The sequence below is a fragment of the Phyllostomus hastatus genome, unplaced genomic scaffold (genome assembly GCF_019186645.2).
Source record: "Phyllostomus hastatus isolate PE091 unplaced genomic scaffold, TTU_PhHast_1.1 phas_contig_36, whole genome shotgun sequence".
Taxonomy (NCBI): domain Eukaryota; kingdom Metazoa; phylum Chordata; class Mammalia; order Chiroptera; family Phyllostomidae; genus Phyllostomus; species Phyllostomus hastatus.
The window spans coordinates 3,109,741-3,181,829 of NW_025333862.1; the positions used below are offsets into that span (position 1 = coordinate 3,109,741).

At 39.1% G+C, this 72,089-nt stretch overlaps 1 protein-coding gene across 1 annotated transcript; it reads right to left on the minus strand.

Moving 5' to 3' along the window:
* Positions 1 to 1,642: 1,642 nt before the first annotated feature.
* Positions 1,643 to 30,599, minus strand: CD48 (CD48 molecule). Its single transcript, XM_045841483.1, has 4 exons — positions 30,400 to 30,599; positions 15,228 to 15,518; positions 4,421 to 4,690; positions 1,643 to 2,366 (listed from the first exon to the last, which is right to left on the minus strand). The coding sequence occupies exons 1-4, from the start codon at positions 30,560 to 30,562 to the stop codon at positions 2,287 to 2,289; spliced, it is 804 nt and encodes a 267-aa protein (XP_045697439.1). The 5' UTR covers positions 30,563 to 30,599; the 3' UTR covers positions 1,643 to 2,286.
* Positions 30,600 to 72,089: the final 41,490 nt, after the last annotated feature.

Sequence of the window (72,089 nt, forward strand, 5' to 3'; positions counted from 1 at the left end):
TGAGAAGCACTGATCTAATCCAAGGCTTTAAGTTTTACCAAAACCCTCTACAGTAGAGCCAGCAGAGGGCAGTGCTGTAGGGCATCCAGAGCATGCTGACCAACTACATAGAAAAACTTGTCCTTGGACTTCATTCAGTTGATGATGAGAACTTTGGGCAAATGTTGGTATATCTTCCTTGCACAAAGACAAATGGCTTGAGTTCATGGAATCATCCCCTTAAGTTTTATGTATAAGAAAACAAATGAGGGGCTTATCATGGATGTTCAAGATTTTAGTGGGCAAGTGGGAGACCCAGGAGAACAGATGATGTAGTTCCAGTTCAAGTCTGAAGGCAGGAGAAACCAAATGTCCCAGCTTGAAGGCAGTCAGGCAGGAGGAGTTGCCCCACACTTTCAGGAGGGTGAGCCTTCTTTGTTCTGCTCAAGCCTACAACAGATTGGATGAGGGTAATCTGCTTTATTCAGTCTACTGATTTAAATGTTAACCTCACAGAGAAATGCCCTCACAGACATATCCAGAATAATGTTTGACCAACTGTTTGGCCATCTCCATGGCCTAGTAAAGTTGACACTTAAAGTTAACCTTCACAGCCCAGGAGGAAAATGAAAAGCTTGCACAGCATTTGCCTCTGCCACAGATGACTGGATATGGAGAAGGATAGTTTGGTGTCCAAGAAACCTACCCTTTAGTGATCCTCTTTAGTTAAAGGCCTATGGGGAGCCTCAGAGGACAAAAGCCTATGTCAAAAATTCCAACTATTATGTCAATGCTGGGCTGGACATAATACAGTGGGAGACTCTGGTGAGAATATTTAGTCAATTTAATCATTTTATTGGATCCCCTGACACAACTAAAACTTGAAGAGTTACTCACACAGCAACAATGATGAAAGAGGATGGGGAGCTCTGTTCCCCATGAAAAGCTTGGGAGGGACCCTTTTATGTGCTAAAGCTGTATACTCAGTTCTGGAGGAGTAAGCCTGACCCCATATTCCCAGGGAACCTGATTATGTTCCTCAGAGGAGCCAGAAGAAAGCAAGCCACAAGGAAGGAGGCCAGAACTTGGTGAAGGGGAAGTTTGGGAGTGTTGGATCACAAGGAGGTCTACCATAGGTATGGGAACAAGACTCATAGAAAGCACAAATTAACTCTTCAGCCACACAGGAGGTGAAGGCTTATGGTCCCAGGCTCTTCCCCTACTTACCTTGATGTTCCAATTTTTCCAGGCTGATGGAGCTGGAATTGTCTGACAGATTTGAGGTAACTTTAGGAATCCACTTTGACAATAATATTAAATATTTATTTAAACATTGCATACAACATTGCATAGTATGATTGCATTATTTTAGATTTTATTTATTTATTTTTAGAGAGAGGGGAATGGTGGGAGAAAGAGAGGGAGAGAAACATCAATGTGTGGTTGCCTCTCACATGCCCCCTACTGGGGACCTGGCCTGCAACCCAGGCATGTGCTGACTGGGAATCAAACTGGCATCCTTTTAGTTCTCAGACCAGCACTCAATCCACTAAGCCACACCAGCCAGGGTTGATCACATTTTTTGATGGAAGAAAATGCATGTGTATCTATATATGTATGTTGGAAAACAACTAGGGGATATAAAATAAAAAGTTAGCCATGATTTTTATTTTTATTTTCATGCTTAAGAGTTTTATTTTTGCAAGTTGATTTATAATATTTTTAATAATTATTCTAAATTGAGATTTAGAATGGCATGTCATAAAGAAAATCTTACATATTTGAGAAAAGAGATTATCCCCACCCAGCATTTGTCTAAATAGCATATTATGGCTACATTATCCATTAATTATTAAGTTACTCTTTAATATACAGATGTAAATATACTATTTCAACCTACAGTTATGGAAGGTCTGCAAACCTGAATTGTGACATTCAACTTTTTTTTTCTTTTATTTATTATTTATTTTTAATTGAATTTATTGGGTGACATTAGTTAATAAAATTATATAGGTTGCAAGTGCACAATTCTATATTACATCATCTGTATATTTTATTGTATGTTCACCACCCCCAGTCAAGTCTCTCATTTATCTCCTTTTACACTCTTCTCCCCTGCCCCCATTTTTTTCTGATGATCACCATACTGTAGCCATGATTTTTAAAAGCTAATTTGAAAATCTTTATACATGCCTCAGCACACTTTCTCTATCCCATAGAGCCAGCGCTTCTTCCAGGTTAAGAGCATGGTTGCTGATAGAAGTAAGACCTTTCAGTCTTCAAGTTTCAGGATTAGGAAAGCTTGCTTCAGGTCAGTAGGTGGCCAAGAATGGTGGGTATCATGACCACTAGCCATGCTGCAATCCAAGCTACTCCAGAAGATCGTGCTGAAAAGGCAAGAGAACCCCAAACACTTAGGTGTCTTCACTACTACATTGATAAAGGGTGGGGTATGGGCATTGTTATTGGGGCAGGAGAGTGTGTTTCCTCCCTGAATCCAGTTCTAGTGTGCCCGGGACACCCTCTTCCCAGACTGGCTCAATCTCCCCAGATGTAAAGTGTAAATAATGCAGAACTCCCTTAACTATCACTGGTTCAAGTGAGTCTTCAGCTTGCAGGTCACTCTGTATGTCTGTGGGCCTGGGAAAGAATCACTCTTCTCCACTGGACACCATTTAGGTAGGGCAAAGCTCCAGATGTAAACAAATGACCATAAATGCTATGCACAGCTGACCCTGGGGAGGCAAAGACTTCTACTCCTTCTTGTTTATCCACCCCATTAACTATCTGTACCAACTAGAAGGGGAGATAGGGATGTAAGGGAATAAAAACAGAGGAGGAGGGGAGAGTAGACAGGTGGGAAGAGAGGGGAGGAAGTACAAATGATGAGAAAATGAATGAGTGACAAAATAGGGAAGGGAGGCTAGGAATGCTTTTGTAGGATAATCTGGACAGCTAGAAAGTGACAAGATAGGTTTAGCCCTTTCAAAAAATTGATGCATTATTGTTTTCATCCTCTCTGCAAATGAACATTCTCCTTCATTTTATGAACGGCAGGGACTACATGTCTTTATTTTTCTGGATTTCCAGGTATGGTTTTGATATGAAGGCGGTGCTAGAACTGCCCAGTCAACTTGTGGTCTCAAAGTCAGACACCAAACTTCATATTGAGTCTGAGGTGACAGAAAAGCAGAAAATATCAGGCAACTAGAAGAGACATGACCAGTTAATTGGAAAGAATAAAGAAGAGAATACAAGTTCCATAGTCTACCTGTGTCTGCAGAGATACCTGCACAGAAATCAGCATGGTGAGAGAGTAGACTGGATCTGAAAGGATCATGAAAGAGCAGTGTCTTTAGGGGCCATGGTGCCTGACAGGGCTTGACAGGGATCTCAGGTAAATGTCACCATCACTGGTATGAGTTATTTGAGAAGGATATGTATATCAGGGCTCACAGATGTGACTTCAGGGGTGTGAAGAGTAAGAGACCTGAATGCTGATTATAGTGATCCATATTTACTAATGGGGTCCCCAAACCCTTAGTGTCTCCCAAAATGAAGGGAATGAGCATAATTTAGCTACCACTCACTGAAAACCTGTCAGACACTGTAATGACTTATTTGTATTGTCTCATTCAATCCTTACAATAGCATGAGATAAAAACTATTATTTTGTCTGCTATTTAATAGGACATGACTTAGAGAAGCTAAGTAACTTGCTTAGCTAATAAGTGACATTCCTAGAGTTAATCCCAGGTATCTGACTCCAAAACCTATGAACTTACTACTTGATCTAAGCTACCTCACTCTAGGATCTGTGTAGGTTTGGTAGAGAGATAGGAGTGATGCTCAAGTGAGTGAGTAGAAACTCCCAGGAGACAGAGAAATGTGAAACATAAAACCCAGAATTTCCTTGCCTAAATTCATCAAGAAGCACACAGTTGGGGAGAGCAGAGTGTCTCTACCTTAGGATAAGGCTCTCACTCCTGTTCACTACTTGTTTTTACTCAAGCTCATTTCCTTGGCTTTTCTTTTGCTGATTTAGGCTGTCTACCAGAAACCCCTTGGTACACCTGCTCAACAATATGTGGCCTGCTCTTCCACTTGTCCTTTTTCTGTCCTCTTATCATGATATCTCAAATCGTCCTACAATTACCCTGGTGCATATTCAAGGACCATGCATTGTTAGAGCAGGTGAAGAAAGGGGACATCCTATGCAACCATCCTTTGCAGATGAGGACACTGAGCTCCACAAAGCTAAAGTGAATTTACTGGGAGGTCTTAGCAGAGCCATGAGTAGAACCCAAGTCTCCCAGGTGCCTCTGCAATTCTCCACCAAATTCTGTGCCAGGAGGCTGAATAGCAACCACACACCTTTCTTCATTCAAGAGAAAACTAATGACTCTGAGCCCACAACAGGTCCCTTAGGAGTATTTCTTACCCGATGTACAGTCTGAAGGAAAGGAGAATGTGTCATTGCTACTGCTCACGGAGTTGCTGACTTGGCATGTGTAAAACTTGGAGTAGTCTTGTAGCTTAAAGGAGATGTTAAGCACATCACTCTGGGGCTCTTCTGAGAAAGGCCCTGAGGAATTATACCAGAAGTATTGGATGGATGTATTATCTGGGATCACACATCTCAGGATCAGAAAACAGGTGTCGTTCACTCTCTGTGTTTTCTCATTCCTTATGACAGGTTTAGGTACAGGATCTGAAGATGAGAAAAAGGTTATAAGATAAAATGATGGATTTATGCATTTATGAAGCATTCATGCTGTCAAGTAAGTTTAGCCAACAATATACAAAGGAAGTTAGGAGGGGACAAATGCTGTGGAAGTTGTAGTCATAGAGAAGAAGCCCTCATAGAAGAAACAGAAGAGTTTCTCCTTGGGTTGAAGCAAAGCTGGATTCAGGAGGAGAAGCCATGCACTCAGAAACAAAATGGGTCTACGACCTTCTGTGGTCCAGAAAGAACAGAAGAGTGCTGGCAGAGAGATCTTTGAACTGCTCTGGGCCCCTTCTCTAGCAATGGCCCTCAGTTGGCACCTTAGCCTGTCTGTCCTTCAAAGACTTGTGGACTCAGCTTCAGCAAGAGTCCAGGTTAAGACATACTGCTCTGCACATGCTGAAGCCCTTTTCTGGACTCTGGCAGAACTACAGAAGAGAACCTCATGTAACCCCAGCACCTGTCGGCAGTGACCAACAGCATTATGCCTGTTAACTTTTATATCTCAGTGCCTAGTGCTGTACCTGTCACAGAACAGGTATTCTATAAATATCTGATGAACAGATGGATGGGTAGATGGGTGGGTGTAGTAGTTATGAGATAGAAAGGACAAAACACTATCTTTGGATTGAGACCAGCCTGGATCTTGGACTTGGCTCTGGTGGAGTGATATTAGGCAAGATAAGTGACATCTTGAATTTCTTTCTTGTTTATAAAATGATATTGTCCATGAGAAGATGCTTTCTGTAGACTGTAAGTGTTATATGTACACTGAAGGTCACATTGTCATCACTGCTGTTGTTATGCTGCCAGACAGGAGGAAAGGTAATCCCAGTGTCTGTTTTATCCTTTGCTGGGGTCATTTTACTTGAAATCCTCTAGGGTCTTTTCATTCTGGTCAAGGGTAAACCATCTGCCATATCAGCACAGTTCAAATGTTACAGGATTAAAATGTGTCATAGAACTAACCTGATCAAATCTTGCCTCTGTGTTGTATGTGTGTAGAGAGGTAAAGGGAGCTCAACCAAGCCAGTGTCCTGAACTTGAGACTCATCTTCTCTGTGCAACCCTCTCAGATGCTCAGCTTACCCTGCATGCTTTAACTAAGCAATTTTTATACCATTTTTTTCATTCCTGTGGACTAGCTTCATGTCTTATATACCTTCCATATTTCTCATGGTGAGCAGCACAACACTGAGCACTTGTGGATGGGAATTACTGAGTCAGTTGGGGTAGTCTGATTCCAAAATGCCCCCTATGAGCTGTCCAAATTTCCTGGGTTGGACTAAAGGATGATTGGTTTTCTAAACATATCCTGAGGGTATTATATTCAGGCAGATGTGCTGAAGCCAACTAACTTGTGGGTTTTAACATATTCATAAATTTTGCAAGCTGGTTGTGAAACCGTTAGTAACTTACCAAATGATAGATAGCAAATGGAAGCACCTGATACAGCAATATAAAGTCCCCAGCAACGGTGGTCACCAAAGCCCAACAAGGCTCAGTCTGCTGCAGTTCAGGAATGAGGGGAAGGGATCAGGGAAAGAACAAACAGGTGCATGCTTTCTTACCTTCCCTCTCCACAAATTCAAGATTTCACACAAAGCTTTGGTTTCTATCAGTAAAGATGAAGTTACATTCATTTGTTTCCTATTAGACAATCTTGTGGCTACTTTGACATAAGGTTCTTGCATGAGAGTTCCTGAGTGGCTTGGGTATACATTCATCTTCCCTTTCTTGGTCTTCTGACCCTGTTTTCAAAGTGGAAGGCCTCATCATTGCTTCTAAGATTAAAGATTAAAATATGCCTGATCCATTTATGTACAGCAATCCAAGTGTTTAGAATTAATCACCTATCAAGGAATGGTGTTGATTCAGGAGATTGGAAACAAGGAATGGAGTAATCTTAGCTTCTCCAGGTATTTTGCATACATTATTTAAGAATTGAGGCCTTGGCTGGTGTAGCTCAGTGGTTTGAGCACTGGCCTGCAAACCAAAAGAATTGGGGGAGACAGCCCACAAATTAAATGTGGGGGTAAGATTTTGTAGGCAGTGTATAGAAGAGGAGATAGGGTAGGAGAGAAGTCTTTAGGACAGAAGATCTGGTCCAAAAGATTAAGTAAGAGAAGGAGAAACAAACAAGCAAACAAAAAAAGGATGATTCAAGGCTCCATGTCAAGAAGGGTCTTCAAGATTATGTTTCAGATCATTTTGCCTGGTACAAAATCTTTTGTCAAAGATGCTTTACCTACTCTTCTCAATATAAAAAGAAGGATTTCAACAGTAAAGCACCAAAAGAACATAGAGAGAGACCAACATATTTTATTCACACAAACTAGACCACCTAACAATCACTAAGTTATGCAAATACAATAACTAAAGAGTGGCATCATTTGGGGAAAACAAGAACTTAGGATCAGAAACACATCACCCAGTGTGCGCTATTGCATTTGCCCCCTTTCAGTACAGTCTGTGGTTATCTCGCAGCATACAAACAACCCTCGCTTTCTCCTTTAGCTACCACAACACTCTGCTGTAGAAAGGAAGAACACTGGCTCAGGGCACCAAAAAGAAGCTATTGCTTATGGTCTCTCTGGAAGCCAAGGAAGAAAGCTCAGAATTTTTAAAGGTTAAACCATTTACTCCTTGATTTATATATCCATCCCTGGGCAGGTCAAGATGGGTACAGAGGTATTTTTCTTAAAACCTATCTTTACCAACTCATATATTTTTTTACAAATACACACACATACACCTTGTTGTGCATGGTAGGCCTAATCCACCACAGAGGGATGGATCTGGTATGTAAAGCAAATCTTAAACCCTGGGTTTAGAGTCCTGGACCAGGAATACTTTATTACACATGTATAGACAACCTTCGCTTAATATTGGATTCCCCTCTGTGTCTTTCACCTGGCCCAGCCTCCCTAAACCTCTGCACCACCTATTCTTATTCAGAACAATTTCCAACCTTTCAGTAGGACATCAAGTAACAGGGCCATCCAATTAAAATGTAGTCTTCCATTAAACCTTGAAGGCAAACGTGTTTCAAGAGGACACTATGGCAAATAAGAAAGCTCTAATTAGGAGAAATTAGATAATTCAATAGGCTCTGCACTCCAAATAGTTGTTCTCCATGGTGATAAAACAACAACAAAAAAATATTATTGCTGTGTAGACAAGAGCTGTTGTCTACTTATCCTTGAGGTTGCTCATGTACCTGAGAACACACCACAAGAATGAGAACCTTAGATTAAAATAAACAAAAGGAAATTTTCAGTCAAGACGGAGGCATGGGTAAATATGACTTGACTCCTCACACAACCACAGCAAAAATTACAACTAAACAAAAAACAACTATCACCCAGAATTGTCAGAAAACTGAACTATATAGAAATCTGACAACCAAGTAATTAAAGAAATCACATGCTTTCAGACAAGGAGGAGGGGCAGAGACATGGAATAGGTGGTTGCACACACACATATTTTGTGGATAAAAATTGAGAAGAATATTTCAGGAGGAAGTGATCTCTGCCCCACACCAGGCTCTCCAGCATAGGGTTCCAGTGCCAGGAAGATAAGTCCTCATGAACTTATGCCTATAAAAACCAGTGGGATGGGATGGAAGAAGAAACAGAGGGATTATCTGGCATCTCTTACTTAATGGGTCTGCAATGGACTTAGGCAGACTCACTCCCTCTGGGGTCCAGCACTGACACAACAGCTCAAGGGGCACCAGTAGCATACTGGGAGAGACTGAAGTGTCTGGTGTCAGGGCTAGTGCTAGGAGACAGCTTACTTCCAGATAAAGCTCCAGAGGCTAGACAGCAGCGATTGTCCATTTTTCTGAGCCCTCCTCCACACAGATCCATGGAGCAGCAACACCATATCTGAGATTCCATCAACCTAGTTCACATGGGTGGCTCTGTCCAAGTGATTACCCAAGGATCCACCCCATCCAACTTAAGGGTGCACTTTTCCACATTAGGCCATGCTACTAAGACAGAGAGTCAAAGCAGCTTTCCCTAATATACAGAAACAAACACAGGATGCTGGCAAAATGAGAAGACAAAGAAACATGGCCCAAATAATAATAAAAAAAAAAACAGAACACAACTCTAGAAAAAGAACTAAACAAAATGGACATAAGCAACCTATCAGATGAAATTAAAAAGACTGGTTATCAGGATGGTCAAGAAACTCACTGGGTACTTCAACAGCATAACAAAACAGGCAGAAATAAAGGTTACACTAAGTTAAATAAAGAAAAGTTTGCATGAAATCAACAGTGGAGGGGATGAAAATGAGAATCAAGTCAATGATTGGAACATAAGGAAGAAAAAACAATTCAATCAGAACAGCAAGAAGAAAAAATAGTTTTTTTTAAAGTGAGGATAGGGTGAGGAGCCTCTGGGACAACTTCAAACATATCAACAATTGAATCATAAGAGTGCTGGAAGGGGAAGAGAAAGAATAAGAAATTGGAAACTTATGTGCACTTCTGGACAAGATGGAGACATAGGTAGATACACTGTGCCTCCTTGCACAGCCAAGAGAAGGACATCAAATTTAAAAACAAAACCAACCAGAACTGATAGAAAATCAAACTGTATGGAAGTCTGACAACCAAGGAGTTAAAGAATAAACATTCATCCAGACCTGTAGGAAGGGTGGAGACAGGCAACCAGCTGGAGAGGACTTATGGCAAGGCAGTGACTGGAGGACCAGATGGTCCCACATTTGTGCATAGATAAACCAGGAGGAACAACTGGGGAGCAAGAGAGACTGTGCAACCCAGGTTTCCAGTGCAGGGAGATAAAGCCTCAAAACATTTGACTAAAAAAATCTGTGGGGGTTGAGGCAGGAGGAGAAACTCCCAGCCTCACAGGAAAGTTCATTGGAGCGACCCACAGGCCTAGGATATCATTTAGAATGGAAGGTCAGATATAGTGCTTCCCAGATAAGGTCAAGTTAAAGGAGTTCATTATCACCAAGCCCTTATTATAGGAAATGTTAAAGAGACTTATCTAAGAAAAAGAAGATCAAAACTATGGACAGTAAAATGACAACAAACTCACAACTATCAACAACTGAACCTAAAACAAAAACAAACTAAGCAAACAACTAGAACAGAATAAAAATCTTCTGCACAGCTAAAGAAAACAGTATTAAAATAAAAAGAGTCCAACTGTATGGGAAAACATATTTGCCAATGATACCTCAGACAAGGGTTTAATCTCCAAAATTTATAAAGAACTCACATGACTCCACTCTAAGAAGACAAACAACCCAATTAAAAAATGGGAAAAGGACTTGAACAGACACTTCTCCAAGGAGGGCATACAGAAGGTCCAGAGACACATGAAAAGATGTTCAATGTCACTAGCTATCAGAGAGATGCAAATTAAAACTACAATGATATACCACTTCACACAGGTCAGAATAGCCATCATAAACAAAGCAACAAACAACAAGTGTTGGAGAGGATGCAGAGAAAAGGGTACCCTAGTGCACTTTTGGTGAGACTGCAGACTGGTACAACTACTATGGAAAACAGTATGGAACTTCTTCAGAAAACTAGAAATGAGTCTGCCTTTTGACCCAGCAATTCCACTGCTGGGACTATATCCTAAAAACCCTGAAACACCAATCCAAAAGAACCTATGCACCCCGATGTTCATAGCAGCACAATTTACAATAGCTAAGTGCTGGAAGCAACTTAGGTGCCCATCAGTAAATGAATGGATCAAAAAACTATGGTACATTTACACAATGGAATTCTATGCAGCAGAGAGAAAGAAGGAGCTCCTACCCTTTGCAACAGTCTGGATGCAACTGGAAAGCATTATGCTAAGTGAAATAAGCTAGGCAGTGAAAGACAAATACCAGATGATCTCACCTTTAACAGGAACCTAAACAACAAAACAAAGAAACAAGCTAAATATAATCAAAGACACTGAAAGAGAGGACAGGCTGACAGCGACCAGAGGGGAGAGGGGAGGGAATTTCAGGGGAGAATGGGAAGGGTTTACAGGAACAAATATAAAGGACACATGGACAAAAACTAGCAGGGGGGTGGAAATGGGAGGGAGATGGGGAGGGATGGGTGCGTGGGCTGGAATGGGAGTAAAGGACAGAAAAATGTACTTAAATAATGATTAAAAAACAAAATAGCATAATAAATGGGAAAACATATCCAATGATACATCCAATATGGGATTAATATCTAAAATTTATAAAAACTTATACTACTCAATACCAAATAAATAAACAGAAGATTTGAATAGATATTTCTTTAAAGAGGACATGCCAATAGACATGTGAAAAGATGCTCAACATCACTAATCAGGAGAGAGGTGGAAATTAAAACCACAGTGAGTTATCACCTCACATCTGTTTGAATGGCTCTCTTAAATAAATCAACAAACAACAAGTGTAAGAAAGGATATAGAGAAAAGCAAACCCTCATGCATTGTTTGTGGGAATGCAGATTAGTGTAGCCACTGTGGAAAACAGTATGGAGTTTCCTTAAAAAACAAAAAACAAAAAAATATATATATCTGCCTTTTGACACAGTTATTTCACTTTTAGTGATTTATCCAAAGAAACCCACTTTTAGTAATTTGAAAGAATATGTGCACCTCTTTGTTCATTGTGGTGTTACTTATACTACCCAAGGTATAGAAGCAACCCAATAGATGAGTGAATTAAAAAAAAAAAACATCATTCTTATATACAGAATGGGGCAAAAGTAGGTTTATAGTTGTTTATATAAAAAATAATATAATAATTAGTGAAAATAATACAAGAAAAAACTGTTTCTTGTACTCACTTTCCCCCCACCTGCACAATGGAATATTACTCAGCCATAAAAAGCATAAAATCATACCATTTGTGATGGTATGGCTGGACCTAAAGGGTACTATGCTCAGTGAAATAAGTCATTCACAGAAAGACAAATACCATAGAATTTCACTTACACGTGGAATCAAAAGAACAAAATAAGAAACAAAACAAAAATGAAACAGACTCATAGATACAGAGAGAAAACTGGTGGCTGCCAGAGGGAACAGGAGTATTGGGGCACTAGGTGGAAGAGGTGAAGAGACTAAGAAGCACAAATTGGTAGTTACAAAATAGTCATGGGAAAGTAAGTAAAGCATGGGAAATATAGTCAATAGTATTGTGATAATTATGTATGGTGCCATTTGGGATACCAAAACTATCAAGGGGAACACTATGTAAAGTATATGATTGTCTGGGTGTTAAGCTGTACATAAAAACCAATAAATAATAATGATAACAACAACAATAATTCCTTGATAATTGCCAGAACCCATTTCTCTGGTATGAGTGAAAAAGATACAAAGGATAAAGAAGAGGAAAAAATTGACAAGGGAAAATCTTAGAAAGTTTTATTTTTAAACACTGACCAGAAGCAACAGTAAAACACAGCAAGCTGTTTGTATATGAAAATGGAGGGTGGGGAGGGAAAGAGGGGAAGGGTTTTCAGGAACAACTATAAAGGACACATGGACAAAACCAAGGCATAGTGGAAGCAGGGGAGGGAGGTGGGGATGGCTGGGGTGAGGCAGGGGAGTGGTTGGGGGGTAAGTGCAGACAACTGTACTTGAACAACAATAAAATAATTTTTTAAAAAAGATCCTCAATAAAGAAAATCCCAAGGAATCACAAAAACAGAACAAAAAAAGAAAAAAACTTCTGGAACAGATAAGCAGCTATAGCAAGGTTGAAGAATACATGGTTAATATGCAAAAGTTGATTTCTTTTGGCTGTTTGAAATTACCTGTGTATGTGTAATTATTTCAAAATAAAACATTCTTAAATGGATAAAAAGGCTGGGATGTCCACTTTCACCACTCTTATTCAACATAGTACTGGAAGTCCTAGTCACAATAATCAGACAAAAAGAAGAATAAAAAATCTCCAAATTGAGAAGGAAGAAGTAAATTGTCTTTGTTTGCAGATGTTATGATAATTGTATATAGAGAATCCTAAAGAGTCCACAAAAACTACTAAAACTGATAAGTGAATTCAGTAAAGTAACAGGATACAAAATAAATATTCAGAAATAAGTTGCATTTTTATATGCCAATGACAAACTATCAGGAAAAGGAAACTAAGAAAGCAATCCCATTTGCAATTGCATAAAAATTAAATACCTAGGATTAAATTTAGCAAATGAGTTGAAAGACCTTCACTTGAAAAATTATGAGACATTGAAAAAAGAAATAGAACAAAACCTAATACATGGGAGCATATATCACACTCATGAACAGGAGGAATTAAAATCATTAAAATGTCTATTACCACTTAAAGCTGTCTATAGATTCAATGCAATTCCTACCAAAATATCAATGCCATTTTTTACAGAACTAAAACAAATAATGCAAAAATTTGCAGCAAAACATAAAGTAGCTTAAATAGCTACAGCAACCTTGAAAAAGAGAAACAAAGTGGGTGGTATCACACCTCCCAATATCAAATTATATTATAAGGATGTAGTAATAAAAACAGTATAACAAGTTTTCCAGTGGACAAATAAATAAAATTCTATTGGCTCAGAATGGGATGGGAGTGAAGTTAGGAGTAGTAACTGATCGCTCAATCACTACCTTTGCCTATCATCACAACCCATTGCTTTGAACGGTTCTCAGCACCATATCCCAAGAGTGGGTAATAAGAAAAGACGTGGAAAAACCTGTGTTACCTGAGATTTCCTCCCACAGAATATAGTGGTTTGTGAGTTGGGTCCATCAATCTGGTCTCATGATTAATCTTTTTTCACTCTGGCATAGGAAATATTATTACATATCCTTCTTTAAAAGAAAAACTACTTCCCTATCTAGGCCACTTTTAAACGCTAGAGATTCTGGGGGACAGAGATTGAGATACAGCATACTGAGAGGGAATTCTTCTAAAGCCCTTAAATGCATTTGGAGAGAGTGTGGTTGGATTTCTTTTCCCTCACCCTTCCCTCCTCTCCCACCAAGAGGGAATAGCGGGTAATGCTGTGGACCCCAGCCAGAGATGAAAGGCATTGCCAGCTGTCCCCTACCCACCCTGTTCCCATTTTCTCCATTCTGCTGATTGATGCCTACTCCTTGAAAATTCCTGTTGACAAAAGGATACACTCCCCCCCCTCCCCACACACACACTGTGCCACACACTGTGGCTCAATTCTGGGTCTCTGAGAGCAAATCAGAGCTATGGATCTCTTCTTCCTCCTGAAACTAGGCTGGCTTTCCCAGTGAGCTAGGGGCCTGCTGGGCCTTCAGTAAACATGAGTTCATCATAGGGCTGATGTTCTGAGAGAAGCAGCACATCTTGGGCTGGAGAAGTAGCTTGTATTCCTTGGCATGATGGTCTAGATCTCCACAGGTGTTGTCACACCTGTCCCCTTTGATCTGCCCTTCTGCATGTTCTTCCCTTTTGGCTGCCTCTCTCTCCCAATACATGACATTCCACCAGGGCTGGTGACTCAGATAGATTCCAGGCCCATATCATACTTCTTAAGGGTGACTGACTCAACCTCCTCCAGGCTCCAGAAGCCCTCCAAGTGCAGCTTGCTCTGCAAACTGCTGGTTTGAGACAGAGCCCATTATAGTCAGCTAAGCCCACAGTCCTGGGCCTCATGTCAGGCAGCTGCTGGCCCCAGAGAAATATGAAGACAAAAAGATTGTTTGGAGAAGAGACTGCTACATCTTCTCCCACACAACCAGTTTTTCTTTCTTGAGAATTTAAACTGAGAGATATGACAGTCTAGACTTTGATAGATAAGTCATGTAAAAGGTAGGAATCCATAGGATTAGTCCACAGATTCCTGAGGCTAGGGATTCTGGACTGGCCTTAGTTCTCAATATTCCTCCCCTTCACCCTTCTTGAGTTTTCTAAACTTCTTCAATTCTTTTTTAAATAGTCCCAGTTTCTTCAATAAATTATCTTTTTTTTTGCTAAAGGTACACTGACTTGGTTTTTGCTATTGCCATAAAAAGAAACTTAAATAATATGTGGGTATAGAGATGTTAAAATCTTTCTCCAAGGTCACATAGCTTGTAAGTGACCAGAGTTTTTAACCCAGAACCGTCAGATTCCAAGTATAATGTCCTAGTCCTTATTCCATATACACTGGTTAGGCTGGAGCTATGATTGAAAGTTTTTATCTCACACATTGTGAAAGATTAAAAACCCTCCTTAGTATCCTGCCCACTCCTTATGTCTTTTATCTTTTTTCTTAAGTCTGATAAAGTCTTTGTTCAGATATATTATTAAGATGACCTCAGAACAGATCTGTATTGATCACAGGAGAACATAGAGATAATAGAGAGGAAACCACCCCTACTGTTTTGAAGTGTTAAATATCCCAAGGAGAAATTAATTAAGCCTGTCCAGAGGTTTTTTTTCCTTCTCCCAGGAGATCCCCCTTGATCACCAGGAAACCTCCCATTGCTCCATCCAGGACCCCAAAGTGAGGACTTGCCCTTGGGTCCCTCAAACTCACCAAACACTTCCAGTGGGATCTTGCATTCCTTTTCCGTCCCATTGTTCATCTCCACCTTCAGGAGGTAGGTGCTTGTATCGTTTTTCTGGACCTTATAGATGTAGAGCTTGCCATTTTTACGATCAAGTCTGACTCTGTCCTTAAATGTAGTTTTGAAGAAGTTGGGACTAGGCTTGCTGGACTCCCATTCTAAAATCTTCTTGTTGGGATTGTAAAACAACGTGAGACTTGAGTTGTTAGGCAAATTGCAGATTGGAAGAGTCACATTGCTGCCAGAGACTGCTGAATAACCTGCCAATAAGATTCAGAGTGAGACATGTTTTAGAGAAGGCAGAGATGCCCTGTGGCTTTGGCTTGGGATGGTGATCAGGGAAGAAGGAAGGGATTTCTGCTTGCAGCCATGAATATGGTCTATATCGGAGGGCCTGGACCTCTGGTCAGGAATTTACTGAAAGTTGGAGATTGAGAAGTGGGCTTGGTGACAGGGGATGTTCCTTATCATACATGTAGTTCTTGCAAAGATGACCAAGAAAAAGGACACTGAGGCTGACCCTGTAGATTTTGAGATAAAGTAATGACAAGTCATCTCCTCTCTAGGGTTTTGTTTCCTATGGATCAACCTAGTTTTCCAGCAGTAAGTGTGGAATAGAGGAGAAACAAGGTTTGGAGTGAATGGGAAATAGAGCAATTTAGTGGCAAAGTATTATAAAAGCACGAAGACATTTCATTAACAAAAATATTATGCTCTTTTTCTGGCTTTAGTGATATTGGTAGTATTGGTCAGCTTTTTAAAGCTTGTGATACATAGGAATCTTTTATGCTAAGTTAATTTTTGTTCTTATTTATATATACAGTTTTGTTCTTTCTTTCATGAGAGTACCCCAAATTGTGTAAGCCCCAGCTCTAAAACCCCAAGTTTTATTAACTTGGAGAAAGAGAAGATGATAGCTACCAGAAACAAGATAAAAGGAGGTCTGTTGACTCTTTTTATTGATGGAGAGAAATTATATACATATAATGTACCACATAGCAATGCTTCATTTAATGATGGACTGCATACAACAGTGGTCCCATAAAATAATAATGAAAAAAAATCCTATCAAGTAGTACATCACAGCCATTTTAATGTTGTAGTTTAACCCTCTAGCCATGTGTTTTGGTCATGCTGGTGTAAACAAACCTGTTGAACTTCTAGTCATATAAAAGTATAGCACATAACAATTAATTTAAAGTACAGACTTCGGGCCAAGATGGAGGCATAGGTAGATACACTTTACCTCATCACACAACCAAAAGAAGGAAAAAAAAACAATTTAAAAATAAAAAACAACCAGAACTGCCAGAAAATCAAACTGTATGGAACTCAGACAACCAGGGAGTTAAAGAAGAAACATTCATCCAGACCAGTAGGAGGGGTGGAAATTGGCAGCCAAGGTAGACAGGACTCCCAGCTAGGCAGCAGCTGGAGGACTAGGGTGGGCAAAGTGGTGGCTGGCAGATTGGGTAGTCCTACATTTGCATGTGAATAAACCAGGGGGAACAACTGGAGAGCAAGAGAAACTGTGTAACCCAGGGTTCCAGCATGAGAAATGAAGGCCTCAAAACCTCTGACTGAAAAAATCTGTGGGGGTTGCACTGGTGGAAGGAAATCCCAGACTCACAGGAGAGTTCATTGGAGAGACCCATAGGGTCCTAGAATGTACACAAACCCACCCACCCAGGAATCAGCACCAGAAGAGCCCAATTTTCTTGTGGGTAGCAGAGTAAGTGACTGAAAGCAGGCAGAGAGCCAAGTAAGGGGCATTGTTCCCTCCAGGACACCTCTTCCACATACAGCACCTCAACACAGTGACATGGGTTGCCTCACTCTGGCGAATACCTAAGGCTCTGCCCCTTACTACAAAACAGGTATGCAGAGACAAAAATAGATGGCTCAAGTGAAAAAACAGATCAAAGATACAGAAAAAATATAACTAAGTGATGAAGAGATAGCCAGACTATCAGATACAGAGTTCAAAACACTGGTAAACAGGATGCTCACAGAAATAGTGGAGTATGGTCACAAAATAGAGGAAAAAGTGAAGGCTATGAAAAGTGAAATAAAGGAAAATGTACAGGGAACCAACAGTAATAGGAAAAAAAAAACAGGACTCAAATCAATGTTTGGGGCAGAAGCATTCACTCAGAACAGAATGAAGAAATGAGAATTCAAAAAAAAAATGAAGAGAGGCTTAGGAATCTCCAGGACAACTTTAAACATTCCAACACCTAAGTCAGAGGGGTGGCAGAAGGAGAAGAGGAAGAGCAAGAAATGGAAAACTTATTTGAAAACATAATAGAGAACTCCCCTAATCTAGCAAAGGAAATAGACTTCCAGGAAGTCCAGGAAGCTCAGAGAGTCCCAAAGAAGTTGGACCCAAGGAAGCACACACCAAGGCATGCCATAATTACATTAGCCAAGATTAAAGAGAAGGAGAGAATCCTAGAAGCAGCAAGAGAAAAGGAGACAGTTACCTACAAAGGAGTTCCCATAAGACTATCAGCTGATTTCTCAAAAGAAACTTTTCAGGCAAGAAGGGGCTGGAAAGAATTATTCCAAGTCATGAAAGCCAAGGACCTATATCCAAGATTATCCAGCAAAGCTATCATTTAGAATGGAAAGGCAGATAAAGTTCTTCCCTGATAAGGTAAAATTAAAAGAGTTTGTCATCACCAAGCCCTTATTATATAAAATGTTAAAGAGGCTTATCTAAGAAAATGAGGGTGATAAAAAATATGATAAGTAAAATGACAACAAACTCACAACTATCAATAATCAAACCTAAAGATGCAAACAAACAAACAAAACAAAACAAAACAAAACAAAAATGAAGTAAGCACACAACTAGAACAGGAACAAGTACACAGAATTGGAGATCACATGGAGGATTATCAGCAGGGAGGCAGAAAATAGGGGAAAAGGTACAGGGAATAAGAAACATAAATGCTAGGTATAAAATAGACAGCAGGAGGTTAAGAATAGTATGAGATATGGAAAAGCCAAAGAACTTATATGTATGACCCATGAATAAAGCTAAGGTGGGGAAATGATGAGGAAGGGGGAGCACAGGATGGAGGGGAATAAAGGGGAGAAAAAATGGGACAACTGTAACAGCATAATCAATTACATTTAAAAAATTTAAAGTATATAATTCTTGAAGAAAGTAAGATATGATAGTTAATGATTTATGTATTATTATACTATATTTTATCATTATTTTTGCATGTTCTCTCTACTTATAGAAGTTTCCTGTAAAACAGTATGTTGTGTTACACTTGCAGCAGCTTCATATCCTGTCTCTTGATGCATCACATCCTCTTATGTTTGATTCAATCTCATGGTGTTTTACAAATGTAGTGTAGCCTAAGTGTACAGTGTTTATAAGTGCACAATAGTGTACAGCAATGTCCTAGTCTTTCATATTTACTCACCGCTAACTCACTGACTCACCCAGAACAGCTTACAGTCCTGCAAGCTTCATTTATGGTAAGTACCTATATAGATGAAACATGTCTATCTTTTACATTATATTTTTACTTTACCTTTTCTACATTTAGATATGTTTCAGTAGAGTAACATGCTGCACAGGTTTGTAGCCTAGAAGCAATAGGCTATACCACCTAGGTTTGCGTAAGTGCACTCTATGATGTTCACACAATGATGATATTGCCTAATGACACATTTCTCAATGTCTATCACTGTTGTTAAGTGACACATGATTGTATAGGTTGAGAAAGAGCAGTAGAAAGAAGCTAATGGTAGAGGAAAGGAGGAATGTAACTTATGTCACACTGTCACATAAAAACTGAATCATATTGTTGAACATCATATATATACCTGTTAATTCTTCACTTATCTATAATTTCCAAATCATTCTCCTCAATGGCTAAAAGACAATAATGCCTGTATCCCAGGGCCTTAAATTCTGTTTATCCTTCCAACCATTCATCTATCCCTTCAATATTTATTAAACACACTGTGCTTGGGGCATATACAGACACACCTTGGCATTTGTTTTACAGTACTTCTGATTGGTCCATTTCATACTTTACAATCTCTGTGACATATTAAATTCAGTCCAAGGAACAGTATTTGAACAACCATTATGTTCCTGGCACTGTGCTAGGCTCTGACATCAGCAGTGCAGATAGAGTCTGTGGCTTCTTGGAGCAGGACGTTCTCTTCAAGATTTTAAAATCATTAGACATACGAGGTCTGTCCAGAAGGTATCTAGACATGTAGTATGAAAAATAGAGATCTTTATTTAAGAAGATACAAGAAACATTGTCCTGTATATAGGACAATGACACTTCAGTCCCCTTCAAAGTAGGCACCTTGAGACCTCCTGCAGTTCTCCCAGTTGTCAGTTGCTGGTCATATTCTTCTGAATCTCATAGACAGTCTGAAACCTCTTCCATTTCAAAGGTGATTTTAGCTTTGGGAAAAGCCAGAAGTTGCAGGGCACCAGATCTGGGCTGTTGGAGGTCTGAGTCACCTGGGTGGGTGGTTTGATGTTTCACAAAAATGATTCTGCATGTGACATGATGCATGAGCAGGTACATTGTCATGATGAAGCTGCCAATCACTAGTTGCACAAAGCTGCAGCTTTTTGAATCATCCAAATAGTTTCCAAGGAGGAATGTTCAAGATTAACACAAAATTTGATGCAGATTTGTTGCTCTGCTTGCGCTGTCATTTTGTATGTGACAGCCACACAGTACACATGCTCACTCAACAGCACCCCCACTGACTAGTACAGTGAAGTCATCATTGTTCACACATTCACATTCCAGTCCACTGTCCTTGGTTGCCAGGTTGTAGTGCAAATTGTTCTCATTGTATTAACGATAGCTGGACTTTTCCCAGACAGACCTCAGATATTCTAGACTCATTCTCATTCTATTTATTGTTTCCATGTGGATTAATAGAAATGGTGACAATAAACAGCCTACATCAGTGTTTTTTCAACCTTGGCAATATTGACATTTTGATCCAGACAATTCTTTGATGTAGGGGGCTGTTCATATGTATTGCACGATGTTTAGCAGCATCCCTGACCTCTTCCCATTAGATGCCACCTCTCCATTTGTAACAATGAAAAGTGTTTTCAGACACTGCCAATTGTCCTCTGGAGGTGTGTGTGTTGGGGGGGGGCAACATCGTCTATCCACCACCATTCTGGTTAAGAACTACTGTTCAACAAGTGTTAGACATATGCTCAGAAAGAGCACAACATACAATTAACTACTTTTTTACTTCTCAGTAAAAGGTCACAGCCAACTGCCAAGATGTCCTTTTTTGGAATCATTACACATAAATGATGAAGGAAAGAAGAATGGAAGATACAACATCCTGTATATGTCTATATCTTAGTATTTATTATATTGGAATAATCTGTTTAATGTATATTACCTGCCTCTGTGACCAGACTGTAAGCATCCTGAGAACAACAAAAAAAAATGAGTCCTATGAGTCTAGTTCATTTTTCATTATAATATGATGGTTAAGAGCATGGGTCCTGGAATCAGACTATCTTGGTTCAATTCCTGGCTTTACCACTCATTACTGTGTAACCTTGAACATATTACTTATTCTTTCTGCTTTTGTTTTAGTATTTATGGTTCTCAGTTCTGTGGATTTGGACTGAAACTACACCACCAGTTTTCAGAAATCATTAGACTTCTCTATATAGAGAAGTACATAGTGAGTTATGCTTGTATATCATATTATAGTATACATAATTGCATAAGCCAATCCCTTACAATAAATCTCTTTCTGTATATTTATACATATCCTATTGGTTCTGTTTTTCTGAAGAAACCTAATTAATACAGAGTTACACAAATAAAATGTTTAGATCTAATTTAATTAATACAAATAAAGTACTTAGCTACTACTTGGAAGATTAGTAAGAATTCCAATGAGCATAATTGCCTATATTATCTTTAGATCCATAACACCAAGTACTATGCCTGTTATTGAGATGTTTAACAATTGCTTGTTAAACTAATTTTATTGTACAAAAACAGCAGTAAAATAAGGACTGGACTTATGATATAATTTTTGGAAGTGAAATCCTATTTGTTAAATATGAAAGAGTAAAGAATATAGAAGGAGCCTAAAATAAAAAAAAAAGCAGTTCCAGAAGAAAATTTTACTTGTAGCCTAATGGTCTAAAAGTAGAAGATAATCAGTGTGCATGAGAGAAAACACAAAACTATATTACTGGCCTAGCTTTCAAGAAATATGATTTTAAGAAAAACAGGTGCCTATACCACTGTAAGACAAGAGAACTTCCCTGAAGATTTCTTGAGGAAGGAGAAATAAATATGAGTCCAATGAGAAATGAAGAATACAGAGATATAGACTCAAGCCATACCCATGCCCAGTTACAATTTACACCCTTTCTCCTTGTGAAAATGGGGCCTATTTTATAAACACAATGAGATATTGTTTGGCAAGAGTGTCCTCAACATGTGCTCGAAAGGAGAGGGACATCTATAACAGACACACAGTCACTAAGATGGCAAGTTTCTCAAAGGTAAATACCATGTCTTACTCAATTTTAAATCCCCACAACACATTGCTCACATTTGGCATTTAGTGTAGGATGAATGAATGAATCAGAAAAAAATGTATATGTAAATGTTCCTAGTTTTCTCCTCTTTATGACTTCCTACTAGTCAAAAATATTTTTATACTTGTACTTCCCACTTAGTTCTCCTTTTTCTTACTTCTTAAGATTAGTTTGGACTGAACTGGCAGGAAGGAAAGGAGGAGTTAAAACAACAAGGGCCATTCTGATTGGTTTAGGAAATAAGTATGATACAGCATGAAGGCTTAAAGGAGTAAGAATCTCTGAGCAGCAGATGGATGGGATGGTTTGAGAAGACTGAAAAAAGCAGGAAAGGGGATTGTAGGAAATGTTGCTATAGCTTATAAATCATATACCCTTTAACATCTTTTGAGACACTGTAAGTAGAAATTTGAGTTACTGTCTAATTACTTATGACCAATGAGCTATGTTTTTTATATATGATAATGTGTGCCAAAACTGGATCAGTAGAGCCCTGTCCTATGGCTGGATCCTGAATAAATAAACAAAAGGTCACTATTATGTCATAGAAGGTAGAGGAGCAGTGAAGGAGATGCCCAAGAATTCTCAAAAAAAAACACACAAAAAAACAAAAAACCCCCATGCAGAGGGTTGGTCCCATAGTCACTCAAGTTTTCAGATATCTATAAATCAATGTAAATCAGCTAAGGGAAACAACCCAGCATGGACCAATACACATGTTTTAAAATAGCAAAAGAGGAGTAAATTTTGTTATAAAATACCTAACAAATGAATGGCCTGGAGAGCAACATAAACCTGAAGATAGAAACACTAGAAAGAATGGTTGATTGACCATACAAGAAGAAAAGAAAGGTAGTCTAGTTTTCTGAAAGAATTCTATAATCCATTCCCAAATTAAAGAAGAAAGATGGATTAGTTTTACTCATAGGAATTACAAAATTAATGCAGAATGTAATACAATTTGTGGTATCAAGATGGTAACTTAGTCAGCTAACAGAATTGCTTAATAAGTTCAGACTGACTGATATTTTACTGTAAAGTGTACTTATGTATTTTTTATTTTAAAATAAATTGACAAAATCTTCATTTGTCTTCCTGCCAATTTTTTATTTTAAAAGGTAGGGGAAGCAGCCTTAAGGAAAGCTACTATTTTGATTTAATTCTAACAGAAAGAAGTAGCTGGGTATATGTCTGGGTGCTTAAGACAAAGTAACTGTGTTTACCTGTAGTTTACAATAGAAAATAAAACATGTATTTTCTGTGCTTACCCATTTTTCTTGTCTGTAAAAAATGCAAAATTAAAATAGGGAAAAATCAGATTAAAGGAAGTCATAATTTTATACCAAAGAGTCTATAGGTTCTAAAAATGAAGTTTGATTATTCTAAAAACAACTCACATGGTTTCTAGTAAAATTCTTAAGGATGGGAAAAGGTAAATTTTAAAAATATTGACATGGACTTACCTGAAGCTCTCTGATAAGATCAACTATATTCAAACCTCTACAGATATTTTTAGGAACTTATTTGGCAATAAATATCAATACCGAAGATTTGTGTCATGGCTAACAAGATAAACAGAGTACCATTTCCTGGGATGGAAAGTCTAGTGAATTCAATAAATCAGATTACAATGAGTCTAGGCCTAAACTGAAGGTGAGAAAGAAAAGAATTAATGTAAACTACTCTTTTAACATATGTTAGTGTGAATGGGAAAAAGAATGGTAAAGGGGCATGAAAGGTAAGGACAGTTTTTGGTGATTAGTTTTTAGTTTTATGTAAAGAGGAAAAAAGCAAGCTATGGTAGATCAAGGGAAGGAGCCCGTGGCCAGGGATACATGGGTTAGAAAGAAGGTGCCTGATGGGCCTGGACTATAGAGGGTTCAAAACAGAGTTAAATGCACACGTCTTAGCTGGGAGAGAAGATACCTCATCTTCTGAGGGAAAAAAGAAGGATAAGAGTAGATTGTAGTTTGGAGGCGGCAGACAAGAAGTTGAGGGCATTCTTGCTTGATGATTTCTAGTCCCCATCTCTCAGTGAAGCAGGAAGAAAGTGCTTTGCTGAGAGAACAGAGGACTGAGGTAAGGATCTTGAAAGATAAGAATGAAAGTTTCAAATCACCACTGTAGAAAAGGAGAGATTTTACAGGGTCAGTAAGACTACTCCAAGATCCTAACTTGACTAAAACGATATTATAATTTCTTCCCTCTTTTTATCCCCTCCTTCTATTCATCCATTTATACATACAAATACACATCAATTTATTCATTTATTCACTCATCTAATAAAGGTAAACACCATGTGCTTGGCTCTGTGGTAGGCACTATGCATATGACAAGACATAGCTCCTTCCCTCAAGATACGTCCTTTCCAGTGGATAAAAATAATTAATAAAATGATTTTACTATTGATGATAAGTGTTAAGAAAAGGGAAGTATGGAAACCTAAGGGGACACATAAAAAGGGAGAACATACTTGAATTTGGGGGTCAGGAATGGATTCCATGGAAAGTATGAGTGGGAATTATTATAAAAGAAATTAGCCAGGGAAAGATGGAAACTGGGAATAATAGAGGAAAAATAGCACCAGGTCCACAAAAAACACAATATTCATTTGAGAAAGTGGAATTAGTTCAGTTGATTAGAACAAGACTAGGGGAGGGTAGCATTAAAGAGAAAACAATAGGTGCCAAATTGTGTAAGTGTGCTAAAGCCCATAATACCAAGCCTAGATTTAATATGTGGCCTAATTGCTGTTTCAACCTCTCCCAGATACATAACCTTTTTTTAATTCCCTCTTGAGGACATGCTTATTGATTTTAGAGAGAGGGAAAAGGAGAGAGAAGGAGAGAAACATTGACGCGAGAGAGAAACATTGATCAGTTGCCTCCCACACGTACCCAGACCAGGGATTGAACCAGCAATTTAGGCAAGTGCCCTGACAGGGAATCAAGCCCAGGACCTTTTGGTTTGTGAGATGACGCTCCAATAAAGTGAGCCACACCAGCTAGGGATCCCAGAAACATAACTTTAATCACCAGTCTGGAATTTTCTGGTCAATACCAATGAGGTAATCTGAATGGAAACCTGAAAGGGAACTTTCTCCATAAAGACAGCCCTTCTTTTTCTTGGTGGACTACAGTTTGGGTTGCTACCTGAATCTGTGGCTCTCAAGTTGTAATCTTTTGTTCAAATAAATGCTGTTTATTTTTTATCACAGCCTGAAATTATTTTTGGTTGACAGAGACTTATGCTCAGAGTTTCTGCTGTACTCTCTCATTTGCCATGGTGGCTACTGAAGACTTTTTAAAAGAAGAATAATATAAGCAGATAACTATTTTAGAAAATTTATACCAATAGCAGTGTGGAGAATAGATAGAAGAATAGAATAAAAAGAGCAGTTAGGATATGATGCCATTGTAATAATTGGATAAGAAAAATGGTGTGTCCTGGCTGGTGTGGGTCACTTGGCTGGAGCACTGTTCAGTAACCAAAAAGTTGCAGGTTAGATTCTGGGTTAGGGCACATGCCTTGGTTGCAGGTCTGGGCATGGCAGTCCTGAGTCTGGGTGCATATGATCCCTGGTCCAGGAACATATAGGAGGCAACCAATTGATGCTTCTCTCCTGTACCAATGTTTGTCTTTCTCCCTTACTCTCTCCCTTCCTCTTTCTCTAAAAAGCAATGAAAAAAAATGTCCTTGGGTGAGGATAAAAAAGAGAGAGAAAATGGTGTATTGATCTACCATAGGAAGTTTACTTTGTCGGTGGAGATGGATAAAATGAGATATATTTGAGAGATATTTTTGAACACAGAATTAATAGGACTTATTTATTGGATGTGTCAAGAGAGAGAAAGAAAGAAGTTGAGGGTGACTCCTAGAATTCTTGCTTGAGTAACTGAACATAGAGCTGCCATTTTCTGAAATAGGAAATAATGGCGGAACAGCAGATTATAATATTTTTTAGAAGTCTGTAAATTTTTGACACTACTCCAATCAAGAGGTAGAATATCATCAAGAAAAAAAGAGAGAAGACCCAAATAAACACAATCAGAAATGAAAGAGGAGAGATTACAAGTGACACCACAGAAATACAAAGGATTGTAAGAAATTACTATGAAGAACTGTATGCCAAGAAATTTGAAAACCTAGGTGAAATGGACAAATTTCTAAAAAAATAAAATCTTCCAAAACTCAATGAAGAAGCAGAAAGCTAGAACAGACCAATAACAGCAGATGAAATTGAAGCAGTAACAAAAAAACTCCTGACACACAAAAGCCCTGCACCTGATAGTTTCACAGGAGAATTCTACAAAGCATTTAAGGAACAGCTAATCCCTATCCTTCACAGACTATTCCAAAAAATCCAAAAAGATGGAAGACTCCCAAACTCTTTTTATGAGGCCAACATCATCCTAATTCAAAATCAGATAATGACACAACAAAGAAAGAAAACTTCAGGCCAATGTCATTGATGAACATTGATGCTAAAGTCCTCAACAAAATACTGGCAAACTGCATCCAACAATACATTAAAAAGATCATACACCATGACCAAGTGGGATTCATTCCAGGGATGCAAGGATGGTACAATATTCTCAAATCAGTAAATGTAATACATCACATAAACAAAATCAAAGACAAAAACCACATGATCATATCAATAGATGCAGAAAAAGCTTTTGATAAGATACACTACCCATTCATGATAAAAACACTCTGCAAAGTGGGAATAGAGGAAGCATTCCTCAACATAATAAAAGCCACATATGAGAGACCTATAGCCAACATCATACTCAATGGGCAAAAATTAAAATCTTTCCCACTAAGATCAGGAACAAGACAAGGCTGTCCACTTTCACCACTTTTATTCAATATAGTACTGGAAGTTTAAGCCACAGTGATCATACAAGAAAAAGAAATAAAAGGCATGCAAATCGGAAGGAGGAAACAAAACTGTCACTGTTTGCAGATGACATGATAATGTACATAGAAAATCCTATAGACTTGGGCAAAAAGCTGATTGACCTAATAAATGAATTTGGCAAAACAGTGGGATACAAAGTCAATATCCAGAAATCAAAGGCATTTTTGTACACCAACAATGAAACAGCAGAAGCAGAAATCAAGAAAAAAATCCCATTCGATATAGCAAAAAGAAAAATAAAATACCTAGGAATAAACCCAACCAAAGAGGTAAAAGACCTGTATTCAGAAAACTACATAACACTGAGGAAAGAAATCAAGGAAGACAAAAACAAATGGAAACATATACCGTGTTCATGGACTGGAAGAATTAATATCATCAAAATGTCCATACTACCCAAAGCAATTTACACATTTAATGCAATACCTATTAAAGTACCAATGGCTTATTTCACAGACATAGAACAAACACTTCAAAAATTTATATGGAACCATAAATTACCCATAATAGCTGCTGCAATTTTGAAAAAGAAGAGGAAAGTAGGAGGGATCACAATACCTGACACTAAACTATACTACAAGGCCACTATAATCAAAACAGCCTGGTACTGGCATAAAAACAGGCACATGGACCAATGGAACAGAACAGAGAGCCCAGAAATAAACCCAAGTCTCTATGGTCAATTAATATTTGGCAAAGGAGGCAGCAACATAAAATGCAGTAAAAATAGCCTCTTCAACAAATGGTGTTGGGAGAACTGAACAGTTATGTGCAAAAAAATGAAACTCGGGCACCAACTTACACGTTATACAAAAATAAATTCAAGGTGGTTAAAGACTTAACTATAAACCATGATACCATTAAAGTCCTAGAGGAGAACATAGGTAGGAAAATCTCAGATATTTCATGCAGAAACATTTTTACTGACATGTCCCCTAGAGCAAGGGACATAAAGGAAAGAATAAACAAATGGGACCTCATCAAAATAAAAAGCTTCTGCACAGCTAAAGAACACAGTATCAAAATAAAAAGAGAACCAACTGTATGGGAAAACATATTTGCCAATAATACCTCAGACAAGGGTTTGATCTCCAAAATATATAAAGAACTTACATGACTCCACTCTAAGAAGAAAAGCAACCCAATTAAAAAATGGGCAAAGGACTTGAACAGACACTTCTCCAAGGAGGACATACAGAAAATCCAATGACACATGAAATGATGTTCAATATCGCTAGCCATCAGAGAGATGCAAAGTAAAACCACAATAAGATACCACTTCACACAGGTCAGAATAGCTATATAAACAAAGCAACAAACAACAAGTGTTGGAGAGGTTGTGGAGAAAAGGGAACCCTAGTGCACTTTTGGTGGGACTGCAGACTGGTACAACCACTATGGAAAACAGTAGGGAACTTCCTCAGAAAACTAAAAGTGGATCTGCCTTTTGACCCAGCAATTCCACTTCTGGGACTATATCCTAAGAACCCTAAAACACCAATCTAAAAGAACCTTTGCACCCCAATGTTCATAGCAGTACAATTTACATTAGCTAGGTGCTGGAAGCAACCTAGATGCCCATCAGTAAATGAATTGATCAAAAAACTATGGTACATTTACACAGTGGAATTCTATGCAGCAGAAAGAAAGAAGGAGTTCCTACCCTTTGCAACAGCTTGGATGGAGCTGGAAAGCATTATGCTAAGCGAAATAAGCCAGGCAGTGAAAGACAAATACCAGACAATCTCACCTTTAACAGGAACCTAAACGACAAAAGAAAGAAACAAGCAAAATATAACCAAAGACACTGAAATAGAGGACAGACTGACAGTGACCCAAAGGGAGAGAAGAGGGAATTTCAGGGGACAATGGGAAGGGTCTACAGGAACAAACTTAAAGGACACATGGACAAAAACCAGGGGAAGGGTGGTAATGGGAGGGAAGTGGGGAGGGATGGGTGGGTGGGCTGGAATGAGAGTAAAAGGGAGAAAACTGTACTTGAAAAATGATTAAAATAAGAAAAAGAGATAGAGTCTAAGTCCCCTCCCTTTGATGACTGCCTCAATAAAACAGAATGCCTCAGAACAGTTACTTTCAAAGCTAGATTAAAAAATATCAGGCAGTATTTGCCTATTTTTCCTGGGTTTAGTCTTACTCAGCCTAGGCACCAGCCATGTGAATGATGAAGACTTAGAGATGATCTCAGTCCCCACCATGATCTGGAGACTAGCACATGAGATACCTCGAGGTGCTGAGCTCATCCTACCTCCACATTTGTGGTCAGAATAAATGATTGTTACTAACTTAAGTCAAAGTATTGTGGTAGATCATAACACAGAAATAGATTTCTGGAACAAGATGATGAGTTAGATTTTAGATATGTATTTAGGGAGTCTGGGGGAGTTGTCTAAGAAGCAGCTAAACATTCAGGTCTGGGGCTCAGGAAAGAACTTTGGGCTTTGAAGTTTAAAATATTCTTCTCAGGCTTGACTCAGATTGTGTTGTGTCACAATTACAAAGCAATTTCACATTCTTTATTTTGATTTAACGTTAATAATAACCCCTTGAAAAAATGCAAGGCATATTATTATACCATTATAGAGTTGAGAAAGCTGAAACTCAGGAAACTTTTGTGATTTATAGAAAGTCCCATGTCATCGAACTTAGAGATAACATAGGTCTTCAAATTTCTATTACATGCTGTTGGCACTGAATTCTGCTAAGTGTTGTAGGGAGATGGGGAAGATGCCTAATAGTAGAGGGTACCCTGAAATCAGAGAACTGGAAACTCAATTCTGAGGAGGGATAAAACAGGAAATTTAAAAGTGCTTCTTAAATTTTCCACAAAAGCATTTCTTACCAAGGAGAAGAGAGCTACTGTACTCCCAGGAAATCTGGATGTATTTCCAAAAGGAAGTTCCTTGAAGTCATTGATTCATATAATTAACAATTATTTATTGATGCCAGTTATGTTCCAGGCACTGTGCTAAGGTCAGCATTAGACATGGTCCCTGTCCTCATTGAGCTCAAAGAAATAATGAAACAAAAAAATCACCAATAAGGAAGCCAGAACCAGCCCATGGCTGAAGAATGCACCTTAACTCTTAGCAACCAGATGGTAGGGAGTTCAGAGTGACTTTTATACTGAAGCACCTGAGGCCTCTACTGAGACCCTCATTTAGAGACCCTTCACACAGCAATCCTTTCCAACTTATCTTTCCTACAATTTGATCTCTCTTTGGGACAATGCCATTATTTACCTAGGCTTAGGAAAGAACACCTTGCACAGACAGAAGCCTCACAGAGCAGCAAAGTGTACCTGAGCTTAAAGATGTGGCATCTATCAGTGTGGAGCTTCCTGTTATTTAAAATGCAAAAAAAAATACTTCACAGACCACAGGCCATGGGACTAAATATGAGGGGCCTACTTCCTCATCTCCCCGTGGTTCAGTTTTTGCCACGTCCCATTGAGAAAAGACATAGAACCCGATAATCCAAGGCTAAGAAAAGCTTCCCAACTCATCACTGCTCTGCTTCCAAGATGGAAGTGCCTATGGCCTGGAGGCCATACTTTACTTCCACAATTGTGTCTTTGGTGCACAATCACAGACAAACAGTTTATGGAACATACCTTGAACATTAGTCTCCAAGAAACAAAGAGGCAGCAGTAGAAGTTCCAGAGCCAGACACAACTTCAGCCCTTTGGAGCACATTCCAGAGCTTCTCAGGAATTCTGAAGCCAGGCAAGAACCAGACTGAAAATAGACTGAGGGCTTCAGTGCTCTTGATTTCATGGCCGCGGGTGAGCCATAGATCTTTCTGTTTCCCCGGCAGCTGTGGGTGGGGCCTGGAGACCAAAAAACAGGAAGCCCTATAGATTTTTAAAATTAGACTTTATTTTTTTAGAGCAGCTTTTAGGTTCATAGAAAAACTGAGAGGAAAGTACAGAGATTTCCCTTATATCTCCTAACCCCAACATGCATAGCCTCCCCCATTATCTACATCTCTAACCAGAGTGGTACATTTGTTACTATTGATGAACCTACATTGACACATCATTATTATCAAAAGTCCATACTTTACTTTAGGTTTCACATTTGGCTTTGTACATTCTACAGATCTGAACAAATGTATAATGACTTGTGTCCACTATTTATAGTACCATAACAGAATAGTTCCACTGCACTAAAAATCCTCTATGCTCCTCTTATTCATCTCTCTTTCCCTAAATCTCTAGCAACCACTGATCTTTCTACTGTCTCCATAGTTCTGATTTTTTCAGAATATCATATAATTGGAATCATATACTATGTAGCCTTTCAGATATTTTTCTTTCATCCTTCTCCCTTCCCCCTAACCTGTCCTCCTCCTCTCAAAAAAAATTTTATTAAATTTTTTTGGGTGACATTTGTTAATGGGATCATATAGGATTCAAGAGTACATTTCTATGATACTGGATCTATATATTGCACTGCATGCACACCACCTACAGTCACACCATCTTCTGTCAACCATAAGTTAGGCTGTTCCCCACCCATTTCCCTCTGGTGACCACCACATTGCTGTCTGTGTCCATGATTTTCAGTTTTATATTCCACATGTTAGTGAAATCATGTGGTTCTTAGCTTTTTTCTAACTGACTTATTTCAGTTAGCATGTATTATCAAGGTCCATCCATGTTGTCACAAATGGCAGTATTTTTTCTTTTCTTGTGGTTGAATAGTATGCCATTGTGTGTGTGTACCACATCTTTATTCAATCCTCTATTGTAGAACACTTTGGTTGCCTCCATGTCTTGACCACCATGAATAATTCTTCAATGAACATAGGAGTGCATGTATCTTTGCAAATACACGTTTTTGAGTTTTTTTGGGTAGAGAGCCAGGAGAGGGCTTCCTGGTTCATATGGTAACTCTATTTTTAACTTTTTGAGGAACTACCAAACTGTTTTCCATAGTGACTGTACCAGTCTAATTCCTACCAGCAGTGAACGAGAGCTCCCTTTTCTCCACAACCTCTCCAACACTTGTTATCATTTGTCTTGTTGATAATAGCCATTCTAACAGGTGTGACATGGTATTTCATGGTAGTTTTGAGTTACATTTCCCAAATAGCTAGTGAGGTTGAACATCTTTTCATATATCTGTTGGCCATTCTTATGTCTTCTTGGGGAAGGTATCTGTTTAGGCCCTCTGCCTATTTTTTCATTTGGAGTATTTGCTTGGTGTTGAGTTTTATGAATTCTTTCTATATTCTGGATATTAAACCTTTGTCAGAGATGTTGTTTGCAAATATGGTTTCCCACTCAGTCAGTTGTCTCTTTGTTTGGTTGTCAGTTTCTTTTGCTATGTAGAAGATTTTCAGTTTTATATAGTCTCATATATTAATTTTTACCTTTACTTCCCTTGCCTTTGGAGTCAAATTTATAAACTGAATCATGTAATTTATTGTTTAATATCTTATATTTAAGTCTTTGATCCACTTGAATTAATTTTTGTACATGGAGACAAACTACTCTAGTTTCATTCTTTTGCATGTAGCTTTCCAATTTTCCAAGCACCGTTTATTGAAGAGGTTTTCTTCTCTCCATTGTGTGTTTCTGGCTCCCTGGTCAAAAATTTCTGTGCAAATACATGTGGTTTTGTATCTGGGCTCTCAATCCTGTTCCATTGATTTTTGTGTCTGTTTTTCTGCCAGTACCATGCTGTTTCAATTATCATTTCTCTGTAATACAATGTGAAGTCAGGTAATGTGATACCTCCAGCTTTGTTCTTTTTTTCTCAAAATTGCTTTGTCTACTTGGGGACTTTTGTGGTTCCATATAAATCTGTAAATCTGGTGGATATTTTTTGTTCTATTTCTTTTAAAAATAACATTAGAATTTGAGTAGGGATTCCTTTGGGTAGTATGGCCATTTTAACTATGTTGCTTCTTTCAATCAATGGACATAGAATATCTTTCCATTTCATTGTATTTTATACAATCTCTTTTAATAATACTTTATAGTTTTCAGTATATAGGTCTTTCACATGCTTTGTTAAGTTTATCCTGAGGTTCATTCTTTTGGTTGCAATTGTAAAATGAATTGCTTTTTCATATCTTTTTCTGAAGTTTCATTGTTACTATACAGGAAAGCAGTGGATTTTTGTACATTGATTTTGTGTCCTGCTGTTTTACTGTATTTGTTTATTGTTCCTAATAGTTTTTTGGTGAAGGCTTTAGGGTTTTCTATGTACAAAATAATGTCATCTGCAAAGTGACATTTTTACTTCTTCTTTCCTAATTTGAATGCCTTTTATTTCTTCTCTTGCCTTATTGCTGTGGTAAGGACTTCAAGAACTATGTTGAATGAGTGGTGAGAGTGGACATCCTTGCCTTCCTCCTGACTTCAGAGGAAAAACTTTCAGTTTTTCCCATTGAGTATGACATTGGCTGAGGGTTTGTCATATATGGCCTTTATTATTTTGAGGTACTTTCCTTCTATTTCTATTCTACTGAGTGTTTTAATTATAAACTGATGTTGTATCTTATCGGATGCTTTTTTTTCTGTATCTGTTGTTAAGATCATGTGATTTTTATCCTTTCTTTTGTGAATGTGGTATAATACATTGATTGATTGGCATATATTGAACCATCCTTGTGTTCCTGGAATGAGATCCACTTGATTGTGATGTATTTTTAAAACTATATTGTTGTATTTGATTTGCTAGTACTTTGTTTAGGATTAATGCATCTGTATTCATCAGAGATATTAGTCTATAGTTTCTTTTGTGTGTGTTATCCTCTCCAGGTTTTGGTATTAGGGTGATGTTTGCCTCTTAAAATGTGTTACAAAGTATTTCCTCTTCTTCAATATTTTGGAAGAGTTTGAGAAGAATAGGTTTTCAATCTTTGAATATTTGGTAAAATTTACTGATGAAGCCACCTGGTCTTGGATTTTTATTTTTGGGGAAGATTTTGATGGTTGCTTCAATTTCCTCACTGCTGATTGGTCTATTTAGATTTTCCAATTCTTCATGATTTAGTCTAGGAAAGTTATATATTTCTAGGAACTTACCCATTTCTTCTAGGTTATTGAATTCAGTCATATATAGTCTTTCATAGTATTCTAGTATGATCCTTTGTATCTCTGTGATGTCTGTGGTAACTTCTCTCTCTCTTTTTTCCTTAGCGACTCTAGCCAGGGTTTTGTAAATTTTATTAATCTTTTCAACAAACCAGCTCTTGGTTATATTCATTTACTTTTTTCTTTTTATTTAAATTATTTTATTGCTGTCCAATTACAGTTGTCTGTGTTTTCTCCCTACCATTTCCCCTACTCCCTCCAAACCCACCTACCTCCCTTGCTTCCACCCTCCCCCTTGGTTTTGTCCATGTGTCCTTTATAATAGTTCCTGAAAACACTTTTCCCCACTGTCCCCTCCTTGCTCACCTTTGACTATTGTTAGATTGTTCTTAATTTCAATGACTCTGGTTATATTTTATTTGCTTTTTTCTTTTGTTGATTATGTTCCAGTTATAGGTGAGATCATATGGTATTTGTCTTTTACTGCCTGGCTTATTTCACTTAGCGCAGTGCTCCCCAGTTCCATCCATGCTGTCCCAAAGGGTAGAAGCTCCTTCTTCCTCTCTGCTGCATAGAATTCCATTGTGTAAATGTTCCATAGTTTTTTGATCCACTCATCTGCTGATGGGCACCAAGGTTGCTTCCAGCACTTGACTATTGTAAATTGTGCTGCTATGAACATTGGGTGCATAGGTTCTTTTGGATTGGTGTTTCAGGGCTCTTAGGGTATAATCCCAGCAGTGGAATTGCTGGGTCAAAAGGCAGATCCATTTTTAGTTTTCTGAGAAAATTCCATACTATTTTCCACACTGGCTGTACCAGTCTGCATTCCCACCAACATTGCACTAGGGTTCCCTTTTCTCCACAACCTCTCCAACACTTGTTTTTTGATTTGTTTATGTTGGCCATTCTGACCTGTGTGAGGTGATATTTCATTGTGGTTTTAATTTGCATCTCTCTGATGGCTAGTGATGCTGAGCATCTCTTCATGTGTCTCTGGGCCCTCTATATGTCCTCCTTGGAGAAGTGTCTGTTCAAGTCTTTTGCCCATTTTTTAATTTTTTTGTTTTTGTTTTCCTGGAGTGGAGTCATGTGAGTTCTCTATATATTTTGGATATCAAGCCCTTGTCTAAGGTGTCATTGGCACATATGTTTTCCCATACGGTTGGCTCTCTCTTCATTTTAATGCTGTTTTCTTCAGCCATGCAAAAGCTTTTTAGTTTGATGAGGTCTCATTTGTTCATTCTTTCCTTTATGTCCCTTGCTTTAGGAGACATATCCATGTAGATGTTGCTGTGTGGAATGTCTGAAATTTTCCTGCCAATGTTTTCCTCTAGGACTTTTATGGTGTTATGACTTATATTTAATTTTTGTATAGTCTTTTGTTGCCTATTTTATTCAATTCTGGTCTAATTTTTATTATTTCCTTTCTTCTGCTGATTTTAGGTTGCTTTTGTTCCTCTTTTTCTAGATCTTTAGGATGTTAGGTTTGTTAGGTTGTTTACTTGGGATTCCTCTTGTTTCTTGAGATAAGCCTGTAATGATATAAAGTTTCCTCATATTACTACTTTTACAGCATCTTAGAAGTTTTGATATGTTTTACAGTCACTAACATTTGTTTCTTTCTATATTTTAAGTATATTTTATTGATTATGCTATTACAGTTGTCCCACTTTAGTTCTCCTCTTTCTTCCAATCTTCCCTGCAGCCCCTACCCTCTAGCAATCCTCCTTCCTCTTAGTTCATGTCTATGGATTGTACATATAAATTCTTTGCCTATTTCTTATACTATTCTTAACCTCCCCCTATCTATTAAATGTCTATCAATTATGCTTCTTATTCCCTGTACTGTTTTCCCCATTTTTCCTCTCCCCCTCCCCACTGATAAATCCTCCATGTGATCTCCATTTCTGTGATTCTGTTACTGTTCTAGTTGTTTGTTTAGTTTGTTTTTGTTTTTGTTTCTTTTTAGGTTCAGTTGTTGATAGTTGTGACTTTGTTATCATTTTACTATTCATAGTTTTGATCATCTTCCTTTTTTAGATAAGTGCCTTTAATATTTCATATAATAAGGACTTGGTGATGATGAACTCCCTTAACTTAACCTTATGTGGGAAGCATTTTATCTGCCTTTCCATTCTAAATGATAGCTTTGCTGGATACAGTAACCTTAGTTGTAGGTCCTTGCCTTTCATGCCTTTGAATACTTCTTTCCAGCCCCTTCTGACCTGCAAGGTTTTTTTTGAGATATCAGCTGATAGTCTCATGAACACTCCTTTGTAGGTAACTGTCTCCCTTTTTCTTGCTACTTTTAAGATTCTTTCCTTATCTTTAATCTTGGGTGATGTAATTATGATGTGCCTTGGTGTGTCCCTTCTTGGGCCCAATTCTTAGGGATTCTCTGAGCTTCCTGGGCTTCCTGGAAGTTCATTTCCACCACCAGATTCGGGAAGTTCTCCTTCATTATTTTTTTCAAATAAGCTTTCAATTTCTTGCTCATCCTCTTCTGCTTCTGGTACCTCTATGATTTGCATATTGGAGTGCTTACAGTTGTCCCAGAGGTTCCTAATCTTCTCAACATTTTTGTTTTGAATTCTTGTTTCTTAATTCTGTTCTGGTTGGATGTTTATTTCTTCCTTTTGTTCCATATTGTTGATTTGAGTCCCAGTCTCCTTCTCTTCACTGTTGGTTCCCTGTATATTTTCCTTTATTTCACTTTGTATAGCCTTCATTTCTTCCTTCATTTTGTGACCAAATTCAGTCATTTCTGTGAACATCCTGACTACCAGTTTTTTGAACTCTGCATCAGATAGGTTGTCTATCTTCTAATGCTTTGTTCTTTTTCTGGAGTTCTGATCTGTTCTTTCATTTGGGTCATATTTCTTTGTCTCAGCATACCTGGTATATTTTAAAGGGTGGGACCAAGGTTTGGGTTTTTGTTTGAGAAACCCTCTTTTCCACCTTGTGTTGCTGTCTTTGGGGGAAGGGTCAGAGAGGGAGCAATGCCACTCAGTTGCTCTGCTCTAGCCCTACTTTCCATCACTTCCCACAAACAATTGTGCCCTTTCAGGTGCTGATTCACAGGTAGGTGAGTTTTTTGTACATTCTAGGATCCTATGGGCCCCTCCAACCAACTTTCCTGTGAGTCTGAGAGTTTCTCCTGCCTTCACAACCCCCACAAGATTTTACAGCTAGAGATTTTTGAGTCTTTGGTTCCTCAGTCAGCCAGCCCTCACCTCACCTGGGCAGTCAGCTGCCTTACCACAGGTCTTGTCTGCCTCGTTGCCCATCTCACCCCTCCTACCAGTCTGGATGAATATTTCTTTATCTCCTTGGTTGTCAGAGTTCCATGCAGTTTGATATTCTAGCAGTTCTGGTTGTTTATTGTTTTTAAATTTGCTTTTTTCTTTCTTTTGGTTGTGTGAGGAGGCAAAGCATTTCTACCTAGGCCTCCATCTGGGCTCTAACATTCTATATATATTTTCACCTCACCTTTTGTTTATTCTAGTCCCAGTCATCTTTAATAGTATGTTGTGTAACCTCCATGTATTTTTGGGTTCCTTTATTTTCTTTATACAGTTATAATTTCAAGGTATTACGGTCAGAGATATGTTTCATATAATTTCAAGCTTATTGAATTTGTTGAGGCTAATTTTGTGACCCAACATCAGGTCTATCCTTGAGAATATTTCATATGTACCGGAGAAGAGTGTATAATCTGATATTCTGGGATTAAAGGCCCTGTATATGTCAATTATGTCCACTTGGTCTAATGTGTCATTTAAGGCTGATATTTCCTTTTTTTTTTAATTTTATTGATTTATTTTTAGAAAGAGGGGAAGGGAGGGAGGAAGAAGGGAGAGACACATCAATGTGTGGTTACTTCCCACTGAGAATCTGGCCCACAACCCGGCACATTCCCTGACTGGGAACTGAACCAGCAACTTTTTGGTTTATAGGCCAGCACTGAATCCACTGAGCTATACCAGCTAGGGTGATATTTCTTTATTGATTTTCTCTTTGGATGATGTGATGTATCTAGAGCTGCCAATGGAGTATTAGGGTCCATAACTATGACTGTGTTTCTGTCTGTTTCTCCCTTTAGATCTGTGAGTATTTGCTTTCTATATCTTGGTGCACTCCTCTCCATGTGGCATCAGCTTGGGAGGAAGCAATAACCCAACTTCAGTAATCCTTCTCACTCCCTGATTTGGTGCATATATTTTAAAAAGTATTATGTCTTCTTGAAGAGAAGATTCAAGATAGTGGCAGATTAGATGGAAGCTATACTAACCACTTCCCAAGACCAAACTGGAATTATAACTAAATAATAGAAAAATTATCCTGAATAATCAAAGGAAGACTAGCTGGAGAGAAGCCTTATAAAAAAATAACTTTCAAAGGAAACCACATGACCACACTGAAACTGAAAGGAAGTTCAGAGTTGCAAGAGGGCTGGCTGTGCTCCCACGGGTAGCAGTTGAAGTTCCGGAAAGATATTTCAGTAGCCAGAGTGGTTTCCTCTAAGTATGGGGTCTAGACCCCAAGTTGAGTTCCCCAGCCCAGATCACCAGAACCAGGAAAGGTGCTCATATAACATCTGGTTGTGAAAAGCAATGGAGTTTCTGTCTGACAAGGAGAAACAACTAGAGATGTAGAAACCCTCTCAAAGGGGCAAACACAGAATTTCATTTGAAGCTACTTACCCTGGGATTGTGAAGGGAGGCCAGAGTGGACTAGAGCCACATGAGAAAAGTCTTGGGTTGGTGGTGCTGGAAAGAGAGCTTGAGGGTCAGCCACCGGGATTCCTGTGTTGCATCATCCCCCTATACTGTAGAAGCCATATTTCTTGGTCAGAGCATTCCTCTCTTTGTGGCTTCAGCCTAGGAGGAAGCAATAACCTAAACCTCAGTAATCCTTGCCCACCCTGTGGAACTTTAGCTTCATTCAGTGATTAAGTCTAAAAACCTACAGGTAGAAGCAAACCTCTGGGAGCTTTGAGACTGTAGCTGACCTTCCCTGGGACCAGGGCTGGTAAAAGCTGGCCTTGGTGTCCAGCCTGGTTCTTTCTGCACACACCCAGGTCCTGCAGAGGGAGCCAAAAGCTGTGGGTTACTGATAGCTCCAAACGGGATGTCCAGGATCAGTTACAGACAGCATCTGGCACAGGCCTGCATGAGAGCCTATGTAGATACACCTAATACATAGAAACAAACACAAAGATGACACAGATACTGGCCAGCAATATCTGCAGTACTGCAGATGGTCGAGATATGAGAGAAATACACACAGACTACTGAGTCTTGTGAAGGAATAAGGATGGCATGGCCACTCTCTCTAAAGGAGAGAGAGCTCCTCGGAGTGGCCTGGCCACTCTCTCAAAGGAGAGCACCCCACGCTGTTGCCTAAATAGGCTTTTATTAGGTTTTGGGTAGGAATACAGATACAGCTTATTAACCATTGTCTGGCAATGAGGATCAAACAAATAGATAATGTTCAAAGAGCTAAAAAGGGCTCAAACTGAGTTGGGGTCTTATCACATAAAAAACTACAGAACTTAAGGGGCTAAATTAATTTCCTGCCTAGGGCCTTCATAATCTAATTAAGAGCATCTTCAGCAAAGCAGGCTTCACAGGATTTTACATATCTTTTTTTTCAGGCCTCATCACCCTGGGAATCCCACCATTCCCAGCATAGGACTGCACCGCCTCTTGTCATTGTTACAGGCTTGAGTCAGGCAGAGGAGACAAGTCAGCTGAGAGGTTTCAGACTTCTCGCAGACAGAATGAGGTCTCAGGCTTTGTCAAAGATAAGGGGTGAGGGTCGATCACCCCCATTTTCCACAGCCCCCTGAGTCCTTCCCAGAGGGCCTTCTCACGTAATCATGCCTGTCTTAGATCCATCCTCCTCTGAGGAAACTTATCCGTCATTGGTTAACCAACCAAGCAATGGGGACCAGAAGGGGCATTCTTGTCAGGGAGATAAGCTTGTCTCCTAAGTGTCTCCTGGTCTGGAGGTCTCTTACTCAGCCTTACTCATTAGGGGTTACAGCTTCCTGAAACCAGGCAGGGTGGTTCCCAACACAAACAGGAAGCTAAAGAGGGGAGAAAAAGAAACAGACCCTAAATGAAGGAGCAAGAGAATTCTCCATAAATGAGCTAACTGACATGGAGGCAAGCAATTTATCAGATATAGAGTTTAAAGTAATGATTATAAGGCTTCTGAGCAGCATGGGTATAAAGACATAGAAACCATTAAAATAGAAATAAAGAGTGCAGTCAGAAATAAAGAATTATTTATCTAAAATAAATAATATACTAAAAGGAATAAACAGTAGGTTAGATGAAGCAGAAATCAAATCAGTGATTTGAGAGACAAGAGGGGAAAAACACCCAATCCAAGCAGCAAAAAGAAAAATGAATTAACAAAAAAGAATAGGAGCTTCCAGTCAAAATGACAGTGCAGATAAACATAGCTTGTCTCCTCACACAACCACATCAAAATTACAACTAAAGAATAGAAGAACCATCATTCATAATTTTCAGAAATCAAGCTGAATGGAAGCCCTATAACTGCAAAATTAAAGATGAAACCAGCTATAGAGCTAAAGAAGAAACCACATCAGGACGGGCAGGAGGGGCAGATACATGTAATGGGTGGGTCCCACACCCATGTATGGTGGATAAATATAAGGGGGTATATCTCAGAATGAGGGATTCTGACACCACATTAGGCTCCTCAGCTCAGAGTTCCAGTGCTAGAAGGACAAGTCCCCATATCTCCTGGCCATAAAAACCATCAGGATTGAGGCTGTGGAAGACAGAAACTTCTGGAATCTCAGGAAGTTCCCCTTAAAGTGCCCACACAGAGACTTATTTGGACTCACTCCTTTTAGGCTCCAGATTGGGAGCAGCAGATTAAAAGGCATCAGAGATATATGGGGGGAACTAACTGTCTAGCATCAGGGTGAGAGTTGTGAGGACTCTCTCCAACACAAAAGTGCTGGCTAAGGCCATTGCTCCTTTTCTGAGCTCTCCTTCTCCAAGAAAGTTGGAAGGCAGATACCATATCTGAGACTCCATCAACTTAGCTCAAACTTTGTCCCATCCTGGTGATTCCCAAAGACCCTGCTGCACCCAACTTTCAGGCCTACCCAAGCTCTTTCCAGGGGCTTTCCCATACAAATGGCTTGTATTGGCCCATGTTTTATATTTTCCTAAATTCTCTCAGACAAGCAACATATGACTTCAGTGAGGCCCATACCTCTTGCTAAGTTGCCCCAGGGCTGGAACTAGCAGAAGCCAGCTTTGGTTCAAAATTTGGCTTTGCCAGGCCACCACTAAGCCCAGGATAAGTAGCAACAATCTTTAGATCGATTTGTAGCTTATGCTAGGTAACCTAGGCGTAACACACTGGTGGCTGACCATGCATATGCCAGCAGCAATCAAGGCCTAACTACAACAAGTGGGTGAATACAGTCCAAATGATGGGTACATACTGAGTACCCAGCTTGGATAATAGGGGAGCTGTGCCACTGGATTCTACAGGACACCAACTATATTAGGCCACACTTCCAACCTGGGAGATGTAACAGCTCTACCTAATACATAGAAACAAACACAGGTAGGCTGCCAAAAAGAGAAGACAAACATGGCCCAAATGATAGAACAAAAGGAAACTCCAAAAAAAAAGGACAAAATGGAGACAAGGGATCTACTAGATGCAAAGTTCTAAACATTGGTTATAACTCAATGAACTTAGTGAGGACCTCAACAGCATAAAAAACCCAGTCGAAAATGAAGGATACACTAATGAAATAAAGAAAAATTTGTAGGGAATCAACAGTAAAGTGGATGAAGCTGAGAATCAAATCAACAATTTGGAATGTAAAAGAGAAAAAAAAACAAAAAGAAAAAAAACAGAGCAGCAATAAGAAAAAAACTTAAAAAGTGAGGATAATATAAGGAACCTGTGTGACAATGTCAAGCATACCAACATTCATATCATGGGGATACCAGAAAGAGAAGAGAAAGAACAAGAAATTGAAAACCTATTTGAAGAAATAATGGCAGAACACTTGTATAACTTGGTGAAGAAAATAAACATACAAGTCTGGGAAGTGCAGATGACCCCAAACAAGATGAACCCAAATAGGCCCAGACCAAGACACATAATTAAAATGCCAAAGATTAAATACAAAGAGAGAATCTTAAAAGTAGCAAGAGAAAAGCAGGTAGTTACCTACAACAGAGCTCCCATAAGACCATCAGATGATTTTTTTAAATAAACTTTGCAAGCTACAACAGATTGGCAAGAAATATTCAAAGTGATGTAAAGCAAGGACCTACAGCCAAGATTTCTATACCCATCAAAGCTGTCATTTAGAATCAAAGGACTGATAAAGAGCTTTCCAGATGAGAAAAAGCTAAAGGAGTTCAATACCCCCAAACCAGAAGAAATTTTAAAGAGTCTTCTTTAAGAAGAAGATCAAAATTATGAACTATTAAAATGGCAATAAACACATAATATCAACAGTTCATACCAAAAATAAACAAACAGGCAGAACAGAATCATAGATACAGAGAACATTTTTATAGTTGCCAGATAGGAGGGAGTTGGAAGGAATAGATGAAAAATGTGAGAGGATTAATAATTATGAATTGGTAGTTATAGAACAGTCATGGGATGCAAAGTGCAGCATAGGGAATGGAGTAGTGAAAGAATATATATGCATGATTCATGAGCATGGAAAATGGTGTGGGGATAGCCTGAGAAAGTAGAGGGAGCTTTGTAGAGAAGTGTAAAGGGGGAAAAGTTGGGACAACTGTAATAGCATAAACGATAAAATATAACTTTAAAAATAAAAATACATAAAATAAGGATAGTTTAAGAAACATTTGGAACAACACAAAGTGTAATAATATCCACATCACAGGGGTACCAGAAGGAGACGAAAGAGAAAGAGAGGAAAGCAAGGGATTGAGAGCATATTTGAAGAAATAACGAAGAAAAACTTCCCTAACCTGCTAAAACAAAAATACACACAAGTCTGAAAACACAGAGAGTTCCAAACAAGATGGACCTGGAGAGGTCCTCTCCAAGATGCATAATAATTAAAATAGCAAAGCTTAAAGACAAGGAGAGAAATTTAAAAGCCACAAGAGAAAAGCAGTTAGTTATATACAAAAGGGCTCCCATAAAACTATCATAAAATTTCTCAACAGATACATTTCAGGCCAGAAGGTATTGGCATGAAATATTCAAAGTGATGAGAATCAAGGACTCACAACCAAAGCTAAATTACCCAGGAAGTCTGTTATTTAAAATTAAAAAGAAATAAAGTTTCCCTGGCAAGAAAAAGCTAAAAGAGTGTGTTATCACCAAACCATTATTACAACAAATGTTAAAAGGCCTGCTTTAAGAAGAAGAAGAAAAAAGGAGAAGAAAGAAGAAAAAGGGAGGAAAAGGAGGAGGAGGAGGAGAAAATAAAAACAAAAGAAAATAGTTTAACAATAAAATGGCAATAAATACATGTCAATAATCACTTTAAATGAAAATGGCTTAAGTGCTTCAATAAAAAACATAGGGTAGCTGAGTAGATTAGAATACAAGACCCACATATATGCTGTCTCCAAGAGCCCCACATCTGAATGAAAGATATGCAAACACTGAAAGTAAAGGGTTGGAAAAAGATATTTCATGCAAAATGGACAGGGAAACAAGCTGGGATAGCAATACTTATATCTGACAAACAGACTTTAAAACCAAGGCTATAGTAAGAGACAAAGAAGAACACTAGATAATGATAAAGGGAGCAATCCAACAAAAACTTTATAAACATTTATGCACCCCACATAGGAGCACCCAAATACTCAAAGAAAATCTTGGTAAGCATAAAGGCAAAGATTTACAGAATTAGAGTCATAGTAGGGGATTTTAACATTTCATTGACAGATAAATCTTGCAGACAGAAAATAAACAAGGTAATAGCAACTTTAATCAGCTATCAAATGAATTTAATCTTCAGAGCATTTTATCACAAAGCAGCAGAATATACATTCTTTTCAAATGCACATAGAATGTTTTCTAGAGTAGATAAAATGTTAGGACACAAAATAAGTCTCAATAAATTTAAGAAGATTTAAATAATATTAAACATCTTCTCTGACCATAATGTTACAAGCCATAATTCAATCAAAAAAAGAAAACTGAAAAATACACAAAGACACAGAATCTAAATAATGTGTTATTAAACAATGAATGGGTTAACAGTGAAATCAAGAAAGAAATCAAAAGATACTTCAAAAAAAGTGAAAATGGGAACACAACCACCCAGAATCTGTGGGATACAGGCAAAGCACTCCTAAGAACGAAATTCACAGCATTATAGGCCTACCTCAAGAAACAAAAAAAGTTCAAATAAACAATCTAACTTTACAATTAAAGGAACTGGAAAAAGAAAAACAAGTAAAGCCCAATATGGGTAGAAAGAAGGAAATAATAAAGATCAGATCAGAAATAAACAAAATAGGGTCTAAAATTTTTTTTAAAAATCCATGAATCAAAAAGTTGGTATTTTGAAGAGATAAACATGATTGAAAACTTTTAACCAGACTCATCAAGACAAAAAGAGGGACAGAAGTTTCAGCCAAGATGGAGGCATAGATAGAAACACTTTGCTTCCTCACACAACCAAAAGAAGAATAAAAATCAATTTAAAAACAAAACAAACAAACAAAAAACCCACAAACAGAACTGCCAGAAAATCAAACTGCATGGAAATCTGACACCAATGAGTTGAAGAAACAATCATCCAGACTGGTAGGATGGACAGAGATGGGGGCAGAGAGGATGCTCAGCAAGGAAAGGTGGTAGACCACATGGGCCATCCCACATTTTCATGTGGATGAGCCAGGAGGAACAAATGGAGAGTGAGACAGGCCATGAAACACAGGGTAACAGTGCAGGAAACTAAAGACTCAAAACCTCTGGCTATAAAAATCTGTGAGGGTTGCTGGCAGAAGAAGCTCCCAGTCTCAGAGGAGAGTGAATTGAAGAGGCCCATGAGGTCCTAGAATGTACAGAAACCCACCCACCTGCAAATCAGCAGCAAGAAGCATTGTTCCCTTTCTGACGCCTTTCCCACAGACTTCCCAGATAAGGTAAAGTTAAAGGAATTAATCATCACCAAGTCCTTATTATATGAAACATTAAAGGGACTTACCCAAGGAATAGAAAAAGATTAAAAACTATGAGCAGTAAAATGACAACAAACTCACTACTATCAACAACTGAACCTAAAAAACAAAAACAAACACTAAGTAAACAACTAGAACAGGAACAGAATCACAGAAATGGAGATTACATGGGGGGTTATCAGTGGGGAGGGGAAGGAGGTAGTGGGGGGAAAGGTACAGGGAATAAGAAGAATAATAGGTAGGCCCAGAATAGACAGGGGGAGGTTAAGAATAGTATGGGAAATGGAGAAGCCAAAGAACTTATATGTACAACCAATGGATGTGAACTAAGGGGAGGGAAGAATGCTGGAGGATGGAGGATGAAGGGAAGAGGGGGATAAGGGGGAGAAAAAAGTGGGACAACTGTAATAGCTTAATCAATAAAATATACTTTAAAAAATAAGAAAAGAGAGAGGAAGCCCAAATAAACCAATAAGAAATGAAAGAGGAGAAGTAACAACTATCAGCAAAGGATAGTAAGAAAATTATATGAACAATTATATGCCAACAAATTAGACAATCTGAACAAAATGGATGAATTCCTAGGAACATGTAATCTTTCAAAACTAAATCAGAAAGAATCAGAGAATCTGAATAGACAGATTAAAATAAGTGAAACTGATGCACTAATGAAAAAAAAAAAACTCCCAACAAATAAAAGCCCTGAACCAAATGGTTTCACAGGAGAATTTTAGAAAGCATTTGGGGAAGATCTAACACCTCTCCTCAAACTATTCAAAAAAAAAATCAAGAGGAAGAAAGACTCCCAATTTAATTTACAAGGTCAGCATTATCTTAATTTTAAAAGCTGATATACTACAAAGAAATAAAATTATAGGCCAATATCCCTGATGAACATAGATGCTGAAATACTCAACAAAATATTAGCAAACCAAACACAATAATACATCAAAAAAATTATACACCATCATCAAGTAGGATTTATTTCAGGGATGCAAGCTTTCTATAATATTTGCATACCAATAAATGTGATACACCACATAAAGAAAAAGAAGAATAAAACCACATGATTATATTAATAGGAGCAGGAAAATATTTTTTAAAATCTAGCACCCATGTATGATAAAAAAAACCCTCAGCAATGTGGGAATAAAGGAAACATACCTCAACATAAAAGAGCCATATATGACAACCCACTGCATCATACCCAATGGACAAAAACTATAAGTGTTTCCCTTAAGATCAGGAACAAAGACAGGGATGTCCACTTTCACCACTCTTATTCAACATAGTATGGGAACCTAGCCACAATAATCAGACAAATAGAAGAAATAAGTCACCCAAATTGGAAAGGAAGAGTCCTGGGCAATATACAGGCATAGGTTGACACACTGTGCCTCCTTGTACAACCAAAAGAAGGACAACAACAAATTTAAAAGCAAAAAACAACCAGAAGTGACAGAAAATTGAACTGTGTGGAAGTTCGACAACCAAGGAGTTAAAGAAGAAACATTCATCCAGACCAGTAGGAGGGGCAGAGACAGGCAGCTGGGTGGATAGCACTCATAGCAAGGCAATGGCCAGAAGACTGGGACAGGCAAAGCAGCAGCTGGCAGAGTGGGTGAGTGGGTGGCTGGTGGAGCAGCCAGTCCCACACTTGAGTGCAGATAAACCTGGAGGAACAACTGGGGAGTGAGACAGGCCACGTAACCCAGGGTTCTGAAGTGGGCATATAAAGCCTCAAAACCTCTGACTGCAAAAACCTGTTAGAGTTGAGGTGGCAGCAGAAACTCCCAGCCTCACAGGACAGTTCATTGGAGAGACCCACAGGATCCTCAAATGTACACAAAACCACCCACTCAGGAATCAGCACAAGAAGAGCTCAATTTGCTTGTGGGTAGTGACGGGAGTGACTGAAAGCCAGCAGAGGAAGCAGTATTGTTCTCTCTCAGATCCCTCCCACACATACAGTGCCACAATGCAGTGATGTGGGTTGCCCAACCCTGGCGAATACCTAAGGCTCCACTCCTTACTATGTACAGGCATGCCAAGACAAAAAAAATATGGCCCAAATGAAAGAGCAGATCAAAGCTACAAACAAACAAACAAACAAACAAACTATATATATATATACAAAGCTACAAAGAGATAGCCACCTTATTAGGTGTGGAATTGAACACTGGTAATCAGGATGCTCACAGAATTGATTGAGTATGGTTGCAAAATAGAGGGGGAAAAATGAAGGCTATGAAAAGTGAAGTAAAGGAATGTATTCAGGGAACCAACAGTGAAGGGAAAGAAACCAGGACTCAAATCAATAATGTGTAGCAGAAGAAGAAATAAACATTCAACCAGAACAGAATAAAGAAAGAATTCAGAAATATGAGGAGAGGCTTAGGAACCTCCAGGACAACTTTAAACATTACAACATTTAAATCATAGGGCTGCAAAAATGAGAAGAGGAAGAGCAAGAAATTGAAAACTTCATTTGAAAAAAAAATAATGAAGGTGAACTTCCTCAATCTGGTGAAGGAATAGACTTCCAGGAAGTCCAGGAAGCTCAGAGAGTCCTAAAGAAGTTGGACCCAAGGAAGCACACACCAAGGCGTGTCATAACTACATTAGCCAAGATTAAAGATAAAGAGAGAATCAAAAGCAGCAAGAGAAAAGGAAACAGTTACCTACAAAGGAGTTCCCCTTAGAGTATCAGCTGATTTCTCAAAAGAAATCTTACAGGCAAGAAGGGGCTGGAAAGAAGTATTCGAAGTCAGGAAAGGCAAGGACCTACATCCAAGGCTACTCTATCCAGCAAAGCTATCATTTAGAATGGAAGGGCAGATATAGCACTTCCCAGACAAGGTCAAGTTAAAGGAGTTCATCATCCCCAGGTCTTTATTATATGAAATGTTAGAAGGACTTATCTGAGAAAAAGGAGATCAAAACTATGAACAGTAAAATGATAGCAAACTCACAATTATAAAAAACTGAACCTGTAAAAAAAAAAAAACAAAGTAAGCAAACAACTAGAACAGTAACAGAATCACAGAAATGGAGATCACATGAAGGATTATCAACTGGGGAGTGGGAGGAGGAGAGAGGGAGAAACAGTACAGGGATTAAGAAGCATAAATGGTAGGTAGAAAATAGACAGGGGGAGGTTAAGGATAGTATAGGGAATGTGGAAGCCAAAGAACTTATATGTATGACCCATGGACATGAACTAAAGGTAGGGTGAATGCAGATGGGAAGAAGTGTGCAGGACAGAGGGAAATAAAAGGGGGGAAATGGGACAATTGTAATAGCATAATCAATAAAATATATTTAAAAATAAAAAAGAAACAAATTGAAAGGAAAAAGTAAAACTGTCATTATTTGCAGATAACATAATATGTACATAGAGAACCCTAAACATTCCACCAAGAATCTAATGGAACTGATAAATAAATTCAGTTAAGTAGCAGGATACAAAATTAATATCCAGTAACCAGTTGCATTTTTTATACATCAAAAATGAACTGTGGAAAGGGAAATTAGAAAACAATCCTATTCACAATTCTTAAAAAAACAAAACCCTAGGAATAAAGTTAACCAAGAATGTAAAAGACCATTACTCAGAGAACTATAAGACACAAAAGAAAGAAATTGAAAAATAAACAAATAAGTGGAAGCATATATCATGGTAATGGCTAGGAAGCATGAAAATCATTAAAGTGTCCATACTATACTAAATATACTATAGATTCAACACAATTCCAATTAAGATACCAATGGTGTATTTCACAGAATTAGAATATTCCCCAAATTGGTATGAAACCACAAAGATCCCAAATAGCAACAGTGAAATTGAGAAAAAAGAACAAAGTCGGAGGAATCAGACTACCTATTATTAAACTGTACTATAAGGCAACAATAATCAAAACAGCATAGTACTGACATAAAAATAGATACATAGATCAATGGAACAGAATAGAGAGCTCAGAAATAACCCCATGCCTTTATTGTCAATTAATATTTGCCAGAGGAAGCAAAAACATACAAAGGGCTAAAGATAGTTTAGTCAATAAATGGTGTTGGGAAAATTGGACAGATATATGCAGAAAATGAAACCAGACCACCTTCTTACACCATACCCAAGAACAAACTCAAAATGGAAACAAAGGAAAAATAAACAAACGGGACATCAAATTTAAATGTTTTTGCACAGCAAAGGAAACATCAACAAAATGAAAAGACAATCCACTGAATGGGAGACTGTATTTGCTGATTCATCTGATAAGAGATTAATATCCAAAGTTTATAAAGAACATATAAAACTCAACACCAAACAAAGCCCAAACAATCTAATTAAAAAAATGGGCAAAGGCTCTGAATAGATACCTCTCCAAAGAGGAATACAGATGACAAATAGACATGAAAAGATGTTCAATGTCACTAATCATCAGGAAAATGCAAATTAAAACCACAATGAGATAATGCCTCAATATCTGTCAAAACAGCTATCATCAACAGATCAACAAATAGCAAGTGCTTGCAAGGATGTGAAAGAATTGTATCACTCCTGCACTGTTGATGGAAATGCAGATTGGTGCAGCCACTGTGGAAAGCAGTATGGAGATATCTCAAAAAATTAAAAATAGAACTGCCTTACTACCCAGTGACTCCACATCAGGGAACTTATCTGAAGAAACTAAAACTAATTCAAAAGAATATATAAGACCTGTCTGGAAAAATACAACCATTGTTAATACAACGAGAATAGTTTGCGCAACATCAATATAACCTGGCAGCTGAGAGTGAAATGGAATGTACACTCATGAATAATGACAATTTGACTGTACTAGTCAGTGGGGGTAATAGATTCCACTGAGTGAGCATGTGGACTGTGTGGCCATTGCGTTTAAAATGACTGAGCGAATACAGCAAAGAATCTGCATATTTTGCATTAAGCTTGAACATTCCTCCACAGAAATTATTTGAATGGTTCAGAAGGCTTTTGGGGTTGATACAAGGAGGGCAACACAAATAAGTGTGGCACAAATGATTCAAAAATGATTGATAATCTGTTGAAAGTGATCCACATTCTGGAAAGCTTGCAACAAGCAGAATACCTGAGAATGTTGAACATGTGTGGGCTGCAATAAAGAAAGATCAGAGACTGACAGTGTGAGAAGTAGAAGCTTATCTGGGGATTCTACTGTGCCTGAGATATTGATACAGGATCTTGGCATGAAACACGTCATAGCAAAATTCGTTCTGTGGCTTCTGCTACCAGAGGAGAAAGAACAATTAATAAGGAGTATTACCTCAATGTTCTTTGTTGGTTGAGAGAGGCAATATAATGAAAATGGCTGCAGCTATGGGCAACTGGTGATTGGCAGCTTTATCACAACAACACACGCCCACTCATACATCACATCTCATGCAGTGTTTTTGGTGAAACATCAAATCACTCAGGTGAGTCAGCCCCACTAACAGCCCAGATTTTGTGCCATGGAACTTCTGGCTTTTCCTAAAACTAAAATCACCTTTGAAAGGGAAGAGATTTCACGCTGCTGGTAAAATTCTGAAAAATACAATGGGGCAGCTGATGGCGATTGCAACAAAGAATTTTGCAGAGTGTCTTGAATAGTTGAGATGCTGGGAGAACTGTGTGAATTCTCAAGGTGTCTACTTTGAAGGGACTGAGGTGTCATTGTCCTATGTACAATGTTTCTTCTACCTCGTATCTTTTTCAGTGAATGTCTCTATTTTCCATAGTGCATGACTGGATACTTTCTGGATAGACCTCCTATTTACCCTATGCTCATTGCAGAGCTATTTACAATAGCTAAGATTTGGAAGCAGACCTACTGTTCATCAGCAGATGAGTATATAAAATACCTATGATACATTTAATGATGGAATACTACTTGGCCATAAAAAGAAGAAACTTTTACCCTTTATGATAGCATGGATGAACCTGGAGAACATTATGCTAAATGAAATAAACAAGTCAGAGAAAGACAAACACCATATGATTTCACTCATGTTGAATCTAATGAACAAACTGAACTAACAAGCAAAATGGGGACTCATACAGAGCAGGCTGAGAGCTCTGGAGTTGGGGGAGGGTTGGCAGGTGGAAGGATTAAGTAAAAAAGAAAAAGAACTCATGGAATTAGACAACAGTGTGGTTATTATAGTGGAAGAGAAGGGAAAAGGGTATAAGGGGGGATAAATTATAATGAAAAAGTACAATAAAATACACTATTAAAAAAGAAGTGTTATGTCTCTTTTATAATGATAAAATGTCCATCTTTGTCTGTTAACTTTTTGTCTTCAAATCTATTTTGTCAGATATAAGTATGGCCACACCTGCCTGATTTTCTGTGAATGTTTTTTGTTTTTTGCTTTTTGTTTTTTTTTTGCTTGGAGAATCACTTTCCACCCTTTGACTTTAAATCTACCTTTGTCTTTGCAGTTTAGCTGTGTCTCCTAATGGCAGTATTTTGGATATTTGGTTCCACTCTCTTCTGGCTTGCAGAGTTTCTGCTGAGAAGTCTTATGATAACCTGATGGGCTTTCCTTTGTAGGCCACTTCCTATTTTCCTTGACTGCTTTGAGAATTTTTCTTTGTCATTAATTTTTGGCAGTTTTAATACAATGTTCCCTGAAGAGGGCATCTTTGGATTAAGGTAGCTACATGTTCTGTTTGCTTCTTGGATTCAAGAATCTAGTTCTTTCTACAGGTTTAGAAGTTCTCATCTATTTGTTTGAATGGGCTTTTTGTTTCCTTCACCCTCTCTTCTTCTTCTGGTATCACAATTATTCTTATATTGTTTTTCCTAATGAAGTCAGATAGTTCTTGTAGATTTTTTTCATTTTTTAATGCTCAGGTCTCTCTCTTCTTCCCTTTGCGTTATTTCTAGATTCCTGCCTTCAGTATCACTAATTCTTTCCTCCATCCTGTCAGCTCTGTTTCCTATGTCCAGTAGCTCATTTCTGATCTCTTTTATTGAATGCCTCATCCCAAAAATTTCTGTGTGGTTATTTCTCAAAGTTTCAATCTTTTTGACAAAGTACTTGTTTTGTTCATTAATAATTGTCTGTATTTTCTTGCATCTCATTGAGTATTTTCAGAACTGCAAACTTGAATTCTCTATTATTTATATCATATATTTCCATGTGTTCCAATTTGCTTTCTGGAGATTTTCATTTTCTTTCTGAGCTGCCTCTTTACCTTGATTATTCAGGATATTTGATGGGCTTCTTCTCTGCCTACTCAACTATGTATTAGCAGTCCATGAGTGTTATTTCTATAAAGAGGTTTTTCTATTTTCCAGTAGGTGGTGCTGAATTGCAAGATTTTTTGTTTGTTTGTTTAGCTTAGTGAAATCTCAAAGACTGTGACCTCGAAGGCTGCTTTCATATAACCATGTATACCATGACTTTCAGAGTATGGTTTTGCCTTCTTGGTAATGGTGACCTCAGACTTCTGCAGGATCCCCCACCCCACATGCCCAAACTGGGGATCAGTCACAGAGGGAAATAGTGATTCTGAGGTAATAGTTCTTGGGATGGCAGACAGTATGCTCTGAAACTGGACACTAAGGGCTGGGAAGTGAGATTTGGGAGTCTAAGGGTGTCAGTGCACTGTGGCTTTATTTCTTTGTCTGAAACACTGACTGCCCAACAGCTAACAGTCACAGCAGAACCCCTACTCTATGTCTACATTCAGGGTTCTCAGTTAGCTCAGCCATAGTTCTCACCACTCACTCCTGCAGGAGTATCTCAGTTCTTTTTAAGTCCTCTGGGAAATAATTCAGGTTGGACTGGCTTTATTTAGATTGATTTCAGAAATGAGTGCCACTGTTAGAGATGGTGAGACTTTAGTCTTCTCTGCTATTTTTGCCACCTGGTCCACTCTGAGTTTTTCCTGAGAGACCAAATTGTCCAGTTTCTGATGACCAAGGCAGTTATAATAGCAACGTCCTTAGGTTCCATAACTGCCTCTAACAATTTTGTTATCTCAGGGGCATGTTTATTTCATTTCCTCTTGAAGGTAACTCCTTCTTTCCAAATGGCCCCATGGGCATGTACAACCATTGATATCAAATACAGGTTCAACTCCCTTCTGCTTCAACAGCCAACACTACAAAGACAGATGCTTGTGTAAGGAAAGATGGTTTATTCAAGTGCCAGACACCTGAGAAGATGGGGGAGTCTCATCCCAAAGCCCATCATCACATCTTGGTGCAGGTAGCAGTTTTTATAATGAGGGAGAGGGACATCAGAACAAAGAAATCAAGAGGAGGAGGTTGAAAAGTTCTCTACAAGCAGACCAGCACAGTATATTCTTTTAAAAAATATATTTTATTTATTTATTTTTAGAGAGGGAGTGGAGGGAGAAAGAGAGAGAGAAACATCAATGTGCGGTTGCTGGGGGTCATGGCCTGCAACCCAGGCCTGTACCCTGCCTGGGAATCGAACCTGCGATGCTTTGGTTCGCAGCCCAAGCTCAATCCACTGGGCTACACCAGCCAGGGCTAGCACAGTATATTCTGATAAAGACCTTGAAACTGGTCAAGTAATTGTCTGGTGTGTGTCATCCTGGTACCTATTATGGTTGAAACTCAACAAATCTCTCAGAGCTGGAATGCCTAAAGGTTAGAGTCTGTATCTTTTGAAGTTAGTTCCTAAGATTCTTATACAGATATGCTGTTTATCTATAAGTTACACATTAGTTAGAGTCAGCACTTACAGTAACAATGTCAAAAGAATGGTGGGGTGGGTTATAATTCCCCACTGTTACACCATGAATGTATATATTTTGAGTCTGTGTAGACGATAACACTCTTACCTCTTCCTAGATGTAGTGCTAAGGTCAGGGTCATAAATTCAGTGTCCTGGAGCATTTGAAATCTACTGAAATTTTTTTGTTTAGGTAATCTCTTCCTTAATCTGGCAGGGACACATTCTCTATGATGTTCAAGTTTTGGTTAATCCCCATTATTAATGTTCCAGTGGGAGTTGATTGTGGGGTGGCCACAGAAGTTTCAACTCTAATCGAGTTTTGAGGATTCTCATTGTGTAGCCTTTTCACTAGCTTTTTTCAAAAATGGTCTGCCACTTTTCAGCAGCAGGTAGAGTATTCAGTATTTGCTGAAAGTCTACCCATGCCAGGTTGTGGGACGTGAAGATAGAGGCAAACAGATTATTCCATCCTGAAAAGGCCCTCTCTATATGCTGGTACAGTACCTCTCCTGTTAAGGAAGTCTGAGGTAGAAAAGGGAGTACGTATTCATACCATTCCTACTAGCTGGCTGTTTGCATCCTATCTTACTCTTGGCATATGTATTAAAGGGTATTGCCCTGCCTGGATAGGAACATTTTTCTGACCAAATTGAGTACCCCATTAAGTAATGAAAAGATGACACCATTCCTTGAAATCCCCTTTTAGAGGGGCTGTGGCCTACACTGTAGCTTTAGTGTTCATATATGGGGGTGGAGCATAAAGCACCACAGAACCAGGAGTGATTGCTAAATTGCATTATTTATCCATATTATCCTCATCTAAGGGGGTTTCCCACTAAATGGGTTTAGTGGGTTTCCTTGTCTTTGGTATCAGAATTTTACATTTTCTTTTAAGAGGTCTAATGACATAGTATTATGAACACCTGGACATAAGGAATTTTATTCCATTTCTCCTCTTTCTTACAAAATAGTTCTACCTGTAAGAAGCTAGTGTAATGTAGTGGTCCATCCTGTGGTCAGTGTTCCTCTGAACAAGACATGATATGGTTAGACTATTCAGCCTGGAGAAATCATTTTAAGTATGGTTTCATAGTTAAATATTCCCCAATTTTATAAAATACAGCCCAGAAGTTTACACTGGAGTACAAAGGTAGCATTACCCATGTCACTAATGTTGTCAATCAAAGTAATTACCTATTTCAGCCCAACCAATGTTAACTAAGTCCTAGGATTAGACACTTTTCATAAAGGAAACAAACAGAACAGTTATAAGATCTAACAATTAGTAAACCTTATATCCTTCTAAAGTTGACCAGCAACAAGTCAGACACAACAGACAAGATAGTAAGAGGTGTTAGGTGGCCCAAACTTCCCACTATGCCTGGGACTTTGGGTTTTTATCCCACCAGGGGGCAGGAGCAAACACAAGGTCTGCTCAGTGCAGTCAAGATGAAGTGAACAGCTACCTTGAGTTAGACCAGGTCTAGCTTCCACTGTCCACTCCTTCAAGGTTTGCTGAAATGCAGTCAGAACTAGCTCCCTTCCCATAAGAAGAGACACACTCAACAAATCACAAATACAAATTTAGACAAACTAGCAAACAAATTTCTCGCTAAGTTTCCCTTAGTCACAAGATCAAACAAACTAGCAAGGTTATTAAGGAATTGTCTCTCTCTCTTATTTCCCGCTGAGTTTCCCCGAGTCCAGGTGAGAGACAAGCAAAACAAACTTCAAACTTAAGATTCTCAGGAGCTGATACCTTTTCTATTCCTGCTGAGTTTCTTCCAAGTCTGAGAAAGTATTGTTTGACCTGTGAAACCTCACCAGAAAATGCCTTTGATTTTCAAAACCAGAACAGATTTTAAATCCAGATCTACTCCAAAATCCCTTGTTTCTTATGCTACAAGCACAAGGGCTGTAGTGTTACAGAGCACAACAAGGGGGGCCTGGGACGATATACTATTACTGAAAGAAGCCCCCAGGTCTGTTATGTCCGACACCAGAGGAAAGGCGTCTCTCAATGCCAGAGATTCATGAAAAGGAAAGGGAATGTTTATTTAATGCTATACAAACTTAAAGTAGTGACCTAATGTCTTTATCAAAAAATCCTAAAGTCCCTTAAAACACCCACAAACAGACACAGCCCTTCCTTCCTTCCCCCTTTGCCCAGTCCAGAGTACCGTATCTCAGGAAAGGAAATATAAGTCCGTGGCTCAGGCAGCCCTCTGGTTATTCCCAGTTAGTACTTCATCTTGACTGGGAGACCTCCCTGGGTTCCCGGCACCCTCAGCTGAGTCGCCAGGATCTCTGCTAAAACCAAGTGGTGGTTCCCCCCTCTAAAGCTGTGGGGGTCCCCACTCTGGCAAAGGCACATGGTCCTCTCTCCCAGGGCCACGGGATTCCCCATTCAGCCAAAATCGCGTGCTTCTCCCCCTGTGCAATGGCTGCAAGGGGAGGGAGGGTCGCCACTCTGCCAAAGTCGAGTGGCGGTTCTCTGCTAAGCTGCATGGTGATTCTCTCTCTCAGGGCTGCGGGAGTCTCCATTCTGTCAAGGCCGCGTGGTTCTCCCCCTCAATGGCTGCCGTGTCTGGGTTTAAATCCCTGTGCCAATCTTCCTCTGCAGCCCCATTTCTGACTCCTCCTACACTCAGCCTCACATCTCAGAACTCATACCCTTCCAGCTTTACTGGACTGCCATCATGAGTCTGGGCAGGTGTGGCCCCATGTCATGGTGCCAATCATCTCCAAGCTCCCACGCAGGCGCTGTAACTAGGGGGACCTGCCCCCCAGTTACACCTTGGTGGGGTAATTACTTCCATTCCCCTGGCTCAGAGCCTGGCCACAGCTATTTAACATATCTAAGTGCAGAGCCAAAGGCTATAGATATGTTAAATGACCACACCAGAGGTTAGCTGCAAGGCTGTTGCTATGCAAAACAGCTCTCAAAGGCCCTGCTCCATTTGTCCCTTCCCCCAACCCACACCCTGGGGGAGGTGAAGACATCCTAAAATCTCCTAGACACCTTGAGTTCTGGATCCCATTTTAAATGCCCATTTGGGGTCCCTGCTCTTGGCTGCACCCTGTAACAGTAGGACAGGGACTCCTAGTCATAGACCATCATCTAACCTCTGCCTCCAAGATAACTGGTCTGGGCAGCTGCTAGGTTGGGCCTGCTGGCAAGCTCTGGGTGGAGGGTGTCCCTAAATCCATAGGGTTAATGAAGTTAAGGTTTCAGACTCTAGTGATTGGACAGAGCCAAGGTAGGAGATAGTTGATCATTCTATCTGGTCCTGACTGACATCAGCCATAATGTCATTCTGTCTGGTTTTGCAGGGATGTGGTCACAGAAGTCATTCTGTTACAGGGTGCAGCCAAGAGGGGGGACCCCAAATGGACATTTGAAATGGGGTCCAGAACTTAAGGTGTCCAGGAGATTTTAAGATGTCTCCATCCCCCCACCCAGGGTGTGGGTTGGGGGAAGGGACAAATGGAGCAAGGCCATTGAAAGCTGTTTTTGCATAGCAACAGCCTTGCAGCTACCCTCTGGTGTGGTCATTTAACATATCTATAGCCTTTGGCTGGTCGCTTAGATATATTAAATAGCTGTGATCATCTCTGAGCCAGGGGAATGGAAGTAACTTCCCCACCAAGATGTGACTGGGGGCAGATCCCCCAAGCTACAGCACCTGCGTGGGAGCTCGGAGAAGATTGGCTCCAGGACATGGGGCCACACCTGCCCAGACTCAAGATGGCAGCCCAGTAAAGCTGGAAGGATACGAGTTCCGGCATGTGAAGCCGAGTGTGGGAGGAGTCGGAAATGAGGCTGCAGAGGAAGATTGGCCGCGGGGATTTAAAACCCAGACTTGGTGGCCATTAGAAAAGAGAACCACGCGGCTTTGGCAGAGTGAGGACTCTCCCTTCCCGCAGCCATAGGAAAGAGAACTATGCGTCTTTAACAGAGTGGAGAACCATGCTGCCTTGAGAAGGAGAGCCATGTGCAACCCTGAGAAGGAGAGCGATGCGCAGCCCTGAGGAGGTGAACCATGCGGCTTTAGCAGAATGGGGAGGACCTCGGCCATTGAGGGAGAACCACGCGGCCTTGACAGAGTGGAGACTCCCGCAGCCCTGAGAGGGAGAACCACGAGGCCTGGACAGAGCGGGGACCCCCACAGCTTTAGAAGGGGAACCACCACCTGGTTTTAGCAGAGATCCTGGTGACTCAGCTGAGGGTGCTGGGAACCCAGGGAGGTCTCCCAGTTGAGATGGAGGACTAACTGGGAAGAACCAGAGGACTGCCTGAGCCATGGACTTCTATTTCCTTTCCTGAGATACGGTACTCTGGACTGGGCAAAGGGGGAAGGAAGGAAGGACTGTGTCTGTTTGTGGGTGTTTTAAGGGACTTTAGGATTTTGATGAAGACATTAGGTCACTACTTTAAGTTAGCATAGCATTAAATAAACATTTCCTTTCCTTTTCACGAATCTCTGGCATTGAGAGACGTCTTTCCCCTGGCGGCGGACATAACGGACCCGGGGCCTTCTTTCAATAATAGTATATTGTCCCAGGCCCCCCTTGTCTGTTCTGTAACAGTTTTTGGCAACTCCGGTGGGATGATAATTGTCCGTGGCAGACCCACCCCCTCAGGTGCGAGAGAGCAAGACCTCACAGTTTCCCCGTCTCGAGAATTCCTCTGCACTCCTCCTGAGGGCATCGGCCGCCTATCACGCCTGGAAAGGTGAAAAGGAAATGAAACGGGGAGGGAGCAGAGACGTGAAAATGGTTTGGTTGAAAACTGGTTTCTGAACACCGTTTTGGAATAATGGAGCTGTGGATAATGGTTTGGTTAGTATGCTGCTCCCAGGTTGCCCCTGTCTGCTCACTTACAGTTTCAGTGAGCCCAGGTGGCAGTAAGAGAACCTGTACTCAGGTTTGGGGAGGAAGCAAACCCCTAGGCTCTGTAGGCCGAGCCTGCATGTATAGTGCGGATGGGACAGCAAACCATGTGGGCGTGTCGCCATTTTGGGTAAAATGGAGGATGAGCCACGTGAGTGCCCCACCATGGAGGGTGGGTTGCGCATGGGCACCGCCATCTTGGATGACCCAGCATGCATGGGCGCCGCCATCTTGGATGACCCAGCATGCATGGGCGCCGCCATCTTGGAACAGGACAAGGTGGTGGGCCAAGGGCTCTCTTCAGATTATGGGCTGTATGCTCCTACTGTGTTGGCATTGCATCAGTCAGGTTCTCTGTGTAACTGGTTCTGATTGGAATGGCTCTGGTTCTGAAGGTCATGAACTGAGGTCCAAAGGTGACCATCTGATATATAGGATGTTTGCAAGGTCTAAGCTTCAGAAAGCTGCAGGATGTCCCTGCAAATCTAGGGACTTTTAGTGAAAGGTACCTGTAGTGTTAGGGACTTTTAGCTGCCACATGCTGAGTTTAAGTACTGAGTTTAAGTATAGTCCTTCCCAGTGTGGGAAAGGAACCAGGATTAAAAGAAAATGATGGTTAAATCTGGATGTGAAAATTATGTGTAAAGGTTGTGAAAGTTTTAAACCTGGAGTAAGGGAAACCTGAACTACCTGTTGCCGGTTTCATGGGAAAAGAGCAAAATTCTCACATTGGTTTTGTTTCTGATCAGAAACTTTCTGTATTTGAAGACCTAGGGAAAGGTCACATGTAACCGGTTGCGGAGCATGCCTTTGCCACGCGGGAAGGGTCATTTGGGGCTGATGAGTGCTTCAGCCAGAGGCAAAGGAGGCATGTCTCTGCCAAGAGACCGGACCTGAAGGAGCATGTCTCTGCGAGGCACCAATGGACGCATTGGTGCAAGAGAATGCTTCTACCTGTGTATTATTCTGGAACTCTATGTTTTGGATTTTGCTCTGTATCTGCTCTGAAAAGGAAATTGAAGATTCCAGGGAAGGTTGAAACTGTACACTCTGCAGGAAAGTGCACAGGGGAAAGTGTAACATGTGTAAATGAAGAAGGAGTATGAAAGAAAGATTAGAGGGTTTGTGAATGTTGCAGAAAGTCTGTGGAAGTAAACGTTTTAAGAAAGAATTATGTGGTGTGTGTTAGTAATGGAAAGTATAAGGCATGGAGATGCAATCTTGGTGGATATCAGAAAGTGTATGAAAAAGAATAGACAGTTTGTGAATGTTTCAAAAGGTCTGTGGAAGTGAAGGTTTTGAGAAGCCTGGTGGATATCAGAAAGAAAAGGATTTTCCTTCATGCTTTGTATTTTTCTCCCTACCTGATCCCTCTAGAATTTGGCATTCTGAAGAAGTGAGTGATAATATAAGGTTTCTTTGCATAAAACCAATAAGACCAGTCGTGAATAGTGGTTTTGTTAACCAAGACTTTGACTGGAATGTCACGCCTGAAGGAGACATGTATGGGTTCTGGTCGTCACCAGAAAGCCCTGAGGAACTGGGATTGACTTGCGAAGCTAGCGTAAGCCCACGAAAAAGCCTGGTACTTTAGTTGGTTGTGTGGTTCATGGCAGTCTTTCCAGGGAAGGAACGAAGGTTGCTTTTCTGAAAGATGGCCAAAAAGGAACCTGTAAGCACAATGGAAGCCTCAAGGATTTGAATGAAACAACTGGTACAGACGAAGCCAGATGGCAGATGTGTGGCTCTGCTTCTGTGCCCCAAGAGGGGTGGACTGAGAAGTCAATCTAAAGGCTCCCTGTGTGAGTTCCAGCAAGGTAGACTCAAGGATCATAAGTGATCCAGGCTGCTCTTGGTGTGTTTATGCAAACGAACAGTCAAAATTAAAAGTGGGACTCAAAGTAGTCCCTTTAATAACAGTGAGGGTGATCTTAAGGAGAAAAATTGTGGTTCAAGGAAAATCACAATGCTTAGTATTGGACATCAGAATGGTGCAGCTAACTGTCTTAAAAGTTTGTTTTCATTTGAAAGTTGAAACTGAGTTTGTAATGTCACCAAAGATGTACAATTTACAGGTATGGAGGACCTGTGAAGTTGCCATTGCTAAATGTTACTACAGGAAAAACCTTGCAATTGAATGTCTTCCCAAAAGACAGTCTCACAGGCACAGAGACTGGTTTGGGGATTGTTGTGTGAATTAACCTGTGTGTTCTGTTTTCATAGGGCATATGCCTATGACTTCATTACCTGAGTAATTGGTTGAATGAGTGAGTGAATATAAACCTCGCTTTAAGGAGCCCATTTTCATCATCACCCCCTGAGACTCAATGGTTTGGCTGAACTGAGTGGTTGGGTTGGTGAATGGTTTGGGCGGTCTGTGGGCTTCACTTTAGAACTAATTTTGCCTTTTTCTGTCTTGATGGCTTGGACAGAAAAGGCCCAAATATCTGAAAGGAGGGAAATCCTAACATATTCCCCTCAGCCCGAGTGAAGTATAGTGGGCCACAAGTTTCAGATAGGTGTAGCATGCCTTGTACACCTTCCTCCAGATAAGCCATTCCTTACTTAAGTCCCTGCCTTTGTCATTTAGTGGTTATGATTTAATTGTGCCTTCCAATTCTTTCCAAATCTGTCACCTCCAGAATATGACCAGGATGCCAATGGTCTAGTCATGCCAGCCTTTGGACACCGAGCCTACGACTTCCTGGTGACAGCCAACTGACCAGGATTCTGTAAGGTCCTTCCCATTACAGGAAGGACTCCCTCCGTGCTGCACGCCCCCCCCCCCTTTCAAGGCACCCCTGACCCATGGGTGGGTAAAACAACATCCATTTCCAGCCAGAAGCAGTTACAAGAAGATGAGATCTTCGTCCATTGTCCTTTAAAAGAATTTAAAGTGGGTGTATATCTGAAAGGAGGGATTGTTACAGGGTGCAGCCAAGAGGGGGGACCCCAAATGGACATTTGAAATGGGGTCCAGAACTTAAGGTGTCCAGGAGATTTTAAGATGTCTCCATCCCCCCACCCAGGGTGTGGGTTGGGGGAAGGGACAAATGGAGCAAGGCCATTGAAAGCTGTTTTGCATAGCAACAGCCTTGCAGCTACCCTCTGGTGTGGTCATTTAACATATCTATAGCCTTTGGCTGGTCGCTTAGATATATTAAATAGCTGTGATCATCTCTGAGCCAGGGGAATGGAAGTAACTTCCCCACCAAGATGTGACTGGGGGCAGATCCCCCCAAGCTACAGCACCTGCGTGGGAGCTCGGAGAAGATTGGCTCCAGGACATGGGGCCACACCTGCCCAGACTCAAGATGGCAGCCCAGTAAAGCTGGAAGGATACGAGTTCCGGCATGTGAAGCCGAGTGTGGGAGGAGTCGGAAATGAGGCTGCAGAGGAAGATTGGCCGCGGGGATTTAAAACCCAGACTTGGTGGCCATTAGAAAAGAGAACCACGCGGCTTTGGCAGAGTGAGGACTCTCCCTTCCCGCAGCCATAGGAAAGAGAACTATGCGTCTTTAACAGAGTGGAGAACCATGCTGCCTTGAGAAGGAGAGCCATGTGCAACCCTGAGAAGGAGAGCGATGCGCAGCCCTGAGGAGGTGAACCATGCGGCTTTAGCAGAATGGGGAGGACCTCGGCCATTGAGGGAGAACCACGCGGCCTTGACAGAGTGGAGACTCCCGCAGCCCTGAGAGGGAGAACCACGAGGCCTGGACAGAGCGGGGACCCCCACAGCTTTAGAAGGGGAACCACCACCTGGTTTTAGCAGAGATCCTGGTGACTCAGCTGAGGGTGCTGGGAACCCAGGGAGGTCTCCCAGTTGAGATGGAGGACTAACTGGGAAGAACCAGAGGACTGCCTGAGCCATGGACTTCTATTTCCTTTCCTGAGATACGGTACTCTGGACTGGGCAAAGGGGGAAGGAAGGAAGGACTGTGTCTGTTTGTGGGTGTTTTAAGGGACTTTAGGATTTTTGATGAAGACATTAGGTCACTACTTTAAGTTAGCATAGCATTAAATAAACATTTCCTTTCCTTTTCACGAATCTCTGGCATTGAGAGACGTCTTTCCTCTGGCGGCGGACATAACGGACCCGGGGCCTTCTTTCAATAATAGTATATTGTCCCAGGCCCCCCTTGTCTGTTCTGTAACAATTCTGCTCTTCTGGGTCTGTTACCTTTAGTTTGACCAAAACTCTGTTTCTGTAGCCAACAGACCCGAGGCTTTGTCTCTGAGACTGTTTGATGCTGACCAAAACCTGATGTCCATTACCTAAGGGCTTAATGATTACCTAAGTGCAAGAAAAGAGGGAGGCAGGTGAATCACAGTGCTCTTAGGCTGGGCAAGGCTAGTTTGAATCAAAAGGAAAGAAGAAAATTAATATTAAAGAAATAAAGTTTCTGTGCTGTTACACTAAGACTGAATATTTCTATACACTCACTAATCCCTCATACCTGTGTATATTTTTATGAGTTTTCACCAAAAGTAACTCTACATGCATTTGCCCAGCTTAGCTGTGGAGTCAATACTGACTATTTATATGAAGTCAAAGCTGCTCACAGTTTATCAGGGTCATATGGTGGCAGTTTCCTCCAGTATACTTTCCATTCTTAATGTCAACTTGCTATGAATTTCTTCTTAATGTACTAACATAGCCTGACTTCTTTACATCAAAAAAGAGTATTTTATGTAAAACACCACCCTTAATTTCCACAAAATGGCTCTCAAAATGCTTTGTAAATGTGTTTATACTAATTTGTATAACTGCTAAACAACTGACAAACATTGAGCTTCTACCAAGTTCCCTTTTTTTAAGTTTACAATTGGTCACATGACCCTTGGGAAAACCTAAGCAAAGCAGACATCTATGTGTCTGTCACCCCATATACATCAGCTGGTCCCCCACCAATCATCTAATCCCTCATTGCCCAAGCCTGGCACATGGCACACACACCTGTGTCATCAGAGGGCAACAAAGAGTCAGGTAATATGAACTGAGGTATTAGTTATGGTGCTGTGGCCTGCTTGAGGGGGCATGTGTCTTCTCTGTGGTGAGGAGAAAGCTGAAATATCAACACTGAGGGCAGATGGCAAGTGGAGGGTCAGTCCAGGCATGTGGCTCAACAACTTTCTCATGTGAAGACTACCACCAGGAATCCATCTAATTATGTCTAAGGCTCATGCCTGGCTCTTTATAAGTGATTAGTAGCTACTTTAAAGGGATTAATTAAAATATTAGCCCATATTTACTGAGGACTTACTAGAAGATAGTCCCTATGTTATTTTAATACGGATTATTTCATTTAATACTTACACTCATGTGGACTAAGAATAATGGTTTTCTCCATTAGTAAGATGAGGAAACATCAAACATTAATGTCATCAAACATTTGTCACTTTGCCCAAGGTAAAATTTTTCATTCCATTGGGATTGGTGGTGGTTCCATAGCTATGGGTACAACTGGGGTACCCAAGGTTTCTCTGGTCTCTCTTTTCTTGTCCTGATTTTTACATTTCAGAAGTTGTGAAACTGAGCTAGGACCAGCTTTGAGCTCTAGACCAATATAACCTGCAAGAACCCCATAAAGGACAGCTATCACAGGACTATTACCTTCACTGCCACCCCATATACTTTGTAGTCACTTTAGTATAGCCCTTTAGAATTTACAACCTGTGTTCACATCCACTCGTGGTATTGCCCCCACAACAACCTATGACACAGACACAAAAAGGCAATTTTATTCTAATTTTATAGGTGAATAAAGTATGAATCATAGAAGTGAGATGACCTGCACATGGCAGACCCTACATTAGAAGTACTCTGTGCTCCAATAGCCCCTTAGACTTTGCTCATTGAAGTCCTTGCCCTTTGTTTTGTAACTGTTGTCTTATGCGCATATTTCCCTCAAGAAAGCATAGTTAATTTGAAGGCAGTCAAATGTTTTTCAGCTGTATTTTCAACACATCATCAGTAGGTGATACAAGTTACAGTGGGTGATACAGTGTTGATGTTCCATTTGTTATCATTTATGACATATGAAGAACACGAGGGTGCTGGGCCCTCCACCACAGTATTTGAGGTAGATCTTTGTGTGTTTGAGTCAGTATGTGAGGGTGTAGTCACACCAGACACTGTTCTGGACACAGGAAAAGTGTAACCTTCTTCCCAGAGTCCCCTTCCTCAAAAGACATGCAGCATGATTGATGAGACCCAGAGACAGAATGTGAGTGAATGAGTGTAGAAACTGGAAAACACAATTGAGATGTGAGGACTAGTAATGACTCTCATCTGTGCCTACTTAGACATGACTTGTAGAAACTGGGGGCAGTTTGAGAAAAGCCCAGACAATGACTCATAGCCAGATAATGTAACAGGAAATGATGATCATCAGAGTTCAAGCATGTGAATAAGCAAAAGGGGAACCAGTTATGTGCATTCCCAGGGACTTTTTTTTAACACTAATATGAATATTTAAGAGTAGGTTGAAAGCAGATGTCCAACATTCTACTGAAGATGTCCAAAAAATTGTAATTATAATTAAGTTACAATTATGGACAAATTATAGTCAAATTATAATTAAAATATATTAGTGAGAAAAGCATCAAATGTTTTTGGATTTTTTAGCTTCAAATTTAAAGTTCCCTATTTCATACTTTAATGTCATGCTTCATTATTTTACAAAGAAAGACTTAGATGATGATTGATTGAAAAAAATCACATCATGAGAAAAGTGACAGCTATGCTTGCTATATGCTCACTTTTACACAATATACTCTAATAATAGGTGTTTTGAAAAAGAAATAACTATCAAAAAGGTTATTTTTTAAGTTTAATGAGTTGTAACAATACTGTCATCCTTTAAAATAACAACCATTTCTTACTTTGAGATGACACATTTTCTCCTGGAAATAGACAAGCATTCTATTCTTTATAAATTTTCTCTCATCCCTACAGAATTGCTGAATCTTTCCTCACATTCCGCTTTGCCACTTAACTAGTGTCACAGAAGATGGAGTCCTCAGGTAAGAAATCCCATGCCATTTCTGCTGCCAATTTTCCTGTCCAAGTAAAAAGAAGGAAATGCTGTGTATCATTCACAATTACTCAACTTTTATTGCTCAGAACACTTGTTCATTATGTCAACGCATATATTGAGGATCTGCTATATACCAGGCACTTAGTTGCTAAGAATAGAGTAGTGAGCAAACAAAGTCTTTCTTCGTCTTATCCTTAGATTTTAGTATGGTAGAGCCTATGGGAAAAAAACAACACATCAGGTTAAAGGGAGAGAGAGTAAAATTTCAGGCAGTAATGTTTTATTGAGAGGACAAGGAAGTCATCTCTAATAGGTAACAGAGTAAATACTAAGAAAGAGATAGCTGTGTGGATATCTGGGGGAAGAGCTTTTTTTCTAGTGCAAAAGCCTTCAGGTGGAAATGTGCTTGATTGACATATTCAAGGGAAATGAGGTGGTTAATGGGACAGATGTAGAACAAGCTAGGAGTACATAACTAGGAGATGATATCAATAAGGTATCCAAGGTCCATCATGTAGGATCTTGGAGGCCATGGATAGGACTTTGCATTTTATCCTAAGTGATATGGAAAACACCTGGCAAGCAAAGAAATAACATAATCTGATTTCTGTGTTAAAAGTGTCATTCTAGTGGCCTGTGAAGAATAGATTATAGGGGACCAAGGTGGAAGCAAGGATACTAGTTAAGTAGCCATCGTAATAGTGCAGACAAGCAGCAGTAGTGGTGAAGGTTGGTAAGGTGATAGACAGTGATTGAGTTCTGGGCATTTTCCAAGGAAGAGCCAATAGAATCTGCTGATGAATGGATAGGATATATAAACAAGTGGGGTCAAAGATAATTATAATACTCTGGCATGAAAAACTTAATGACTAAAGATATAATTTATTGCAGTGAAGAAGACAGGTAGAGGAGAAAGTAGAAGGTAGGAAAGCAAGAGCTTGATCTGGCACATGTGAAGTTTTAGATGCTTGTTAATTATTTAAATGGACATGCTGAGAAGATGGTTAGATATACAAGACTGAAATTTTAAAAAGAGGTAAGAGTTGGAAATAAAATTGAGTATCTCAAACCAAGAGACTGATTATCATCGGCTAAAAACATGATATAAAAATGAGTATAAAAGTTTAATGACGCAACCCAGAGACTTTTTGTTGCTTATAGATGAGAGAAATTTTTAACATTGAGCAAAGGATAATAAGAAACCTTGGGTGGGAGAGAACCAAGAGACAATGGAGTCCTGTGGGCCAGAATGTCTCAAGAAAGAAGAAATAATCAACTTACAAGTGATACCAATAAGTTTTATTTTTCAAAGACAATTCTGTTTCAGTATAGACTTTTTTTCTTTCAGTTCCTTTTAAGTTTTTGTTTTTCAAAGGTAATTCTGTTTCAGCATAGGCTGTTTCTTTTTTTCAGTTCCTTTCTCCAGATGTCTTGGTGGGGTGCCCTCAGAATTTTTTACTGATCTCATTTCACCCCATCCAGGCCCCTTACTGTCTCAAGACAGCTTCTCTCCATATATTCCCTGAAACCTTGTCATAATTTTTTCCAAACAATGAAAGCTGTACATGAAGCCCAAAAGTGAAACTGTTTGAATATGAATAAAACATGTGCTCCAAAAACATCAGTGGGTTAGTTTTTACAAAATACCTCCTCTCCAATTTAAATCTATTTGCCAGGAATATTAAGAATCAGTCACAACATTTCAAAACTGCTCTTTCTACCATTGCCACATGTGTACTGATATGATTTACAAACATTTGTGCTAGTATGAAATACAAATGGACAATATCTCATAATAGAAAAATCACTGGATTTGAAGTCACAATATTTGGGTTCCTATCCTGGCTCTGCTATTAAAATGCTGTGTAACCTTGGAGAAAATACTTCTCTGGCTCTTAATTGAACCGAGTCAAGATTAATAACAAGTGTCAACATGTGAGACAAGTTAGAAAAATATCTGTGTATAATTATGGTTGCTTGCTGGAGTCCTTGTTGACTTTTCAATTGGTTCTTGTAATTTGCAGATTTTAAAAAATTCCCTATGTAAACACTAATATAATTGAAAAATAACAATAATTTATCTCTCCCTTTCTGACCTACATGCATTTTATTTATTTATTTATTTATTTAGTCTCATTTCTTTGGCCAGGACACCAGTTAATTAATGAATAGTAGCAGTGACTGGAGAAACTCTTGTCTTATTTCTGACTTTGATAGCATTGTTTCCAAAGTTTCAGCATTTAAGTATGAAGTGTACTGTAACTTCTTACGAATTTTTAAAATTATAAATATTAAATTTTATCAACATTTTTATTCCATTTCCTGGCATGATCATGTGTTATTTTGCCTTTAGTCAATGTCATGCATTCCACTGATAAATTTTTATAATGTGGGCCCATGCGCACAAACCTGAGATAATTGTTATTTGGTCATGATGTACTTTTAATACATGGATGGATCTGACTTGTTAATATTTCCTTTAGGATCTTTGCAACTATATTCATAAGTAATACTGATTTATAATTTTATTTTCCTGTTTTTGTATGATTTTGGTTCAAGGTTCCTTTTAGATGTATATACACTCTCTTCTCTTTATTGTATTGTGGATTTCTGCACCATTTCTCCTTCATAGGTACCGTTATTTTCATTTTGAGAAAATCTATTCAGAGAGATACACTTAAGATATGCTATAGATAAATCAAAATGTAATTATATAAAATATTCAAGTAACTTACAGAATGGCCAGGGAAATAAAACAGAGAAACAAAAAGAACCAACACCAGACTTAAGCCTTAATATATCAATAATTCTATTATATAAATAAAAGATATCAGATAACCTCAGAATATACCCACAGAAGTATGACCAACTGATTATTTATTTATTTATTTATTTTTTAGAGAGGGGGAAGGGAAGGAGAAAGAGAGGGAGAGAAACATCAATGTGTGATTGCTCTTCATGTGCCCCCAACTAGGGACCTGGCCTGAAACCTAGGTATATGCCCTAACTGGGAATTGAACTGGCAACCCTTTGGTTTGCAGGCCTGCACTCAATCCACTGAGCTATACCAGCCAGGGTGACCAACTGATTTTTGACAAAGGTGCAAAAACAACTTAATATATGGAGAATAGTCTTTTTCAATAAATGGTGCTAGAACAGTTGGACATCCGTAGTAAAAAAATAAACCTTGGAGTTCCATGTTGATGGAGAATGGGAAAAGGTGACCAGCCTATAGATAGCATAGAAGCTTTGCACCCTCTCCTCAAATTTTGCATCTCTTCCACCTGGCTGTTGCTGAGTCACATCTTATAAAAATCCTGCAATCTAATTTCTATCAGCATAATGAAAGCAGTGGACTTGCAGCCTGTCCCTTTTTACATACAGCCAGAAGATGGCTCAGAATTAATCACAAACCTAGGAGAAGAGGAAGCACTGTATCTTCTATATTATCTAAATAAACCCATAGAAAGAACTTGAATAATTTAATCATAGTGATGTCATTGGTTTGAAGCACCTAACAACATGTCCTGCACTTTGACTGGTGTTAAATGGGATGGAAAAAAGTACATTTTGGGGGAAAAGATCATACTTTCAAACCCAGCTAAAGAGGTCTTCTTAAATATTGGTATGTACATCTTGACATATCTATAATGAATACATATCACTTATAAAATGCCTTTTGTGGCATACTACTCAAAATTTTAAAAATGTTTAAAAATTGTTTCTTGTACAGACTAAATGAAGTTGTTTCTCTATTTTATAATATTTTGACCCCTAAAAAGTCATTAGTCTATTGAGGTCATATAATATGATTCAGCTGCAAAGAGGAACAAAATCAACCTAAAATGTGAATTATATTAATGATTAGAAAGATATTTAAAAGCACAGTTATTAATTCACATATGATGTTAAGATGCCTTCCTGTGTCACATGTATGTAGTCATTATGTCTTTGATAGTAACAAGTAAGAGAGCAATCTAGTTCAAACCTTTTTCATTTTGCTTCCTGACTTTTCCAAGCTCATTTCACTTTTTGTTTTACTTATGAAGTAATAATACTGTGCCTCAAACCAGCAATCTTTCACTTTATGGGAGAACCCTCAACCCACTTATCCACATTTGTCAGGGTTGTCCAATAATTCTTTAGAAAGAGAAAAAGTTTCTCTCTCTTAATTTAAAATGTATAAATATGTTAATATTAAAATACTATAAAAATAAAAAATAAACCTTAACCTAAAGTTCACACTTTATATTAAAATTAACTCAAAATGAATCAGAGATTTAAATGTAAAACACAAAACCATAAAACTTTTAGAAAGAAAACTTTTGGGACACAGGACTAGGTGAAAAGTGTTTAGATACAACACCAAAATCATGATTCATAAAAGAAAAGTATTAATAAATTGGACTTCATCAAATTTAATTTTTTTTGCTCTGCAAAAGACTCTATTAATAACATAAAAGACAAGCTACAGAATATATAAAGAACTTTAAAAACTCAGCAGTAACAAATCAAAGAATCTGATTGGACAAAAGAATGGACAAAAGACAAATAGACATTTCATGAGGTTAAATGAATGGCAAATAAGTACATGAAAAGATGTTCAACATCCTTTGCTTTTAGAGAAATGCAAATTAAAACCATAATAATATATCACTACACATCTATTAGAACAGCTAAAATAAAAAATAATGAAATTATCAAACTGATGAAGGTAGAGATGAATTGGATCTCTCGTAAATTGCTAATAAGAATGTAAAATGCTACAGCCAGTCCAGAAAAACAGTTTGTCGGTTTCTTAAAAAGCTAAACATATATTTATCATATGACCCAGCAATCACACTCCTTGGTATTTATGCAAAGATATTTTTTGCTTTTTGTATTTTGAAGATCTGTTATTACTAGTCATATACATTTATTATTGTTATGCCTTCCTAATAAATTAATCCCTTTATCATTATGAAATGCCCCTCATTATCACTTTGTCTTAAAGTCAAAGGTCCACTTTTTCTCATAATAGAGCTGATCCAGCCTTCTTACAACTAGTGGCTGAATGATACATCTTTTCCCATCCATTTACTTTCAGCCAAGTTATATCTTTAAAGTGCACCTCTTTAGGTGTAGACCTAAAAGAGGTCTACTCCTAGTAGACTATTAGGAAGTCTACTCCTGTAGACTGCTTTCTCTTACGTGTAGAGAGCATACAGTTTTGTTTTTTAAATATATTTAAATAACCACAGATATTGAAATTAAGAACAATCTGATAGTAACCAGAGGGGAGGTGGGAGAGGATAATGGGAGAGAGGGTTTTCAGGAATAACTGCAAAGGACACATAGACAAAACCAAGGGGGGATGAAAGCAGGTTTGGCTGGGGTGAGGGGGAGTGATGGGGGGGGGAGGCGGGAAATGCAGACAACCGTAATTGAACAACAATAAAATAATTTTAAAAATAAATAAATAACCTTTGCTTTTAAATTAGAGTGTTTAGTCTAGTTACACTTAGTGTGATTATTGATATAAAGTCATGCACCTCTTAAAGATGTTTCGGTCAAAAATGGACTGCATATTCTACAGCTGAAAAATTCTATTTCCTAGTGGCATCATAGCCATTGTAAAGTCATAGTGCAATGCATTACTTATGGATTTGTGGTAATGCTGGTGTAAATAAACATACTGAAATTTTACTTCTACAAAAGTATACCATGTGCAATTATATACAGTATGTAATACTTAATAATAAATGTTATTGGTTTATGAATTCATTAAATTTAATTGTTTTTATAGTCCTTACCATACTTTGTTATTTTAGAGTGTACCCTTTATACTTTTGCAAAAAAGAAAGTTGGCTGTAAAACAGTGTATCATGTTAATCAAGCATCAGCCTCATACATGATTTTTACCACGTGTCTTGATTGCATAATTTTCTCTTATGGTTGTTTAATCTCACATTTATTTTATAAATTTAGTGTAGCCTAAGTGTAAAGTATTTATAAGGTCTAAAGTGTACAGTAATGTTCTAGTTCTTTACATTCACTCACCAGTCACTCACGGACTCTCCCACAGCAAGTTCCAGTCCCGCAAACTCCATTCATGGTAAGTGCTCTATACAGATGTACTGTTTTTTGTCTTTTACACCACATTTTTACTCTAGCTTTTCTATGTTTAGGTATACTTAGATGTCCAAATACTTGCCATTGTGTTACAATTGCCTGTAATATTCACTACAGTAACATAATGCATAGGCTTGTAGCCTAAGGACAACAGGCTATAACATACAGCCTTGGTGTGTGGTAACCTATACTATCTAGGTTAGTGTACATGTACTACATCATGCTTAAATAATGACAAAATTACCTAATGACATATTTCTTAGAAAGTAACCTTATTGTT

Excerpts from the sequence above, each read along its gene's own strand:
- CD48 (XM_045841483.1), bottom strand. The coding sequence starts at position 30,562 with ATGAAATCAAGAGCACTGAAGCCCTCAGTCTATTTTCAGTCTGGTTCT. Across the intron at positions 15,519-30,399 it reads CTTGGAGACTAATGTTCAAG|GTTATTCAGCAGTCTCTGGC; the intron begins GTATGTTCCATA and ends TCTTATTGGCAG. Across the intron at positions 2,367-4,420 it reads TCCTTCAGACTGTACATCGG|CACGATCTTCTGGAGTAGCT; the intron begins GTAAGAAATACT and ends TTGCCTTTTCAG.